This window comes from Bombina bombina, unplaced genomic scaffold (genome assembly GCF_027579735.1).
Source record: "Bombina bombina isolate aBomBom1 unplaced genomic scaffold, aBomBom1.pri scaffold_1202, whole genome shotgun sequence".
NCBI classification, from domain to species: Eukaryota; Metazoa; Chordata; class Amphibia; order Anura; family Bombinatoridae; genus Bombina; species Bombina bombina.
The window spans coordinates 12,340-83,458 of record NW_026511418.1 but is presented as its reverse complement, the minus strand read 5'-3'; the positions used below and the strand labels follow the sequence as shown (position 1 = coordinate 83,458).

The 71,119-nt window shown below is 38.7% G+C and overlaps 1 protein-coding gene across 1 annotated transcript; it reads left to right on the top strand.

Annotated features, from left to right (window-relative positions):
* Positions 1-10,386: 10,386 nt before the first annotated feature.
* On the top strand, positions 10,387-64,522 carry LOC128643737 (forkhead box protein N2; the record flags this gene model as incomplete). Its single annotated transcript, XM_053696562.1, has 3 exons — positions 10,387-10,513; positions 32,492-33,027; positions 64,398-64,522. Coding segments are annotated over exons 2-3 (647 nt in total), but the record flags the coding sequence as incomplete, so codon positions are not given.
* Positions 64,523-71,119: the final 6,597 nt, after the last annotated feature.

Genomic DNA, 71,119 nt, shown 5'->3' with positions numbered 1-71,119 from the left:
TAAAAGAGTTTTTTTTTTTTTAAATAAAAATTATAAAATATTTTAGTTGTGATGGACCCCTGTCTTAGCACCAACCTCCCTGATCCCCCCCCCTCCAGCTCTCTAACCCTCTCCCCTACCTAATTACCGCCATCTTGGGTACTGGCAGCTGTCTGCCAGTACCCAGTTTGGCCCCACAAACCAAACTATTTAAATTTTATTTATAACTTTTTTATTTGTATTTTTAATTATTTCTGTAGTGTAGCAGCCCCCCCCCCCCCCCAAGATCCTTTTATATGTAAAAAAAAAAAACTTTTTTTTTAAACTTTTTTTTTAACTTTTTTTTTTCCCCCTTCCTTCATTGGTGTCAGTGTGGCTAATGCGCGCCCGTGCACGCGCATACGCGTGCACGCGCGCGCCCGTGCATGTGTGCGCGCATCGTGCACTCGCGCGCACATCGTGCACGCGCGCGCACACGCTCCCTCCTCCCACCGGGCAAAGGCACCATCGGCACCATCACTACCGGTGCAGAGAGGGCCACAGAGTGGCTCTCTCTGCATCGGAGGCTTGTAAAGGGGTATTGCAGGATGCCTCCATATCGAGGCATCACTGCAATACCCTCAGAGCTGCTGGAAGTGATTGTGATCACTTCCAGCACTCTGTTAGACAACTGACGTACCAGGTACGTCCATTGTCATTAACTGCTTGTTAATGCATGACGTACCTGGTACGTCAGTTGTCATTAAGGGGTTAATCTCTTGTTCGTATTTATCTAGTTCTTTTTAGAATTTTTTGTATGACATGTCAAATTCTTTAAGCGTTTTGAAATCTTTGAGTTTAATATTTAGTTCTTGTATCTGGGCTTCTAGAATTTTGTATTCTGATTTGTCATGTTTAATTAGGATTTGCATCAATTTTTCAGAGCATTCGGAGAGTGCCTCTTCCCATTCTGTGCTCAAATCGGTGTTGTGAAACTCGAAGGCAGGAAATAACTGGATCCTCAATCCCCTTGGTATAAGTTTCAATTCAATATATTTTTCAAAAAAATGGTGGTTCCACCATAATTTGTCTTGTTTATGCATAATTTTATGAATTTCCCTCAGGGATTGGTTCATCATATCTTCAGTATTATTTGGGCTTGTGGATGGATTTTGAAAAACTTTGTTAAAATCTGCTTGTCTTTTTTGTTGTCTTGAGTACCTATCTTGTTCCCATTTAGTTGACATATTTGATAATAATAGTATAATCCTTGTTTAAGTCGTTACCCGTGTGCTCTATTGGTAGAAACACCTAATTATCAGGTGCAAGATTAGCAAATAGATATAAGAAACCAATGGCACTACCTTAAATGTTTAGAGACTACTGCCCTATTTATGAAATCCACAATATTGTCACTCTAGATTAAAGGGGAGGCGCTTTGTATGATACTTATTGATAAGAAAATGGAAGTGGGAGATCCACATAAGCATACACAAATAGCACTCCAGAGTCCAGAAAAAGCGTTAAGCGAAAAATTGTCAATTGTTAATTCGCAACAGGATAAATATCAAATGGTCATGGGTAAGGTACTGAGACTCTAAAATTTAAAATATAACTTTTATTAAGATAAAACTAAAAAACAGGGTTCATATTAAAATTATGCCCTGGGGCAAGATAGAGAGTGATTGTTATTTAATCTACAGTGACAATATTGTGGATTTCATAAATAGGGCAGTAGTCTCTAAACATTTAAGGTAGTGCCATTGGTTTCTCATCTCTATTTTCTGAAATGGGGTTGTATATATGATTATATATAGGTAAAGAGATATATATATATATATATATATATATATATATATATATATATATATATATATATATATATATATATATATATATATAATTTTTAAAAATAGAACATATTCCCATATGTGAAGAACATTGGAATGTGAAATATTTAAAGTAAATGCACAGTTAAACATTTTATTAAATATGAATATTGCATAACAATGATTTTACATGTATTCAGCTACTTGACTGCAAAGGGCTCCAATGCACATATATATATATATATATATATATATATATATATATATATATATATATATATATATATATATGAGTTTGTGCATATGGCTGTAAATACATATATAAATACATATGTACATACAATACACATGCATACATTTATAGATATGTTTATGTATTTCTGTGTTAAAGGAATATAAAAACTAAAAACTTTTTTTCATTCGTTCAAAACTTCATCATATAATAAAGCTATTTGTTGTAATTTTAATAGTAAAAATAATGTGCATTGCCATCATTACTACGCATGTGAATACCATAAATTACAAGTATGCATGCGATCAGGGCCGTCTTTAATATTGACTGGACCCTGGGCAAAAATTTTCTTGCCCCCCCCCCCCATGCAATTTCGCTCTCCACCCCAACATCCCAAAAAAACAACTAAATCATTTTTAAAAAAAAATTACCCAGCAGTGGATTATCCACTGCTGAGCTAATCATTTTAAAAAATGAAATAAATTGCAATATGTGAAACTGGACCTAAGCAGTACTAATAAGTAAATAAATACATAAATTCCTCCACTGTGGATTCATTTAATATTCTTTTGAATGTGATTCTGGTGTGAGGTTAGCTGCTTAAAGATATTTAGGGCAGCCAACAGGAGCAAAGCAAGGTAAAGACTGAAGAGGAAGCATGGAGGTGCAGTATAAGTTTACTGACTGGAAAAGCAGAACTACTATGGGAAGCCGTAAAATCTGAGACAGAGAGAAAACAAAAATTATAAAAATAAACCTTACATTAATGTGTAAAGTATCAGCATGACATTATACATCAGCCACAGCAGCACATGTCCCTTCTTTGCTAGGAACAAGTTCCCTCTCACCTTGCACTAGACAATGCTGCATGGGGAGGGGTGTGTGTGTGTGCACTCACTTATTCTTCCCACTGACACCTCTCTACAAAGCACTGTTCCCCTAACAAACTTCAGTTAGTTGATCTTAGGGCCACAGCAGAAAGAGCAGGGCTAAGGGGACCAGCAGACTGGATGCTGTCTGTCCAAGGCTGCATGGATACAGTGTGAGATGAGTCACACAGCCTCAAGACTGAAGAGAGCAGTGCACAGATGCTCAAATCCTCACGTGCCTGCCGCTCCAGCTTTCTGCTGCATGCGCCTACAGTCAGCCCTACCCAGAAACAATCCCCACCACCAGAGCAGTTACCTGGTAACAGTGGTAACCCCAGTAGGACCTTTTATGATGCAGAGGGAATGGCTGGATGCCGAGTTAGGGCTTAGCATTCAGTGCTGTACAGTGCACATCTAAAACAGCACATGGCACTAGCTTGGCATATCACATGACACTGACACGGTCTGGCACAGTTTAAAAAAAAATATATATATAAGCAGAGTACTTTTGACTGTGACAGTATTAGCACTGAATGTGTGTGTTGCCCATGTCACATCAGCAGTCTGGTATGAACCATAAAAAAAAAGGACTCTTGGGCCCCTCAACAGAAACTGGGCCCTGGGCAGCTACCCTTTTGCCCAGTGTTAAAGACCATCCTGCATGCGATGTACACTGAATTTAATATGAAAATTAACCCTGCCATACGCTTCACAATTTGGGGGGGGGGGGATTCATTTACATAAACTATGTCTACTTTTATGGGCAGTCATTGACGCTTGTGTCATGATAAATTATACTTAAAAATGAAGGTATGTAAAATCTTTCGGCTAGATTACGAGTTTTGCAGTAAAGTGAAAAAGCAGTGTTAACAGGTCCTAACGCTGCTTTTTCACGCCCGCCGCTATTACGAGTCTTGTAGGTACAACTGTCCCGCACACTTTTTTGGCCTTACCACAAATCAACTTACGCAATTTGCGTATAGTCTATTTTCAATGGGACTTCCATAGCGCCGGTATTACGAGCTTGTCCTGGAAGGCCAAAAAGTGAGCGGTACAGCCTATCCCGCAAGATTCCTAACGCATTTTAAAGTCAGTAGTTATGAGTTTTACACTACAAAGCTGTAGCATAAAACTCATAACTAAAGTGCTAAAAAGTACACTAACACCCATAAACTACCTATTAACCCATAAACCGAGGCCCTCTCGCATTGCAAACACTAAAATAAAATAATTAACCCCTAATCTGCCGCTCCGGACATCGCCACCACTAAAATAAACATATTAACCCCTAAACCGCCGCACTCCCGCCTCACAAACATTAGTTAAATATTATTAACACCTAATCTGCCATCCCTAACATCGCCGCCACCTACCTACATTTATTAACCCCTAATCTGCCGCTTCCAATGTCGCTGCCACTATATTATATTTATTAACCCCTAAACCTAAGTCTAACCGTAACACCCCCCTAACTTAAATATAATTTAAATAAATCTAAATACAAATTACTATCATTACCTAAATAATTCCTATTTAAAACAAAATACCTATAAAATCAACCCTAAGTTAGCTACAATATAACTAATAGTTACATTGTATCTATCTTAGGGTTTATTTTTATTTTACAGGCAAGTTTGTATTTATTTTAACTAGGTAGAATAGTTATTAAATAGTTATTAACTATTTAATAACTACCTAGCTAAAATAAATACAAATTGACCTGTAAAATAAAACCTAACCCAAGTTACACTAACACCTTACACTATACTACAATTAAATAAATTACCTAAATTAAATACAATTAACTAAATTAAATTAGCTAAATTACAAAAAAAAAAAAACCCCACTAAATTACAGGGGCCTTTTGCGGGGGGGGGGGGGGCCTTTTGCTGGGCATTGCCCCAAAGAAATCAGCTCTTTTCACCTGTAAAAAATATACAAACAACCCCCCCAACAGTAAAACCCACCACCCACACAACCAAACCCCCAAATAAAAGCCTAACTAAAAAACCTAAGCTCCCCATTGCCCTGAAAAGGGCATTTGGATGGGGATTGCGCTTAAAAGGGCATTTAGCTCTATTGCGGCCCGAAGTCATAACCTAAAAGTAAAACCCACCCAATACACCCTTAAAAAAATCCTAACACTAACCCCCGAAGATTCACTTACTGGGAGAATCTTCATCCAAGCGGCAAGATGTCCTCAACCAAGCCGGCAGAAGTGGTCCTCCAGACGGGCAGAAATCTTCATCCAGACGGCATCTTCTATCTTCATCCTTCCGACACGGAGCGGCTCCATCTTCAAGACATATGGCGCGGAGCATCCTCTTCCAACGACATCTTCTTGCTGAATGAAGGTACCTTTAAGTGACGTCATCCAAGATGGCGTCCCTTAGATTCCAATTGGCTGATAAAATTCTATCAGCCAATCGGAATTAAGGTAGAAAAAATCCTCAGCCAATAGGATTGAACTTCAATCCTACTGGCTGATCCAATCAGCCAATAGGATTGAGCTTGCATTCTATTGGCTGATTGGAACAGACAATAGAATGTGAGCTCAATCCTATTGACAGATTGGATCAGCCAATAGGATTGAAGTTCAATCCTATTGGCTGATTGCATCAACCAATAGGATTTTTTCTAAATAAATTCCGATTGGCTGATAGAATTCTCTCAGCCAATCAGAATCTAAGGGACGCCATCTTGGATGACGTCACAAAGTGAAGGTAAAGTTCGCTGTATTACTATGCACTTATCTGCAATACAGCACAAATCAATGGTACTTTCATTCATGAAAATCTTCAATTTTAGCTCTATTATTAGTTTTAGAATATTTTAACCGCAGTCTAATAAGCCTTCGATTCAACCCGTTTTTTTGTTATTTTTTTAGCTTGTTGGTCACGTTTTAATAACAGCCAATTGACTTCCTGGCCGCTAGGCGGCCTTCATTTGACGTCACCGCTATCTACAAAGCTCTGCGCATGCATTGGCTTCCTTCCTCTCCCTGGAAAACCAAGCGCGGCCCTGTTTAGCGCATGCTTACTGACCAATGATTCTTTCAACAGCAATACGTAGCAGCCTTATGCTGTGTAAATCAAAGACTGACCGATGTTTTGCGCATGCGCAGTAGTTTTCTTAGCCGGGCACGAGCATTGTAGGCAAGTATAGAGCGGGTGGGAACGCTCTATACGTCATCAGCTAAACAGAGAGGAAATGGATCGTGGGCGGAGCTTGTAACGGAACGGTAGGGGAGAAAAACATACATTTATTAACTAAATATGTTAGGTAAAAAAAAAAAGTTAGCGACTGTGGATTTTACAAGGCAATAAATTAAATAATGTTTGCAGAAAGAGAAAACTTTACCTTCATTTTAAAGGTATCTTCATTCAGCAAGAAGACGTTGTTGGAAGAGGATGCTCCGTGCCGGATGTCTTTAAGATGGAGCCGCTCCACGTCGGAAGGATTAATATAGAAGATGCCGTCTGGATGAAGACTTCTGCCCGTCTGGACCACTTCTGACGGCTTCGTTGAGGACATCTTGACGCTTGGATGAAGACTTCTCCCGGTAAGTGAATCTTCGGGGGTTAGTGTTAGGATTTTTTAAGGGTGTATTGGGTGGGTTTTATTTTTAGGTTTGGGCTGCAATAGAGCTAAATGCCCTTTTAAGGGCAATGCCCATCCAAATGCCCTTTTCAGGGCAATGGGGAGCTTAGTTTTTTTTTTAGTTAGGCTTTTATTTGGGGTTTGGTTGTGTGGGTGGTGGGTTTTACTGTTGGGGGGGTTGTTTGTATTTTTTACAGGTGAAAGACCTGATTTCTTTGGGGCAATGCCCCGCAAAAGGCCTTTTTAAGGGCTATTGGTAGTTTAGTTTAGGCTAGGGTTTTTTTTTTTATTTTAGGGGGGGCTTTTTTTATTTTGATAGGACTATTAGATTATGTGTAATTAGTTTAAAGATCTTGTAATTTGTTTTTTATTTTCTGTAATTTAGTGTTTTGTTTTGTAATTTAGCAGATGTAATTTAGTTAATTGTATTTAATTTAGGTCATTTATTTAATGTTGTAGTGTAGTGTTAGGTGTTAGTGTAACTTAGGTTAGGTTTTATTTTACAGGTCAATTTGTATTTATTTTAGCTAGGTAGTTATTAAATAGTTAATAACTATTTAGTAACTATTCTACCTAGTTAAAATAAATACAAACTTGCTTGTAAAATAAAAATAAACCCTAAGCTAGATACAATGTAACTATTAGTTATATTGTAGCTAGTTTAGGGTTTATTTTATAGGTATTTTGTTTTAATTAGGAATTATTTAGGTAATGATAGTAATTTGTATTTAGATTTATTTAAATTATATTTAAGTTAAGGGGTGTTAGACTTAGATTTAGGGGTTAATAAATATAATATAGTGGCGGCAGATTAGGGGTTAATAAATGTAGGTAGGTGGCGGCGATGTTAGGGGTGGCAGATTAGGGGTTAATAATATTTAACTAGTGTGCATGAGTACGGCGGTTTAGGGGTTAATATGTTTATTATAGTGGCGGCAACGTTGGGGGCGGAAGATTAGGGGTTAATAACATTATGTAGGTGTTGGCGATGTTGTGGGCAGCAGATTAGGGGTTAATAAATATAATGTAGGTGTCGGCGATGTTGGGGCAGCAGATTAGGGGTTCATAAGTATAATGTAGGTGGCGGCGATGTCCGGAGCGGCAGATTAGGGGTTAATAAGTGTAAGATTAGGGGTGTTTAGACTTGGAGTTCATGTTAGGGTGTTAGGTGTAAACACAAAATGTGTTTCCCCATAGGAATCAATGGGGCTGCGTTACTGAGCTTTACGCTGCTTTTTTTCAGGTGTTAGACTTTTTCTCAGCCGGCTCTCCCCATGGATATCTATGGGGAAATTGTGCACGAGCACGTACAACCAGCTTACCGCTGGTATTTGAGTGCGGTATGGAGCACAATTTTGCTCTATGCTCAATTCTTGCCTTTTAACGCCGGGTTTGTAAATACCTGTGATACCAGCGATGTAGGTAAGTGAGCTGTGAGAATAACATGCAAGTTAGCAACGCACCCCTCATAACGCAAAACTCGTAATCTAGCCATTTGTTTTTTTAAGAAAAACTCTAGTTATAATATATTGTATTTATAATAGTTATTTTAATCATATTGTTTAATTAGGTTCAAATGTGCATAGTTTTCTAACCCTTTAAAGCCCTTTGCAGCCCTCATATCTTTGAGCCCTTATAACTTTTTTAATGCAGTATTTTTGTTTAATATGTTTTATCAATTATAAGTGTAACTGTACTTTTAAATGTAATTTTTGTGCAACTTGTTTGCCAAGCGTAACAGGCCAGATTATCAGGATTACCTCGGTGAGAGCAGGTTAATAACTATATTTACTATTACTAATCCTCTAATTATTTCACATGTTCAACACTTTATATATCCTATAAATCTGGCCTCTTAGGGGGGCCTCAGACATGTTTGAAAACCCCTGGTATAGAGGAATGCAACCACTGCAAAATCATACAGCTCCGCTGTGTTCTGCACTTAATGTCAATTGCCCCATGTTTTAAAAACCTATTAAAAACGGGGCACTTTCATTCATCAAACTTTACATTTCACTTGTTTTGTTAAAATATTTACCTTTTAATCTTCAAAGCCGCTCCAGCGCTTCCCCCGTCCGTCGCAAGCCTCTTCATATGTCAAAAATGACGCATCCTCCAATCACGGTGTTGCCTCAGGGAATGATTCCCCTAGGGGGGAAGCCGTGATTGGAGGATGCCGAATTAGTCATTGCTGACATATGAAGTGACGAGCGGCAGGAGGGGGAAATCGATGGAGCGGCTTTCAAGATTAAAAGGTAAGTATTTTAACAAAACAAGTGAAAGTAAAGTTTGATGAATGAAAGTGCCCCTGTTTTTAATAGGGTTTTTAAAAACCGGGAACTGATTCATCAAACTTAACATTCACTTTAAACTGAAGCTTGTCAAGAAGACAATATCACTGATCAGTGAATACACATTGCTTCTTTCACAGTGTGTGAGAATGATTAAAGGGACAGTCAACATAAGAATTTTTGTTGTTTAAAAAGAAAGATAATCCCTTTATTACCCATTCCCCAGTTTTGCATAACCAACACAGTTATAATAATACACGTTTTACCTCTGTAATTATCTTGTATCTAAGCTTCTGCTGACTGCCCCCTTATTTCAGTTCTTTTGACAGACATGCAGTTTAGCCAATCAGTGCTCACTCCTAGGTCACTTTACGTGCATGATCTCAATGTTATCTATATGAAACATGTGAACTAATGCCCTCTAGTGGTCAAAATGTATTCAGATTAGAGGCAGTCTTCAAGGTCTAAGAAATTAACATATGAACCTCCTAGGTTTAGCTTTCAACTAAGAATACCAAGAGAACAAAGCAAAATTGGTGATAAAAGTAAAATTTAGAAGTTGTTTAAAATTGCATGCTCTATTTAAAAATCAAGAAAAAATTTTTTGGACTTGACTGTCTCTTTAAACTCCACGTTGGGAACGCCCAGTGTTGAAGATACATTATCACTAACTTGCACTTGTAATAGGTTAAAATTAGAGTAAGGCTTTAATAAAAAAATAAAAAAAAACCTGCAGCCACAAAAGAAAAGCAATTGCATAGCGAGTAATAACTATAGTGGTTGTGCTCAGAAGTTTTATGTCCCTATAAGCAGATGTTATTGCAAGTATTCGACAAATTTGAATCCAAATTGATTGCATCTTTGTTACTTCATGAAAAATCACTCAACAGGAGCTGGTCGCTGTGATGTATTTTGTCTGCTGTGCAATTTCCATAGTTAAATAACATTCTGTGAGTTATTAATTTAGAACGCACCTGTGTGCGTACTGCTGGCACTGCAGCACGTGCAATAGGACACCATAGAGCCTGCACAGCAACTCCTGCTTGCCTCACACCCAGCATCCTGACATCACAAAGCCGCGTGCTCGAGCTCCCGGTCTCCATGGAGACGCATCGCGTGACCTAACCACGAGCTTTAACGCGTCAGAGGTTCTTCCTTTTATTATGCTACTTTGCAACGTTCTCGGAGGGTTAACACACGTCACGTAAAAATAGCCATGTATATATAGGACATATAGCAAAGCAAAGCAAGCTGTTGCAGGATATTAGCGACTGAGTACGTGACACACTAAACGCTCAACACTGCTGATGAAAATGTGGAATAAAAAGAGACCACTTATTCATGTATATACAATGGCGAATTTATAGTCATTCAGTCCAATGCATTTACCTGCGTAAAAAACGTTTCAGAGAATAAACAAAAAAACCTATACACACAATGCAAACGTCGGCAAATAAGCACCACACGCTCGGTTCATGAGCTAGAAATTAGAATATAAAGCTCTCGTGCCAGTTGACTGCCCGCGGGGAGGCACGTGGGCGGGGCCCAGCCTGCTTGCCCTCGCGCTGTGGGCGGGAGGCGGTGCTATTGGGCGCCGCGTTGCCATGGCGACTCGGTGGGGGATTTGGTGGCGTTGCTTTTGCGCGGATGGAGGGAGCAGCTGCTGATCTCTGACACATTCTCTTTTCCCCCCAAGCACCACTGCCATATTGTACCGGGACGTGTTTCATGCCGGTGAGTAAGCCCGATACTAACTCGTGCTGCTGGCTTTTCTGAGGCCCTGTAGTGCATTGTTTTTGTCATTCTTCATCCCGGATGGGAAAGAATGCTGAGGTGCGCGCGTTGTTTAGATTGATGGCAGCGATCACGCTGGTGTGAATTTGCTCGGGGGCATATGTTAACTCCTTGTTTACCAGTGTGTGGAATGTAACGAATTTGTCGCAGTCTTCTTGAGCAATCAAATGCTTGAAATATATTTTTGGATAATATGGAGCTTTATACGGAGAAGTAACCTTCACCTTTGGTCGCCTTTTCACCTGCAGTGTCTGTGCTGCACACAACGTGCTCGGTGATGAGCTCTTACACTGGGGTGCTGCTCACATATGGCAGGCTTTGTCTTCCTACTTAACCCCTTTGCTGCCAGAGAGGCCTATGCCACGTCTTTTCTCATAACAGCATGCGTGCACGAATTATTTAACTCCTTCGGCTGCCACGACATTGGCTCACAGCCTGAGAACCAAGGGGTTAACCTGTATTTTCTTTAATTTACGTTTTTACTTCACTAGCATTCACGGTTTTAACCAATTTGGATTTTAAGTGTAAACATTCCTAATTTATTTTTTTAATATAGTCTGGCCACACATCTTCATTGTTAGGTTCTTATCCGTTGTCTTTTATTTACGTGATACTTTGTCATGTGTCATTTCCTGTTACAATATCCAGTATAGCGATGAAGAGGTCAATTTATTCATGAGAGGTGATTTACTCATTTCTGAAAATTGTTACTTTATAATTGTTTTAAGTGAGATATCTTTTGACACTTTTATTTTTGAACACAGGCTTGATGTTGTCAACTCTGTCACTATATTACTTGAAGTGATTGAATGTATATAACTTATTTTGAACAACAGTTGTAGAGTTTTCATAGTGACACTTAAATTGTACAGTCAAAAACAGACACTTTTTTTTTTTAAGGACTACAATGAAAATTAGAACTTTGAACTAGAGTATGTCATGACCTCTAAACACACAACACACCCACATACAGTGGAGCTGATAATGACTTGTTTCCAGTGACAAGAATATGTATTGCTTATAATGTGTGCTCATGTTGTTTACTTTTACAATTTGGGAAAATCTTCATACTTTCTGTTCACTATATTATGTTTGCAGATGGTTTTTCTACCTCACCAATTGCAAACAGACCATGTAGAGTAATTCTACATTTAAACCTCTATAGTTATATATGTATGTGTGTGATATAATGAGATATATATATATATATATATATACACACACACACACACCTTTGAGTAGCAAATGAGAAGGCCAGAATGTGTTATTGTGATCAATGAAAACACATTTGCTACTTCAAAAAACTGTTATTATTTTTCTGATGAAAAGCTCAGCACTGTTTTCAGTTTAGTGCAGACAACTCATACTCTAAATATAATGGGGTCTGAAAATGTAACTGATAAGCAGGCTCCCAGCTTTGCTGTGAATGTGACAGGCACATGGTAAAGAGAAAGCTGAGCCAGCAGTAGCTTGTGCTGGTTGGTCATAGGTTCAGTAGCTTTCTCCACCCACCTTTTATCCTCTTCCTTTTTTGCAGATTTCAACATTCCTGGGTGTGTGTAGCTTGTATAGTCTAGCTTGTTGTCACAATATGCTGCTGCGTAGTTGATCCTGATTATATTTTTTTTTTAATGAGAACATAAACTTGCACATTTTATGGTTAAGATATAAAGCAATACACATTATGATTTTACACTTATTAAGAAATTGTGACATTGCAAAATATAATCATGCAGTTTGCTCATGCTGTCATTTCACTAAGGCAGTCTGCTTCCTCATTCCACGCACCTACTGCCACTTCTGTGTTTCAGATATGTATCAGTAGGTGTCAATCAAGTAAGACAAGATCATGTAGAAAGTACACAAATTGTGTGTGTATTTTTCTGCTCTGACGTTTGTGGTCACCCAAGTTCTGTCAAGTTAGTTTGTTTTTCACTTTGTTGACACTGTTCAAATGATTATTTTCTCTATTTTTTTACTGTAAAAAAACATGAAACCCCACATTTGTCTGTCATGATTCAGATAGATTTTCAAACTTTTTAATTTTACTTCTGTTATCAAATGTTCTTTTTTCTGTTGGTGTCTTTTGTTGCCTGGAACACTATTTGGCAGCATTATTGCAAGAATGTTATCCATTTGCGAGAGCACTAGATGGAAGCGCTATTTCCTGCCATGTAGTGCTCCAGACACCTACCCGGGTATCTCTTCAACAAAGAATACAATGAGAACAAAACACTTGTTAATGGAAGTAAATTGGAAACTTTTTTTTTTTTTTTTTTTTTTATTGCATGCTCTGTCTGAATCACACAATCATTTTTGGGGGTTTCATATTCCTTTAAATATAATCTACATGTGACACAATTAGGGGTTAAACTGCTTCAGGTCATAGTTTTCAGTGTATTTTTATATGGTGATGTCAGAAAAAGAAGCCTACTTATATTTTACAAATTGGTCCCTCGCATTCATTTTGTATTTCAGTCTTGATTCTAGTTTGATTTTGTATAACATTTTTATAACATATTGCTCAGTATTTAGAATTAGGTAACCTATGTTTATCTAACTAAATATTTTTAAAACAAGTGTAAATATTTGTATTAGTATATAAACATAAAGCAATAACTACAGAAAGATTTATCACTTGTCCCCTTACCTTACATATTAGTTTGGTTCTTACTGTATCATCATCATCAGACACAGGGAACTGAAGGAACGATGTAAGAGCAGGAGAGTGTAACTTCACATTTATCTCTGTTGGTGGCAAGCAGAAATGTCTTGCAGCTGTGCCAATATTTTATATCGGGGATAAATAATTACCAGGTGCTTCTGATGGTTCTCCCCTCTAGTCTACAATGTGCATCAACACATCTGCCTGTCATTTCCATATGGCGGCCTTGGACATGCTGCAGTCAGGCTCAGCACTCTCTCCTCCACGTTCTTCCCTTACACATATTTGTATATTTATATTATATGTGATATATTTCTGCATACGCAGGTAGTTAGGATTAACCCTTTAGACTTAACCACTCATTTGCCACTAATACACACAACTGTAGTTTATAAATTGACTGAGGTCTACGTGTGCTTTTTTGGCAACTACTTGGTTAGTCTTTGAGGCATTGTTCTGTGTCCTTGTGTGTTCTCTCATTGCAGGGATCTGGGAATAGAAAATATTATAGGTTACCCTTGTAATTATAATGTCAAATGTCTCTTCCTTATGTCAATTTGAATTTTGTGAACAATAAAGCTTGTTTATTAAAAAAAATAAAAAAAAATAAGAAAATATAGATTTCAAGTGCAGCTCCACGTCCCTGTGCGCTCTGTCACTTTAGGGTTCTTGCATTAAAAAACAAAGGAAATCTGAGTTGTGGCTCTGGGTCACCCAGCCCTCTTACTGTAGGGACATGGCAATAAAATATTTGCTGCCCTAAAGTTTTTATAACTTCTTGCATTAATTGCTGCAGGGAGTGGAGGAAAAGCAAAGCAACCTGGCTGCCAACCAAAGGCGCCCTCCGGTAATTGCAGGTATTTTACCTGTTCATGCTGCTGTTCACATTGGTGCAGGGAAGGAGGGGCATAGGGGCCCACAATGCAAGCTTGTCTGATTTTCCGGGAAAAATGTTATAAAGTATATTAATATAGCAATTTTGGCTGTGAAAAGCTTGAGAATTGGTAGTAAAGGCATTATCTATCTTTTTAAACAATAACAATTTTGGTGTTGATTGTCCCTTTAAATCAGAAAATCGAGAGGCTGGAGTGAATCTTGCAATATTCTGAGTTCAAACCCCAAAACATTCTGCCAATCTGTGTGTATATGTGTGTGTGTGTGTGTGTATATATGTGTATATATATATATATATATATATATATATATTTGCAATCAGAGAATGCAATTTTTAACAACTTTCCAATTTACTTCCATTAACAATGTGCACAGTCTTTTTATATTTACACTTTTTGAGTCACCAGCTCCTACTGAAGAATTCACAGTATATACGTATATCCATTTGTGATTGGCTGATGGCTGTCACATGATACAGGAGGAGTGGAAATAGACATAACTTTTACATTTTGTCTGAAAAAAAATCTGCTACTCATTTGAAGTTCAGACTAAGTGCTATTGCTTTCTCTTGTTATCATGCATCTGTTGTTTATGCAAATCTACTGTATTTACTGGCCTTTAAGCAAAGCTCAGACTTCAATAGAGAGTACAACTTAAAGGGACAGTCTAATCAAAATTAAACGTTCATTATTTTATATAGGACTTGCAATTTTAATCAACTTTACAAATTACTTTTATCATCAAATTTACTTTGTTCTCTTGGTATTCTTAGTTGAAACTAAACCTAGGTAGACTCATATGCTAATTTCTAAGTCCTTGAAGGCTGCCTCTTATCACATGCGTTTTTTTTTTTTTTTAATTGCTTTTCACAACAAGAGACTGATACTTCATGTGAGCCATATAGACAACACTGTTAATGCCGGGGAGTTATTTAAGAGTTAGCAAAACACAGCACTAAATGCAAGTCAATCGATAATAAATACAAAGTCATGTGAACAGGGGGCAGTCTGCAGAGGCTTAGATACAAGGTAATCACAGAGGTAAAAAGTATATTAATATAACAGTGTTGGTAATGCAAAACTGGGGAATGGGTAATGAAGGGATTATGTATCTTCTAAAACAATAAAAAAATATCTTGTAGACTGTCCCTTTTAAAAAGAAACCTAACCTTAAAGGGACACTAAACCCAAAATGTATTCATTCATGATCCAGGTAGATAATACAATTTTAAACTACATTCCAATGTACTTCTAATATCTAATTTGCTTAATTTTTAGATATATTTTGTTGAAGAAATAGCAATGCACATGGGTGAGCCAATCACACAAGGCATCTATGTGCAGCTACTGAGCCTAGCTAAATATGCCTTTCAGCAAAGAATATCTATATAATAAAGTAAATTAGAAAGTTGTTTAAAATTGCATGCACCTTCTAAATCATGTGAAAAAATGTTTTGGTTTCGTGTCCCTTTTAACCCGTGCTAATCTGACACTGTGTTCAACCTACATCGCTAACCCGAAGTGAGTAATAAATATTTCACACACTCGTGTGTGTGTGTATATATATATATATATATATATATATATATATATATATATATATATATATATATATATATATATATATATATATATATATATATATATATATATATAGTGAGAGTGTTTCTCATATACTGTATATATGCTTCCAATAAAATATATCATATGGCAAGATGACCTAGGCTATTACTTATGCAAAGACCATTTAAATACCAAAGCTCAAATGCTCCAGTAGAAAAATATATAAAGGCATTGCTTAGGATGGATGAGTGCCAGCTTGTTGAAACTAAACCATGAGTTAAGTGAGGTACTTGTGATGAGGAGGTTGCATGGTGACAAGCTTCAACAAGGTCAGCATATTGGGTTAGAATGTGGAGGAACGAAACTACAAACCTTAGAAAATAGTGGGATATCTTGGTTTAATAATGAACTTTCCCTGAAACATTATACATCGGCCACCGCCCAAGCCTCTTTCTTTCATTTAAAGAATTTAGCCAAGACCTAGTGCCTGATTTCCACAAATGATCTTTAATCAGTCATCCATGTTTTGGCGACATTGTTTCTTAACTATTGGTACAGAAAGCTGCAGCAAGGCTGCTAATTGGACTGTCAAAAAATTGCCACATGATACTCATTCTCCACTCCCTACACAGATTGCCAAAAAAAAGGCATATACTATTTAAGACTGGCATGCTTTCTTACACAGTATTGCATGATAAGGGACCAATCTATCTAAACAAACTTGTTTTGCACACACTCTTTGATCAGTAAATACCCTGAAGCAAAATATGCCAAGAATTCATCAAAAATATGGTGCTTAAAGGGACAGTATACACTCATTTTCATATAACTGCATGTAATAGACACTATTATAAAGAATAAGATGCACAGATACTGATATAAAAATCCAGTATAAAACTGTTTAGAAACTTACTTAGAAGCTGTCAGTTTGGCTCTGTTGAAATGATAGCAGGAAAGCCCACTGCAAGTGGCAAATAAGACACTCTCCCCCTCCCCCTTCTTTTGCATATGAAAAGACCCTTTACACAAACAGGAGCAAGCTGGAGAAGGTAGCTGACGGTATTCACATAAAACTTTGGGGCTTGGTTAGGAGTCTGAAAATCAGAGCAATGTTATTTAAAAATAAGCAAAACTATACATTTAAAAAAAAAAAAAAAAAAAAAAAAAAAACTTTATGGGCTATATAAATAGATCATCTACAAAACATTTATGCAAAGAAAAAATGAGTGTATAATGTCCCTTTAAGCTTTTAATCACACCACCCCAGCTCGGTGAAAGAAGCTACTTCTCTGGTTATGTTCAAAGACTCCCTCCCTACTTGTTCATACAAACCATTTAAGACTAAAATTTCTAACCTTCTTATGTAAATATACCATATGTAAAGTCTAATCAGAAGAAACGCTATCCTTTCTTCTTCTATAAATGTAGACCGGAACCATGGTCCCTGTTCCTATAGTTTAGCCCTTAAAGGAACATTAAACCCAAAAAAATTATTTTATGATTCAGAAAGAGAATGCAATTTTAAACAACATTCCAATTTACTTCTATTACTTAATTTGCTGCAATCTTTTGATAGCATCAGGTTAAAGAAATACCAATGTACATGGGTGAGCCAATCACGATTCATCTATGTGCAGCCACCTATCAGAAGCTACTGAGCCTATCTAGATATGCTTTTCAGGAAAGATTATCAAGAGAATGAAGCAAATTAGATAATAGATGTGAATTAGAAAATTGATTAAAATGGTATTCTCTATCTGAATCATGAAAGAAAAAAATTGGGTTTAATGTCCCTTTAACACACAGTTGTCCACCCCTAGCGACACCTAGTGCTTAGAGACTACACATAATTTTCCTTTCCACACATATACCTAATGGAGAAGTGCATTCTGAGGTTTTCGTAAACCTCAGAATGCAGAAGAAGGTAGCCTTTTGTGTCACTCGGCTATTTTTGTTGCCAAATTAATTCTTGTGCAACCGCAACACACTAAAATCTGGATTTGCACATATTTTAGCGTGTTGTTGCACAAGAATGAATTCGACAACTAAAATAGCCTAACGGCATGAAAGGCCAGCACTTTTCGCATTCAGAGGTTCACTCTATTCTCGAATACCGAAGATATTTCTTCGTACCCCCTTCTGGCCTCATGTGATTTTATTTCTGATACATTTCTCCCAGTGTTTATTTCTGATACATTTCTCACAGTGTTTTGGCTTGCTCTTTAGATTTTTTAATTGAAGCTTGTCCTGTAAGATTTCAGAATTTTCTCTTTCACAGGTTGAAACATATCACATAGAATATAGATATAGATATATATATATATATATATATATATATATATATATATATATATATATATATATATATATATATATATATATATATATATATATATATATATATATATATAGAGAGAGAGATATGAAACATGTTGATATTATTTTACCTTAGGAGTAGGCTGCAACTGCCCATATTAAAAAGGGAGACACATAAAGGAGTAATAATAAAAACCTCTAATGTGCGACCATGAACAGTGAAAATTTCAGAGTGTAACCCCTGCAAGGGCTTAAGCACAGTGAAATTCACTACTGCTCCTGAGCGGAATATAGCCGATGAACCAGTCAGGGGCGGCATATGTGAGTATCCATCAATCAATGGCAGTACTGCATTGCTAATCTGGTGCTGATTTTGAGGGGTTAAATACACAGTTGTGTATGAGGAAACCACAGAAGTGAACTTTTGGTTGAAATTAAGCTGAACCTCAGTGTTTTAAAGCTGTTAGGCTTTTATACATTTACATATACATGTTTTATACATTTGACAGATGACTGTAACGTTGTACACAGTTTCCATTTGTGAACATGCTGACAAAGCTTCCAGGCAAGGAACCTCTCTGTCCATGATTGGGGGCAAGTGATCCAATGTATGGTGCCAGAATTTAAGATTTCATCCCCGCTTGTCAATCCTCCTATGTAAAGTCTGCCAAGAGGTTAGGAAACATCAGTCTAACGGCTGCCACTTCTTAAATTGTAGTTGTCATGTTAGCCCTCTCTGCTAGTGGTCTAAAGCTGCATCCACAGCTTGTTACGTAAAGCTCAATCATTGGTTTATAATATAAAGGCCATATGTAGTAATTCACTGAGTTACGTTGTTTTATTAAATTTCAGTGCAGTTTGTTTAACTCATAGTTTGTCAGGTTGGTTTAGAAAAAGAAGTGATCCAAGTCACTACTAATATTAATTGTTGAGAGATTTACTTTCTGGGACCAGAAATTTTCATATTCAGAACGTTAAGGGTTTGCATAACCAGTGCATGCTTGATCCGGATAAAGAACCTGCCTTTTACTGAATTGATATATTTTCTCAACTCTTTGAAGAGTATATACCTCTAATCGGGCAAGTGTAGACATTTTTTTTCCTCAAAGTATGCTTTGCAGAGAGTATTCTGTCAAGTGCGCACTGCACAGTACATTTGTGCGATAGAACAGTAATAGCCAACAAGAATTACTATACTTCTGCAGTATTTTTTCATAAGATTTTGAAAATACACAACACATCTGGTCTAAATATGTTGCCCTTTTGTTGTTATGAGTGCAGGTGTTTCAGGTATACTTTAATATGTTTGACACATGATCTAAGCGTTGTACTTTTTTTTTTTTCCTCTTAAACATATGGAAGCAATTTCACATTTTTAGCACAATTTTGGACTACTGTATAATCTAACTATTGTTTTTTGCACTCTTCAAATTTAAACATTTAGTTTCAGTGCTTTTTCTGTAAGGTACACATTAATCATACCTTGGGTTTTTTTTTTCCCCAACACACAAAGCACTTTTAGAAACTTTTAGTTTACAGAAATACCAGAATATGGCAAAAAGGTTTATATTTTCTATATAAAACACAAAATAATGTTTGTGTAATTGGCTACAGCATACATGGTAAACAGTGTGGGTTTTGATATTTTATAATTAGTTCAAACATATGGTTTTATAGTTCCATATTTATTATCAGTTCTTCATCCTAAAACCACATTTTATAATTTTATTCAGTAAACAAATTTACAGATCGAAAACTAGGAGAAATTTTCTTTTGGGTCACTCTGAACCATCTTACAATTTATGAAAAATCTAGGAATAAAATATATCTTGTATAATATATATATATATATATATATATATATATATATATATATATATATATATATATATATATATATATATATATATATATATATATAATAAAAAAATATATATATATATATATATAATAAAAAAATATATATATATATATATAATAAAAATATAATAAAAATATATATATATATATATATATATATATATATATAATAAAAATATATATATATATATATAAAAAATAATAAAAAAAAAAATAAAAAAAAAAAAAATATATATATATATATATATATATATATATATATAATAAAAATATATATATATATATATATATATATATAAAAAATAATAAAAAAATAAATAAAAAAAAAAAAAAATATATATATATATATATATATATATATATATATATATATATATAAAAAAAAAAAAATATATATATATATATATATATATATATATATATATATATATATATATATATATATAAAAAAAAAAAAAATATATATATATATATATATATATATATATATATATAATCATTTTGCATAGAGAATCCACTCCTACCCCAGTACAAATTAATTGAGCATAGTAAAAATTAAATAAATAAAAATACATAGTAAGCATAAAATATCTGCACCAAATAATCATCCTAATCTAGAATTTAACAAAATGTCACCAATTTCTTTCATGTAATTAACAAGAGTCCATGAGCTAGTGACGTATGGGATATACATTCCTACCAGGAGGGGCAAAGTTTCCCAAACCTTAAAATGCCTATAAATACACCCCTCACCACACCCACAAATCAGTTTTACAAACTTTGCCTCCAAGGGAGGTGGTGAAGTAAGTTTGTGCTAGATTCTACGTTGATATGCGCTCCGCAGCAAGTTGGAGCCCGGTTTTCCTCTCAGCGTGCAGTGAATGTCAGAGGGATGTGAAGAGAGTATTGCCTATTGAATGCAGTGATCTCCTTCTACGGGGTCTATTTCATAAGGTTCTCTGTTATCGGTCGTAGAGATTCATCTCTTACCTCCCTTTTCAGATCGACGATATACTCTTATATTTACCATTTCCTCTACTGATTCTCGTTTCAGTACTGGTTTGGCTTTCTACAAACATGTAGATGAGTGTCCTGGGGTAAGTAAGTCTTATTTTCTGTGACACTCTAAGCTATGGTTGGGCACTTTATTTATAAAGTTCTAAATATATGTATTCAAACATTTATTTGCCTTGACTCAGAATGTTCAACTTTCCTTATTTCCAGACAGTCAGTTTCATATTTGGGATTATGCATTGAATTATCATATTTTTTCTTACCTCAAAAAAATTTGACTTTTTTCCCTGTGGGCTGTTAGGCTCGCGGGGGCTGAAAATGCTTCATTTTATTGCGTCATTCTTGGCGCAGACTTTTTTGGCGCAAAAATTCTTTTCCGTTTCCGGCGTCATACGTGTCGCCGGAAGTTGCGTCATTTTTTGACGTTATTTTGCGTCAAAGATGTCGGCGTTCCGGATGTGGCGTCATTTTTGGCGCCAAAAACATTTTAGGCGCCAAATAATGTGGGCGTCTTTTTTGGCGCTAAAAAATATGGGCGTCATTTTTGTCTCCACATTATTTAAGTCTCTTTATTTATTGCTTCTGGTTGCTAGAAGCTTGTTCACCGGCATTTTTTTCCCATTCCTGAAACTGTCATTTAAGGAATTTGATCAATTTTGCTTTATATGTTGTTTTTTTCTTTTACATATTGCAAGATGTTCCACGTTGCAACTGAGTCAGAAGATACTACAGGAAAATCACTGCACAGTGCTGGAGCTACCAAGCTAAGTCTGCTATAAACTTTTGGTATCTGTTTCTCCAGCTGTTATTTGTATTGCATGTCATGTCAAACTTATTAATGCAGATAAAATTTCCTTTAGTACTATTACATTACCTGTTGCTGTCCGTCAACATCTAATTTTCAGAGTGTTCCTGATAACATAAGAGATTTTATTTTTTTAAATCCATTAAGAAGGCTATGTCTGTTATTTCTCCTTCTAGTATACATAAAAGTCTTTTAAAACTTCTCTTTTTTTCAGATGAATTTTTAAATGAACATCATCATTCTGATACTGATAATAGTTCTTCTGGTTCAGAGGTTTCTGTCTCAGAGGTTGATGCTGATAAATCTTTGTATCTGTTCAAGATGGAATTTATTCGTTCTTTACTTAAAGAAGTGTTATTTGCATTAGAAATAGAGGATTCTGGTCCTCTTGATACTAAATGTAAAAGTTTAAATAAGGTTTTTAAATCTCCTGTAGTTATTCCAGAAGTGTTTTATCTCCCTGATGCTATTTCTGAAGTAATTTCCAGGGAATGGAATAATTTGGGTAATTTATTTACTCCTTCTAGACGTTTAAGCAAATTATATCCTGTGCCATCTGACAGATTAGAGTTTTTTGGGACAAAAATCCCTAAGGTTATGGGGCTGTCTCTACTCCTGCTAATGTACTACTATTCCTATGGCAGATAGTACTTCATTTAAGGATCCTTTAGATAGGAAAATTGAATCTTTTCTAAGAAAAGCTTACTTATGTTCAGGTAATCTTCTTAGACCTGCTATATTTTTAGCGGATGTTGCTGCAGCTTCAACTTTTTGGTTAGAAGCTTTAGCACAACAGGTAACAGATCATAATTTTATAGCATTATTATTATTCTATAACATGCTAATTATTTTATTGGTGATACAATCTTTTGATATCATTAGAGTTGATGTCAGGTATATGTCTCTAGCTATTTTAGCTAGAAAAGCTTTATGGATTAAACTTGGAATGCTGACATGTCTTCTAAGTCAACTTTGCTTTCCCTTTCTTTCCAGGGTAAATAATCATTTCGTTCCTTTCCTCACAACAAGGAACAAAAGCCTGATCCTTCATCCTCAGGAGCGGTATCAGTTTGGAAACTATTTCCAGTTTGGAATATATCCAAGCCTTATAGAAACCTATTGTCAGCTCCTAAGTACCTATGACGGTGCGGCCCTTATTCCAGCTCAGCTGGTATGGGGCAGATTACGTTTTCTTCAAAGAAATTTGGATCAATTCCGTTCTTAATCTCTGGTTTCAGAAACATTGTTTCAGAAAGGTACAGAATTGGCTTCAAGTTAAGGCCTCCTGCTAAGAGATTCTTTTCTTTCCCAGTTGACACAGCAAGGCTCAGCATTTCTGAAATGTGTTTCAGATCTAGAGTTGGCTGGAGTATTTATGCCAGTTCCAGTTCTGGAACAGGGGCTGGGGTTTTATTTTATCTCTTCATTGTACCAAAGAAGGTCAATTCCTTCAGACCAGTTCTGGATCTATCATTATTGAATCGTTATGTTAGGATACCAACATTCAAGATGGTTACTGTGGGACTATCCTGCCTTTTGTTTAGCAAGGGCATTATATGTCTATAATAGATTTACAGGATGTGTATCTGCATATTCCGATTCATCCAGATCACTTTTAGTGTCTGAGATTCTCTTTTTAGACAAGCATTACCAGTTTTGTGGCTCTACTGTTTGGTCTAGCCTCAGTTCCTAGAATTTTTTTCAAAGGTTCTCGGTGCCCTTCTTCTGTAATCAGAGAATAGGGTTTTGGTATTTCCTTATTTGGACGATATCTTGGTACTTGCTCAGTCTTCTCATTTTCGAAGAATCTCATACGAATCGACTTGTGTTGTTTCTTCAAGTTCATGGTTGGAGGATCAATTTACCATTCAGTTCATTGATTCCTCAGACAAGGGTAACCTTTTTAGGTTTCTAGATAAATTCAGTGTCTATGACTCTGTCCTTGTCAGACAAGAGAAGTTTAACATTGATATCAGCTTGTCAAAACCTTCAGTCACAATCATTCCCTTTGGTAGCCTTATGCATGGAAATGTTGGGTCTTAGGACTGCCGCATCAGATGCGATCTCCTTTGCTCGTTTTCACATGCGACCTCTTCAGCTCTGTATGCTGAACCAATGGTGCAGGGATTACTCAAAGATATCTCAATTAATATCTTTAAACCGATTTTACGACACTCTCTGACATGGTGGACAGATCACCATCGTTTAGTTCAGGGGGTTTCTTTGTTCTTCCGACCTGGACTATAATCTCAACAGATTCAAGTCTTACAGGTTGGGGAGCTGTGTAGGGGTCTCTGACGGCACAAGGGGTTTGGGAATCTCAGGAGGTGAGATTTCCGATCAATATTTTGGAACTCCGTGCAATTTTCAGAGCTCTTCAGTCTTGGCCTCTTCTGAAGAGAGAGTTGTTCATTGTTTTCAGATAAGACAATGTCACAACTGTGGCATACATCAATCATCAAGGAGGGACTCACAGTCCTCTGGTTATGAAAGAAGTATCTCGAATTTTTGTTTGGGCGGAATCCAGCTCTTGTCTAATCTCTGCGGTTTATATCCCAGGTATGGACAATTGGAAAGCGGATTATCTCAGTCGCCAAACGTTGCATCCGGGCGAATGGTCTCTTCACCCAGAGGTATTTCTTCAGATTGTTCAAATGTGGGAACTTCCAGAAATAGATCTGATGGCTTCTCATCTAAACAAGAAACTTCCCAGGTATCTGTCTAGATCCCTGGATCTTCAGGCGGAGGCAGTGGATGCATTTTCACTTCCTTGGAAGTATCATCCTGCCTATATCTTTCCGCCTCTAGTTCTTCTTCCAAGAGTAATCTCCAAGATTCTGAAGGAATGCTCGTTTGTTCTGCTGGTAGCTCCGGCATGGCCTCACAGGTTTTGGTATACGGATCTTGTCCGGATGGCCTCTTGCCAACCGTGGACTCTTCCGTTAAGACCAGACCTTTTGTCTCAAGGTCCTTTTTTCCATCAGGATCTGAAATCCTTAAATTTAAAGGTATGGAGATTGAACGCTTGATTCTTGGTCAAAGAGGTTTCTCTGACTCTGTGATTAATACTATGTTACAGGCTCGTAAATTTGTATCCAGAGAGATATATTATAGAGTCTGGAAGACTTATATTTCTTGGTGTCTTTCTCATCATTTTTCTTGGCATTCTTTTAGAATACCGAGACTATTACAATTTCTTCAGGATGGTTTAGATAAGGGTTTGTCCGCAAGTTCCTTGAAAGGTCAAATCTCTGCTCTTTCTGTTCTTTTTCACAGAAAGATTGCTGTTCTTCCTGATATTCATTGTTTTGTACAAGCTTTGGTTCGTATAAAGCCTGTCATTAAGTCAATTTCTCCTCCTGGAGTTTGAATTTGGTTCTGGGGGCTCTTCAAGCTCCTCCATTTGAACCTATGCATTCATTGGATATTAAATTACTTTCTTGGAAAGTTTTGTTCCTTTTGGCCATCTCTTCTACCAGAAGAGTTTCTGAATTATCTGCTCTTTCTTGTGAGTCTCCTTTTCTGATTCTTCATCAGGATAAGGCGGTGTTGCGAACTTCTTTTGAATTTTACCTAAAGTTGTGAATTCCAACAACATTAGTGGAGAAATTGTGGTTCCTTCATTATGTCCTAATCCTAAGAATTCTAAGGAGAAATCGTTGCATTCTTTGGATGTTGTTAGAGCTTTGAAATATTATGTTGAAGCTACGAAATCTTTCTGTAAGACTTCTAGTCTATTTGTTATCTTTTCCGGTTCTAGGAAAGGCCAGAAAGCTTCTGCCATTTCTTTGGCATCTTGGTTGAAATCCTTAATTCATCTTGCCTATGTTGAGTCGGGTAAAATTCCGCCTCAGAGAATTACAGCTCATTCTACTAGGTCAGTATCTACTTCCTGGGCGTTTAGGAATGAAGCTTCGGTTGACCAGATTTGCAAAGCAGCAACTTGGTCCTCTTTGCATACTTTTACTAAATTCTACCATTTTGATGTATTTTCTTCTTCTGAAGCAGTTTTTGGTAGAAAAGTTCTTCAGGCAGCGGTTTCAGTTTGAATCTTCTGCTTATGTTTTTTGTTAAACTTTATTTTGGGTGTGGATTATTTTCAGCAGGAATTGGCTGTCTTTATTTTATCCCTCCCTCTCTAGTGACTCTTGTGTGGAAAGATCCACATCTTGGGTAGTCATTATCCCATACGTCACTAGCTCATGGACTCTTGTTAATTACATGAAAGAAAACATAATTTATGTAAGAACTTACCTGATAAATTCATTTCTTTCATATTAACAAGAGTCCATGAGGCCCACCCTTTTTTGTGGTGGTTATGATTTTTTTGTATAAAGCACAATTATCCCAATTCCTTATTTTATATGCTTCGCACTTTTTTTCTTATCACCCCACTTCTTGGCTATTCGTTAAACTGATTTGTGGGTGTGGTGAGGGGTGTATTTATAGGCATTTTAAGGTTTGGGAAACTTTGCCCCTCCTGGTAGGAATGTATATCCCATACGTCACTAGCTCATGGACTCTTGTTAATATGAAAGAAATGAATTTATCAGGTAAGTTCTTACATAAATTATGTTTTTTACCCTCACCGAATTCTTGCATCCATATTGATACATGCATCTTTATTAGCTCAGAGAAACAAGGACCTATGAGTCCTGATATTGACAACAAAATAAAATTGGGCTATAGTTTTCTGACGTGACTATTTGTTTCAAAAACAAAACCTTTGGCAGATGTAAGGACGTGAAACACCTTAGCATGTGACTCAATTTTCTTTTTGTAAGAGGGTGTTCTGCTTTCTGTGAAGATGTCACTTTATAATGCTTTGAGGTGCTAGAGCACCCTAAAAGTCATCTAGTTGTCTGGTGATTGCAGTAGTTTCCGTGGCAATCACCTTCTACCTAAAGTGGCATTAGGCATTTTGTTTAAATTTTTATATCTGTATTCCAGCAGAAATCATCCAGATTTAGGCAATGCAACAAAATACATATAATAATCCTATATACATAGAAGACATATTGAATGAGGCATTTTAATGATATTGCTTTTATTTAAAAGTTTGATGCCTCTTTAAGAACTAGATTAAAATTCTGTGGGTTTTTTTTATTTTTTATTTTTTTGTATTCTTTCTGCCCTGTTTGGATAGGCTGACAGCCTCATGCCCTCTGTTATTTTGTAACATAAGATTTTGTATGTAACCTGGCCAAATGTCTTCCAATGAAAAGCAGTCTGATCACAGAAAGATATTAATGCTTCAGTTGTCCTGGATACAGACATTGTGCAGCATTGTAATAAAATCTGTGCTTTTTGCAGTGTGTTTTCAGATTACAATCTGACCTCCACTGTTGTGTTTTTTTATTTTAACCTTTAACAATCGTGTAGCATGTAATGTGAATTACAAAATGTCTATAAGAACTACATCTTTATAAATAGATGTCTAAAAATGATGTCCCTCTTTTTCTGTGTATTTTGACTGTAATATGCTAAATTCCACAACATTTTTAACCATATTATCCAGTTGCTTAAAACCATTGTTACAAACACTGCTGCTATATAGTTCTCCTGAGTCATCCACAAACTTCAGTGTATCTAGATATGCTCTTAAACAAAGGATACTAAGCAAACAAAGTCAATTTGATAATAGAAGCAAATTGGAAAATTGTTTAAAGGGACAGCCTACTTTGAAAAAAATGTTATTTCTTTAAAAAGATAATCCTTTTTTTATTACCCATTCCCCAGTTTTGCATAACCAACTCTGTTATGCTAATACACTTTTACCTCTGATTACCTTGTATCCAAGCCTCTGCAGAATGCCCCTTTATCACAGTGCTTTTTACAAACCTGCATTTCAGCCAATTAATGCTGTTTCATAAATAACTCTATGGGAGGGAGCACAATGTTATCCAAATGGCACACATGAACTACCACTGTCTATCTCTGAAGAGCTAATAAAATTCACTTGGATAAGAGGTGGCCTTCAAGGGCTTAGAAATTAGCATATGTGCTCCCTAGGTTTAGCCTTCAAAAAGAATACCAAGAGAACAAAGCAAATTTGATGATAAAAGTAAATTGGAAGTTGTTTAAAATTTGCTGCCCTATCTGAATCATTAACATACATCAGATTCATGAAAATTTTCTTTTAACCTTTGTATCCCTTTAAGCATATTGGTGATCATCTATTATTTTAAATATTTTATATTTTTTTGCAGAAACATGTAAATACTATGACTTTTAATTTTAAACTAGGTGTAAATTAGGTATAAGGGAGGCACAAGATTAATTTTTTTTAAACCCGTGTATGCATACAGTAGGGCTGGGCAATATGGGGGGAAAAAAATGGAAAAAAACAAAAAAAAAACAGCGATTGCGACTTAATCGCAATTTTCTTAAAAATTACTATAACACCTTAATTTTTCAATAAAAAGTTTATTTAACGCTACAGAATCTTAATGTACATGTTTCTCAATTTCCAATACACTCTGGTAGCATAAAAATACAAGCCACGTGTGTGTATAATTTTTTTAAAAATTTTTTCAAACATTTTATCTTGACTGAAAATGAGCCCTGCTCCCGTCCAGGAATCCAATACAGGCATATAGCAGTAGGGGCGGGGGGCTGCTTCTTTCAGAAATGCTGTGCCTTGCTGATATCAAATATATTGTAGATGCAGTTAACCCAGCAGCTAGCTAGCAGAGGGGGTCTGCAGTTTTAGCCTTTTTGGCAGCTGTGTGGTTAACTGCATTTATGTATTTGAGCTGTTTCTCAGAGACTAGAAGATTGTGTGTGAGGTTCCATAATGATTACATACCCTAAGTTTCAGACTGCAGACGTCCCTAGGGGGAAATATAAGTAAGTGGCTTTCCCTCCTCTTCAGTCTCCTGCATGGGCTCTGCTTTTAGACTTCTATAGATCACAAACAGAAAGTGAAAGTAAAACAGACATTTTACAAATGTGTGCTAAAAGCAACCACTAGATGAAGCTGGTTTGCAAGAAATCATAAACAAATCAATGCAGTATACAAATCTGAAGATTTATTTATTTTTTTTTCCAAAAATCACATACTCTCCCGGTTTTAAAACCGCAGCGATTAATTGCGGTTTAAAACCACATCCGTGATTAACTGTGCAGCCCTAACATCCAGCCATTGCCACATTTATTCAGATTTAAAGGGCAATGATACCCAAATGTTGAAACACTTGAAAGTGATGCAGCATAGCTGTAAAAAGCTGACTGGAAAATATCACCTGAACATCTCTATGTAAAAAAGAAAGATATTTTACCTCAAAAGTTCCTCAGTAGCCACATCCCATTGTAAAGGACTTCTAAGCAGCAAATCAGTATGTCTGTCCCGGGACAGCCGAAGGATTGAGCCTTGTGCACTCTCATGTTATTTCCCTATTCAGTTTAAGGAAGTTTACTATAAAATCTCATGAGAGTTTAGTCAAATCTCTTGAGATCACAGTAAAAGAGTTCATAACCTCAGCACTGCTGATGCTGATTGGCTGCTGTTCAGTTCTTCATTTTTTACACAGTATAACTTTTTACACAGAACTTACTGCTGAGCTGAGGAAATTGTGAGGTAAAATATCTTCCTTTTTTACATAGAGATGCTCAGGTGTTATTTTCCTGTCAGCTTTTTACAGGTATAATGCATCAGTTTTAAGTGATTTAGCATATGAGTATTATGTCCCTTTAAACAATTAATCTAATAGATAAACTTGTGTTTATTTATTTTAAATACAAGAACATCCAAATAATACATTGTGTCAATTTTGGTAACTTTAACATTGCTTTAATAATTTTTTATTTTTGATACTATGTTTGTGTACATACAGAGTTAACATTCAGGCTTAATTTTTTTATTTATTATTATTTTTGAATGGCCTCTAACAAACACTAACATATTTAAATAAACATTTTTTGTGAAACTGATTCTACTGTATATAATGTTCCAGACAAGTAAGCAGGAATGTAACCTTATGAGCCGGACCATCTTTGGTTCAGCACCTGGGTAGCGTTTGCTGATTGGTGGATTAATGTAGCCACCAATCAGCAAGCGCTATTCATGGTTCTGAACCAAAAATGGGCCAGCTCCTATGCTTACGTTCCTGCCTTTTTAAATAAGGATACCAAGTGAAAGAAGAAAAATTGATAGTAGGAGTAAATTAGAAAGTTGCTTAAAATTGCATGCTCTACCTTAATTTGTGAAAGAGAAAAAATTTGGGTTCAGTATCCCTTTAATTCCTACATATTCATAAAACTTACATTATTGGACTTTTAATCACCCGTTCCCCCAGGCTTCCTTTTAGTAAGAACAGTTTTACTCTCATTTGACAAGTGACTGGTGCAACCATTAGGAACTGCACGGCTTGCACTATGTATCTCTATTGCAGCATGCTCCCTAACACTGCTGCTAGCCTTAAAGTGATGGTAAACGTCAGCTAATAAAATGCCATATATGCAATGCCATATATGTACCTTTTTTATTTTTTTAAATTTTAATCTATCCATGACAATGGTTAAAGGGACAGTCAACACCAGCATTTTTGTTGCTTTAAAAGATAGATAATCCCTTAATTACCCATTCCCCAGTTTTGCATAAACAGTTTTATAATACATGGTTTACCTCTGTAATCACCTTGTATCTAAGCCTCTGCAGACTGCCCCATTTCAGTTATTTTGACAGACTTGCATTTTAGCCAATCAGTGCTCACTCCATGGTAAAGTCACTTGCATGAGCTCAATGTTATCTATATGAAACACATGAACTAACACCCTCTAGTGGTGAAAAACTGTCAAAATGCATTTAGATTAGAGGCAGCCTTCAAGGTCTAAGAAATTAGCATATGAACCTCCTAGGTTTAGCTTTCAACTAAGAATACCAAGAGAACAAAGCAAAATTGGTGATGAAAGTAAATTGGAAAGTTGTTGTTTAAAATGACATGCCCTATTTAAATCATGTTTTTTTGTTTTTTTTTTGGACTTGACTGTCCCTTTAAATCCGTGCCTATAGTAATGCTTACAGAATGTTATGCCGGCACACAATTTTTTTTTTTTATGACCATTCCAATGAACATGCAATCAGTGTGTGTGTCATGGCATTCTTGAAGTCCAGCTCTTTTGAAAGTTCTTCGGAAGCCTATGTAGTGAGTAATGGCTTTTGTAAGTTCCTCAAAACACAGACCCAGAATTAACTTTTTTTTAAATGCAGCAACCAATATGCTCAAGCACTGAAGAGCTATAAGGAACAAAAAGCTAAGCAACAGACTACTACTGGACTCCAATGTATTGCTGTTTAAATCCATATGTCTTATTGAGATATAAAAATAACTTAAAGGGATGGTAAATCCTAGAGTTTGTGAAACGCTAGGATTTACCATTGGAACAAATAAAGGGGACTTACATTCATGAAGTATAAAATACTGCTGAAAGTTCCTTTATTTGTTTGAAACGTTTGCCACACTGAGCTGCTCAGGCAGGCAGCGGCAGAACTCTATTTTGCTGAGAGGTGATGATTCCACCTCTTAGCAAATAGCCATGTGTTCCAACTGCTATTGGCTAAGAGGTGGAAACGTCACCTCTCAGCAAAATAGAGTTCTGCCGTGGGCTGCCTGAGGCGCTCAGCACAATGAACACCTCAAACAAATAAAGGAACTTTCAGCATGAAGTATTTTATATTTTAATTACTGAAAGTCTTTTTTTTTTTTATTTGTTCTAGGGTTGCACCGATACCGAGTATTTGCATGAGTACTTGAAAGGATACCTCCCGATCTTAGATCTTACCCATCCGCCATCTTGTGGCGTTTTTTTCAAACTGCATGCTTCTATTTAATTTTAAATTTAAATTGTTCACTTTTGTTCTGCCAATACAAACTGCTATGTTATTTGTATTGTACGTTTTTTTTATTGTTGTTTTTTGTTTTATATTGTTGTTATTAATATAATATGTTATTATTAATATATTTTATTGTAATATTTTTATTTATAAACCATGTTCTTTGAAAGTTCTTCAAGGTTTTTACAACTTTGTGACAACAAGCAAATAAAACAGATTTATTATTTCATAATGTCTTTTTGAGTTACAGTTCTTCATAATTATAAAGAAGCTATCTTACATTACTAGTCTGTATTGTGCTTGGGGAAACTGTCACATGACAAAAAAAAGTATCAGTAATTTGGTATCGGCGAGTATTTTAAAAAAAGTATCGGTACTTGTACTCGGTCTTCAAAAAAAAATTGTATCGTGCAACCCTAATTTTGTTCTAATAGTAAATCCTAGTGTTTCACAAACGCTAGGTTTTACCATCCCTTTAAAGGACCATTACAGTATAATTCAATAATCAACAAATGCATAACAAATACAATGCAATAACACTTATTTTGAATTTCAAATAAGCACTAGATTATTTTTTTTTTTTCTGACCATTTTTTTTTCTTTTATTTCCCTGTCCCCTTTTTATCTGACTGCCATCAGCCAATCACAGACTCCTATACGTATGTAAACTGTGTACTTTTAACTAAGGATGCCAAGAAAATGCAACACATTTGATAGTGGATTCAGTTACAAAGACTTTCTTTTTAAATTGCATGCTCTATCTGAACCTAGAAAGCTTGATTATGACTTTTTAAAAGTACTATGAGCAATAGTAGAATGCAAATTGAATTACATGGAGATCCTCACAGAATAGCATTTTTAATAAAATATATTGTTGTTCATAAGGAAGTATAGCTGAATTTTTATTAACTTTTAGAATGTAAATATTTTACGAAAAAATAATATATTGTATGTTTATTTCCTACAGAAAAAAATAGTTAAATGGGTCCAGTAACTGGAATGACTCCAGATAAGAACATAGAAACTCCAGGATCTGAGAAGGTTACAGGATTAATTCACATTGACACTATGGGTAGCCTTCCAGAAGAGGTTGGTGCAGCCAGGCCCAAGGCTTCAGCAGTAGACTGTGGGCCAGCAGATGAAGAACTTACAAACTTGAACTGGCTTCATGAGAGTACAAATTTGCTTAACAACTTCAGTCTGGGAAGTGAAGGACTTGCACCAGGTGGTTCCTTGTATGACATTGAAGGTGACAACTCATCAGGATGTCAGAATACCGACAAGTCATCAACTTCTACAAAGCCTCCTTATTCTTTCAGTCTTCTCATATATATGGCAATTGAACACTCTCCCAATAAATGTCTGCCTGTCAAAGAGATCTATAGCTGGATTCTTGATAGATTTCCCTATTTTGCAACTGCTCCTACTGGTTGGAAGAACTCAGTCAGACACAATCTTTCCCTAAACAAATGTTTTCGAAAAGTTGAACGAAGTCATGGAAAGGTAAGGTACACAGAGATGATATGGGTCCAGAATTTAAAGGCTCTCTTCATAACGAAAACATCTCTTTACAGGCAAATACCGAATAGCGTCCAGGTAAGTACAGATATAAAAGCACAGATCAAACAATTTCACTGTGTAGAATGCTGTACGCCCAGGGTTCTGACTTCTGCAAGATGCACTTTAGCCTCTATGGTGTAGTGGAAAACACAAATTGTAAAGTTAAATTATAGGAAACAAAGGTAAAATAATAAATTAAATGATAATGTGATATTTTAACTATCCGTAAATTAGCATTTTATGAGGTATTAGATTTGATTGTTCCTTTGCATACTACAGAAAATGTAGGCCAGTATCAGAATGGGGGTATCTGAGTGTATAATGGCAGATTTCAAATAAATAATAAATATATGCACACAGCTTTTTAAATTGTGGTTTGTATTTTTGTTTTGTTTTTTCTTCTGATGATGTCTTCATTGATAAAGAATATTCCCTACCTAAAAATTAATATACATTACTTGGATTTGTTGCCCTGTTTGATATCAACATAGACAGGAAAGCTACATTAATAGTACTGTTCAAACATTATGGGCAAGATGCAGGGCAGCAGCTTCTAAGGCTAATAAGATACTAGCTTGTATTATAAACATTTTTTTTCTCACTGTAAGAGCTGTATAATTTTGTAACTCACTACCAGAGGAGGTAGTGAATGCCAATACCTAAAATCTATTTAAAAATGGTTTAGATACATTTCTGGCAGGAAACAGAAATCAGGGATATGATTGCTTGTGTTAAAAGGGTCTCCATTTTAATAGGATTAATTTAGGCTCAACTGAAGCTTTTTTGTAAAAATATTATATTTCTATAGGTTGAACTTGATGCACTTCAGTCTTTTTTTTTTTTTTTCAACCTGGTTTACTATGTTTCTATGTAGTTATTACCAGGTGAATCCGTTGCACGCTCGCTCATTTGAGCCTGCAACTGCTATTTATGAAGAAGCATTTTAAACCGCTGCTTCATAAACCCTCTCCACCAAACTGGAGTTGGCGGATAAAAATCACCCCAAATTCATTAGACCGTGGTGATTGAAAATCTTTCTGCTCACGCAACTGGTTGCGTGATGGTAGGGGGGCGGTATTGCACAAGTATTACCTTGTGCAAGGATACATATGGGGAACACATTCGCCCCACAATTTGCTGCACTATTTTAAACGCTGATGCACCCAGAATATCTAGAAATGCTTTACAAGCAAGTGCAGAGAAAAATGCGTACACTTAAATGGTGATAACTTTTACTAGAAGCATTTTTGGCAATACTTTTATATTGCAACTATGTTTCTATTCAAATATGTAATTCATCTATGTGCATTTAAATTTTGATTGGAATGTCCCTTTAAGTAGAGACCATTTAGTCAAATTACTTTTACAAATACTGATACTCCACTTTTTTATGTGCATCATAGACTGCTTCCCAAATTGTACAGTATACAGCTACTTCAGGACTGCAGAATGAGAAAATGTATCCTTTTATTGGGCATGCAGTATGTGTACCATTTATATTTGTATGGGAGCATGCATCAATGTGATACATACACTACCAGGTGTCAGCCGGTGTGTAGAGTTTGAAGCCTCGTTACATCTTCTTCATTCACTTTTTTTGAAGCTGCATATTTCTATTTGCGTTGGTTGTCCAATCAGTTCTTAAATTCTTTGTGTGGTATTCACATATTAAGCAGTAGCCTGGACTTGGACGTATATGACTTTTAGACATTCTTTGGCTGTGAATATTGTTTAACATATTTTGCATTTTGAGACAGCATTACATAAGAATATGTGCTTATGTGGTGTGCTATATACAGAGAAGCAGTGTAAAAATATTCTGATTGCAAACATTATCACTTTGATCTCTCTATCTCTATCATCATCTCTGTCATCTCTATCATCTCTGTCTCTATCATCTCTGTCTCTATCATCTCTGTCTCTTCTATTATTTAAGCTCTGAAAAAGTGAGCAATTTCTAATTCTAATAACTTGGGATGTACCCTGCTGACTTCTCAAGGTAACTCTGCTACATACCTCTACCTAATTGGCTTTATCAGATAAAAACTGCAAAGCAATTAACTATACTTATTTTGACAGTGACTAGCCTTGTTGCCTGCAGTCTAAAGCCCAGATTGTCTCCTCCAAATAAGGCAAATGGTGGAGTTTGGCTATTAACAAATAACTGCAATAAAAATTGATAATTTGTCTTGAGGGTTGGCTGATAAGTTATTCTATAGCAACACATCAGAAATGTCTTTGTAATTACAAAGTGTTTACTATCCCTTTTGTCCCTTCATTCGAACCATTACAAGAAGAATCGGTCTCTGGGATTTAATGCCAGATTAAACTGCTGGATACAACTACAGTAGCATAGTTGCTGATCACCAGCTATTGTTTTTCCTCCTGTACTTGCAACAGTCTTCAAAATTGTTCTCTTATTGAAACCCCTTACAATTATGAGTAAAGGTCAGTATCTTCACACTGGGTGCCGCCATCTTAGAACTTATACAGTCATGCGAAAAAGAAAGTACACCCTCCTTTGGATTCTATGGTTTTTACGTATCAGGACATAACAATCATCTGGTCCTTAGCAGGTCTTTATCGGAGGTTGCATTTACCTAATTTTAACAACAACACATGACATATTACACCGTGGCATGATTTCTTTAACAAAAATAAAGCCGAAATGTAGAAGCCATGTGTAAAAAAACGAAGTACTTTTTATGATTCTATAGTTTGTTAGTACCACCTTTAGCAGCAATAACTTGAAGTAATCGTTTTCTCACTTCATCGTGGAGGGATTTTGCCCCACTCTTCTTTACAACGTTCATTCATTAAGGTTTGCGGGCATTCGTTTATGCACAGCTGCCTTAAAGTGTCATAAAAACATAATTTATGCTTACCTGATAAATTTATTTCTCTTGTAGTGTAGTCAGTCCACGGGTCATCCATTACTTATGGAATATATCTCTTCCTAACAGGAAGCTGCAAGAGGATCACCCAGCAGAGCTGCCACATAGCTCCTCCCCTCACATGTCATATTCAGTCATTCGACCAAAGCAGACGAGAAAGGAGAAACCATAGGGTGCAGTGGTGACTGGAGTTTAATTAAAATTTAGGCCTGCCTTAAAGACAGGGCGGGCCGTGGACTGACTACACTACAAGAGAAATAAATTTATCAGGTAAGCATATATTATGTTTTCTCTTGTTAAGTGTAGTCAGTCCACGGGTCATCCATTACTTATGGAATACCAATACCAAAGCTAAAGTACACGGATGAAGGGAGGGACAAGGCAGGAACATTAAACAGAAGGAACCACTGCCTGAAGTACCTTTCTCCCAAAAATAGCCTCCGAAGAAGCAAAAGTGTCAAATTTGTAAAATTTTGAAAAGGTGTGAAGCGAAGACCAAGTCGCAGCCTTGCAAATCTGTTCAACAGAGGCCTCATTTTTAAAGGCCCAGGTGGAAGCCACAGCTCTAGTAGAATGAGCTGTAATCCTTTCAGGAGGCTGCTGTCCAGCAGTCTCATAGGCTAAACGTATTATGCTACGAAGCCAAAAAGAGAGAGAGGTAGCCGAAGCCTTTTGACCTCTTCTCTGTCCAGAGTAAACGACAAACAGGGAAGAAGTTTGACGAAAATCTTTAGTTGCCTGCAAATAGAACTTCAGGGCACGGACTATGTCCAAATTATGCAAAAGTCGTTCCTTCTTTGAAGAAGGGTTAGGACACAGTGATGGAACAACAATCTCTTGATTGATATTTCTGTTAGTAACTACCTTAGGTAAGAACCCAGGTTTAGTACGCAGAACTACCTTGTCTGAATGAAAAATCAGATAAGGAGAATCACAATGTAAGGCAGATAACTCAGACTCTTCGAGCCGAGGAAATAGCCATCAAAAACAAAACCTTCCAGGATAACAGCTTGATATCAATGGAATGAAGGGGTTCAAATGGAACGCCTTGAAGAACATTAAGAACTAAGTTTAAGCTCCACGGCGGAGCAACAGTCTTAAACACAGGCTTAATCCTAGTTAAAGCCTGACAAAAAGCCTGAACGTCTGGAACTTCAGCCAGACATTTGTGTAGAAGAATAGACAGAGCAGAAATCTGTCCCTTTAACGAACTAGCAGATAAGCCCTTTTCTAAACCCTCTTGTAGAAAGGACAATATCCTAGGAATCCTAACCTTACTCCATGAGTAACTCTTGGATTCGCACCAATATAAATATTTACGCCATATCTTATGGTAAATTTTTCTGGTAACAGGCTTCCTAGCCTGTATTAAGATATCAATAACCGACTCCGAGAAGCCACGCTTTGATAGAATCAAGCGTTCAATCTTCATGCAGTCAGCCTCAGAGAAATTAGATTTGGATGTTTGAAAGGACCCTGAATTAGAAGGTCCTGTCTCAGAGGTAGAGACCACGGTGGACAGGACGACATGTCCACTAGGTCTGCATACCAGGTCCTGCGTGGCCACGCAGGCGCTATCAGAATCACCGAAGCTCTCTCCTGTTTGATCTTGGCAATCAAACGAGGAAGCATCGGGAATGGTGGAAACACATAAGCCATGTTGAAGACCCAAGGGGCTGTCAGAGCATCTATCAGCACCGCTCCCGGGTCCCTGGACCTGGATCCGTAACAAGGAAGCTTGGCGTTCTGGCGAGACGCCATGAGATCCAGATCTGGTTTGCCTCAACGAAGAATCAGTTGAGCAAAGACCTCCGGATGAAGTTCCCACTCCCCCGGATGAAAAGTCTGGCGACTTAGAAAATCCGCCTCCCAGTTCTCTACGCCTGGGATGTAAATCGCTGACAGGTGGCAAGAGTGAGACTCTGCCCAGCGAATTATCTTTTAGACTTCCAACATCGCTAGGGAACTTCTGGTTCCCCCTTGATGGTTGATGTAAGCCACAGTCGTGATGTTGTCCGACTGAAATCTGATGAACCTCAGAGTTGCTAACTGAGGCCAAGCTAGGAGAGCATTGAATATTGCTCTTAATTCCAGAATATTTATTGGGAGGAGTTTCTCCTCCTGAGTCCATAATCCCTGAGCTTTCAGGGAGTTCCAGACTGCGCCTCAGCCTAGAAGGCTGGCGTCTGTTGTTACAATCGTCCAATCTGGCCTGCGAAAGGTCATCCCCTTGGACAGATGTGGCCGAGAGAGCCACCATAGAAGAGCATCTCTGGTCTCTTGATCCAGACTTAGTAGGGGGGACAAATCTGAGTAATCCCCGTTCCACTGATTTAGCATGCACAATTGCAGCGGTCTGAGATGCAGGCGCGCAAATGGTACTATGTCCATTGCCGCTACCATTAAGCCGATTACTTCCATGCACTGAGCTACTGACGGGTGTGGAATGGAATGAAGGACACGGACAAGCATTTAGAAATTTTGATAACCTGGCCTCTGTCAGGTAAATTTTCATCTCTACAGAATCTATAAGAGTCCCTAGAAAGGGAACTCTTGTAAGTGGTAATAGAGAACTCTTTTCCACGTTCACCTTCCACCCATGCGATCTCAGAAATGCCAGAACTATCTCTGTATGAGACTTGGCAGTTTGAAAACTTGACGCTTGTATCAGAATGTCGTCTAGGTACGGAGTCACCGCTATGCCTCGCGGTCTTAGTACCGCCAGAAGTGAGCCCAGAACTTTTGTAAAGATTCTTGGAGCCGTAGCTAATCCGAAGGGAAGAGCTACAAACTGGTAATGCCTGTCTAGGAAAACAAATCTTAGGTACCGATAATGATCCTTGTGAATCGGTATGTGAAGGTAGGCATCCTTTAAATCCACTGTGGTCATGTACTGACCCTCTTGGATCATGGGAAGGATGGTTCGAATAGTTTCCATTTTGAATGATGGAACTCTTAGAAATTTGTTTAGGATTTTTAAGTCCAAGATTGGTCTGAAGGTTCCCTCTTTCTTGGGAACCACAAATAGATTTGAATAGAATCCCTGCCCGTGTTCCGTCCGCGGAACTGGGTGGATCACCCCCATTAGTAAAAGGTCTTGTACACAGCGTAGAAACGCCTCTTTCTTTATTTGGTTTGCTGATAACCTTGAAAGATGAAATCTCCCTTGTGGAGGAGAAGTTTTGAAGTCCAGGAGATATCCCTGAGATATGATCTCCAACGCCCAGGGATCCTGGACATCTCTTGCCCAAGCCTGGGCGAAGAGAGAAAGTCTGCCCCCCACTAGATCCGTTTCCGGATAGGGGGCCCTCTCTTCATGCTGTCTTGGGGGCAGCAGCAGGTTTCTTGGCCTGCTTGCCCTTGTTCCAGGACTGGTTAACTTTCCAGCCCTGCCTGTAACGAGCAACAGCTCCTTCCTGTTTTGGAGCAGAGGAAGTTGATGCTGCTCCTGCCTTGAAGTTACGAAAGGCACGAAAATTAGACTGTTTGGCCTTTGATTTGGCCCTGTCCTGAGGTAGAGCATGGCCCTTACCTCCCGTAATGTCAGCTATAATTTCTTTCAAGCCGGGCCCGAATAAGGTCTGCCCTTTGAAAGGAATATTAAGCAATTTAGATTTAGAAGTCACGTCAGCTGACCAGGCTTTAAGCCATAGCGCTCTGCGCGCTTGGATGGCGAATCCGGAGTTCTTAGCCGTAAGTTTGGTTAAATGTACGACGGCATCAGAAACAAATGCGTTAGCTAGCTTAAGTGCTTTAAGCTTGTTCATAATTTCATCCAATGGAGCTGTGCGAATGGCCTCTTCCAGAGACTCAAACCAGAATGCCGCCGCAGCAGTGACAGGCGCAATGTATGCAAGGGGCTGTAAGATAAAACCTTGTTGAACAAACATTTTCTTAAGGTAACCCTCTAATTTCTTATCCATTGGATCTGAAAAGGCACAACTATCCTCCACTGGGATAGTGGTACGCTTAGCTAAAGTAGAAACTGCTCCCTCCACCTTAGGGACCGTCTGCCATAAGTCTCGTGTGGTGGCGTCTATAGGAAACATTTTCCTAAATATGGGAGGAGGGGAAAAGGGCACACCAGGTCTATCCCACTCCTTGCTAATAATCTCTGTAAGCCTTTTAGGTATAGGAAACACGTCAGTACACACCGGTACCGCATAGTAGCTATCCAACCTACATAATTTTTCTGGAATTGCAACCGTGTTACAATCATTCAGAGCCGCTAATACCTCCCCTAGCAATATGCGGAGGTTCTCAAGCTTAAATTTAAAATTAGAAATCTCTGAATCCAGTCTCCCTGGATCAGATCCGTCACCCACAGAATGAAGCTCTCCGTCTTCACGTTCTGCAAACTGTGACGCAGTATCCGACATGGCTCTCACTTCATCCGCGCGCTCTGTCCTTAACCCAGAGCTATCGCGCTTGCCTCTTAATTCTGGCAATTTAGATAATACTTCTGTCATAACAGTAGCCATGTCTTGCAAAGTGATTTGTAAGGGCCTCCCTGATGTACTTGGCGCCACAAAATCACGCACCTCCTGAGCGGGAGGCGAAGGTACTGACACGTGAGGAGAGTTAGTCGGCATAACTTCCCCCTCGTTGTCTGGTGATAATTTCTTTACATGTAAAGATTGACTTTTATTTAAAGTAGCATCAATGCAATTAGTACACAAATTTCTATTGGGCTCCACATTGGCCTTTAAACATAGTGAACAAAGAGATTCATCTGTGTCAGACATGTTTAAACAGACTAGCAATGAGACTAGCAAGCTTGGAAATACTTTTCTAAATAAATTTACAAGCAATATAAAAAACGCTACTGTGCCTTTAAGAAGCACAAAAAGCTGTCACAGTTGAAATAACAATGAACCAAAATAGTTATAGCAACCAATTTTTCACAGTAAATGTATTAAGTTAGCAAAGGATTGCACCCACCAGCAAATGGATGATTAACCCCTTAATACCCAAAAACGGATTAACAATTTAATAATTAACGTTTTTCTCACAGTCAAAACACACTGTCACAGGTCTGCTGTGACTGATTACCTCCCTCAAAATGAATTTTGAAGACCCCTGAGCTCTCTAGAGACCATCTGGATCATGGAGGATGAAGTAGACAGATTGTGACTGAATTTTTACTGCGCAAAAAAGCGCTAAAATAGGCCCCTCCCACTCATATTACAACAGTGGGGAAGCTCAGAAAACTGTTTCTATGCAGAAAACAAAGATGGCCATGTGGTAAAAATCATGCCCCAATAAGTTTTATCACCAATTACCTCACAAAAAACGATTAACATGCCAGTAAACGTTTTAAACATACATTTGAAAAGTTATGAATTGTTATTAATAAGCCTGCTACCAGTCGCTTTTACTGCAGTTAAGGCTCATACATTATTTCAGTATTAACAGTATTTTCAGAGTCAATTCCATTCCTTAGAAAAATACATTCAGTGTACACACACTCATCAGCCTAATACCAGTCGCTATCACTGCATTTAAGGCTGAACTTACTTTACATTGGTATCAGCAGTATTTTCTCAGTCAATTCCATTCCTCTGAAAAATAATTACTGCACATACCTCATTTGCAGGGGGGCCCTGCATGCTATTCCCCTTCTCTGAAGTTACCTCACTCCTCAGATGAGAACAGCCAGTGGATCTTAGTTACGTCTGCTAAGATCATAGATAACGCAGGCAGATTCTTCTTCTAATGCTGCCTGAGAATAAACAGCACACTCCGGTGCCATTTAAAATAACAAACTTTTGATTGTAGAAATAAACTAAGTTAAAAAACACCACAGACCTCTCACAGTGACCTATCTAGTTAGGCTGCAAGAGAATGACTGAATATGACATGTGAGGGGAGGAGCTATGTGGCAGCTCTGCTGGGTGATCCTCTTGCAGCTTCCTGTTAGGAAGAGATATATTCCATAAGTAATGGATGACCCGTGGACTGACTACACTTAACAAGAGAAACAGGTTGAGATCTGTGCATATCCTAAAAGGGCTAATTAAAAATAGTTTTGCATAAAATTGCTGGAAAGTATTTTAAAATAATTTTCAAAAATACTTATAGCTATGCTGTCTGGAGCACTGTGCTCCACCTCCCTTATCAGTGTTTAGACCAGTGCTTGACAAATATGTTAAAAAAAAAAATAAGAGCCAGGCATATTTCTTCTATAAGGTACGACGAGTCCACGGATTCATCCTTTACTTGTGGGATATTATCCTCCTGTTAACAGGAAGTGGCAAAGAGCACCACAGCAGAGCTGTCTATATAGCTCCTCCCTTAGCTCCACCCCCCAGTCATTCTCTTTGCCTACTCTAAGTACTAGGAAGGGTAAAGTGAAAGAGGTGATAAAATATTAGTTTTTTATTTCTTCATGCAAGAGTTTTTTGTTTTAAATGGTACCGGTGTGTACTATTTACTCTCAGGCAGCAGATGGATGAAGACTTTTGCCTGGAGGATGATGATCTTAGCATTTGTAACTAAGATCCAGTGCAGTTCCCACAGAGGCTGAGGGGTACAAGAAACTTCAGTGTACTATACAGCAGTGAGGTATGTTCAGTCATTTTTTCTGGAGAGACTGTGTATTTCAGAAAGGCTGACAGTATCCCCATGAGGGTAAGGGTAAGCAGTAATCCTAAGAGCTATAGAAAGGCATTACTAAGCTTGCATAAGGGGCTATTAAAAAATGGTTGACACTGAGTTTTTGAATGTTTGTGGGCAAACGTTTTATGAACTGGGAGTGCTGTTAACGTTTTGTGGGCAACTTTATTGAGAGTACTCTTGGCTTCTTTTTTGGGTCTCAGAACCCACATGGCTAGTTTAAAACCGCTCTGGTGCGGTTCTTTGAGGCTGTAGAGACATCGAGTGAGATGGGCGGGGCCTATTTTCACGCCTCAGATGCGCAGTTGTTTTCACTCAGCAAGCTCCAACTCCTGAGGGCCCTTGTGGATGTTTTGGGCCAAATCGAAGCTTTAACCCCATATTTTCAATCCCTGAGGGCAGGTAGGCGCCACAGCAGGGCTGTGGCAAGGTGCTGGGGGTGTTTTTTTTCGGATTTAGGCCTTATTTCAATCCGGTTTGCACAATAAAGGGTTAAATGTTAAATTTTCTTGTGGGGCAAACTTAACTACACATATTGAGTCTGCTGTCCAAAATTTGAAAAATTTGGTGCCTTTTAAAGCAGTTTTGCAGAACGTGTATGCTTTTTTTTTTTCTCTCTTAAAGGCGCAGTACCGTTTTTTAAGATTGTTATTTTTTTTTTTTTCACTAAATAAAGTGTTTTCATGCTTGTTTGTAGTCATTACTAGCCTGTTCAACATGTCTGACATTGAGGAAAGTCATTGTTCAATATGTTTAGAAGCCATTGTGGAACCCCCACTTAGAATGTGTCCCTCATGCACTGAAAGGTCAATAAATTGCAAAGAACATATTTTAGCTACTAAAAGTATGTCGCAGGATGATTCTCAGTCAGAAGGGAATCGGGTTATGCCATCTAATTCTCCCCAAGTGTCACAACCATTAACGCCCGCACAAGCGACGCAATGTACTTCTAGTGCGTCTAATTCTTTCACCCTGCAAGATATGGCTTTTAAAAATGATGCTTCTGTTGAACAGATTTGTAAGGCTGCGACTTGGTCTTAGCTTCATACCTTTTCCAAATTTTACAAATTTGATACTTTTGCTTCTTCGGAGGCTATTTTTGGGAGAAAAGTTCTTCAAGCAGTGGTCTGTTTAACCATCTGTCTTGTCCCTCACGTTCATCCGTGTCCTGTAGCTTTGGTATTGTATCCCACAAGTAAAGGATGAATCCGTGGACTTGTCGTACCTTATAGAAGAAAAGTAAATTTATGCTTACCTGATAAATGAATTTCTTCTATGGTACGACGAGTCCACGGCCCGCCCTGTCATTTTAAGACAGATTATATTTTTTTGGTTTTAAACTTCAGTCACCTCTGCACCTTTTAGTTTCTCCTTTTTCTTCCTGTACCTTCGGTCGAATGACTGGGGGGTGGAGCTAAGGGAGGAGCTATATAGACAGCTCTGCTGTGGTGCTCTTTGCCACTTCCTGTTAGCAGGAGGATAATATCCCACAAGTAAAGGATGAATCCGTGGACTCGTCTTACCATAGAAGAAATTAATTTATCAGGTGAGCATAAATTTACTTTTTTAGGAGCCAGACGGTTGGATATGTATATAGATATATGGAGAATAACCCAAAAAGTTAGGAGCCAGGGGTAAAATTCTAGGAGCCACTGGCTCCCAGGCTCCTGGGTTTGTCGGGCCCTGGTTTAGACACAGTCATTGTATTTCAACTGAGTTAACAGCTTATAGGCATGCTCCCAGCAGATAATCTCTGTTCACTTTTGCATTCTACCAAAACTGTGTGTGTGTGTGTGTGTGTGTGTATGTATGTATATATATATATCTATATATCTATATCTCATAGAAGGTATTGTGTGGGGGAGTTAAATCTTTACAATTCAGAAACTTAAATTAAAGGCACTGCAGTATAAATTTTCAGGTAAAGTATATATTATATTTTGTCTCTATCCCAACTTGTTTTATGTCCCTTTTAGGTCCCGCCACAGCATTTCAATTGGGTTGAGGTCTGGATTTTGACTGGGCCACAGCAACAACTTGATTATTTTCTTTTTCAGCCATTCTGTTGTAGATTTGATGGTGTGCTTGGTATCATTGTCCTGTTGCATGACCCAATTTCGGCCAAGCTTTAGTTGTCAGACAGATGGCCTCACATTTGACTCGAGAATACTTTTGTATACAGAGGAGTTTATGGTTTGACTCAATAACTGCAAGGTGCCCAGGGCCTGTGGCTGAAAAACAAGCCCAAATCATCACACCTCCACCACCGTGCTTGACAGTTGCTATGAGGTGTTTCTGCTGATAAGCTGTGTTTTGGTTTTTGCCAAACGTGGTGCTGTGCATTATGGCCAAACATCTCCACTTTGGTCTCATCTGTCCAAAGGACATTGTTCCAGAAGTCTTGTGGTTTGTTCAGATGAACCTTTGCAAACTTAAGCCGTGCTGTCATGTTCTTTTTAGAGAGAAGAGGCTTTCTCCTGGGAACCCTTCCATACAAATAATACTTGTTCAGTCTTTTTCTAATTGTACTGTCATGGACTTTAACATTTAACATGCTAGTTAAGACCTGTAGATTCTGAGATGTAACTCATGGTTTTTTCTTACAATTTCTCTTGGCATTGCACGGTCTGACCTTGGGGTGAATTTGCTGGTATGTCCACTCCTGGGAAAATTGGCAAATGTCTTGAATGTTTTCCATTTGTGAATAATCATGTGCCTCACTGTAGAATGATGGACTTTAAATTGTTTGGAAATGGCCTTATAACCCTTCCCAGATTGATGGGCAGCAACAATTGCTTCTCTAAGATCATTGCTGATGTCTTTCCTTCTTGGCATTGTGTTAACACACACCTGAATGCTCCAGACCAGCAAACTGCTAAAACGTCAGCTTTTTGCTGAGGATCTATTACTCAAGGGCATTTGATTAGCAGCACCTGGCTGCTACTAAGCCTGTTAATTCCTTTGGAAGCAGAAAGGATGTACTTCGTTTTTCGATTATGGCTTCTCCATTTTGGCTTTATTTTTGTTAAATCATGAGACAGTGTAATGTGTTGTTCATCTGAGGTTATATTTACCTAATTAAGACCTGCTAAGGACTAGATGACTGTTATGTCCTGATGCGTAAAACCATAGACTTCAAAGAGGGTGTAGTTTCTTTTTCTCATGACTTTATTTGTTATGTAACTTTTTTTAAACTGTGCTAAAAAATGCAAAAATGTATCTCTTCTGTTCTTTATTATGTGAGCTAAACAGAAGTAAAAGGTACAGCTGTCATAAAGGCAGTGACAGCAAACATCTGTGAAAGTGCACTGCTTCTGTCACAGGATGAAACATTAAGTGAGCTTCAAGATGGCGGTGCCCAGTATAAAATGCAGAGCTTTACCAACTGAATTCTGTAATGAGCTAAGAGAACTGTTTAAAAAGAGATTTTGCTACAGGAGGAAAAACGGATATATATATATAAAGGACCAGTGTGGAAAATAGAATATTTGTAGAACCGGCTGGTCATTTTAATTAAATTTGAAGAAATCTTTTTGGCAGTGCCTTGTGGTATTAAATCAGCAGTAACTAGTGCTCCGTCACTTTAATTTTCTTATGCAAATTGCTGTGACAAGAATACTTTTTTCAAATAAAGGTAGCCACCATAAAACAAAGCACTGTCATATTGAAATGTTCAGCAGTTATTCTGAATGAAGCATGTTATATTAAAGTGTGGATAAACACTTTTTGGTTTGTCTTTTCAAAGATTTAACAGTTACAATGAAATCTTCCCTGTTCTTCCAATATCAGAAGACAAATGGTTACAATACAGTTACAAGTCTAACTATGCTCTCATGTAACAGTCTGGCTTGGGTTGTCATGGTAGCACTTCCTTCTGCTGGCTCTTTTCTTGAGCTTCTAGTAATGTGAGACCAGCCCGTGTTCTTCCTCACTGGAGGAGCGTAACCTTCTGTGTCTGAGATTAAAATGAAAACCAGGTCTTCTGTTGCTAAAATACAACAAATTTCAGGAGTTTACCAAAAGAAGTAATGAACAGTAGAATATAATTTAATATATATATATATATATATATCATTGCAGTTAATTTTCTTGATTGACTAATAACAGCAATACTGCCGATAATAATGATATACTACGTGTATTGCAAACCTTATTATAGTATCTGTCCCTTAGGGCTAAATTTATTGAGCTGCATTCAAAGCTTTTTTTGCTTTGTGGAGAAGGTTTACATAAGCGAGCCTGCTGCCACATATTTATCAGAAATCGCTTTTTTTTTTTTTTATTATTCCTCTCTGCAACCTCAGAGGTGGTGAGATTAATCACCCCGACAATCGATTGTTTGGGGTGATTGACATTCCCTGCTTTAGCGCAATTGGTTGCGCCGGAGCAGGGAGGTATAATTGCACGAGAATCCTCTTGTGCAATGTTACATTTTTCTGTGTGATGCAATATCACTACTTGTGTATATATATATATGGATATATACAAACACACACACACACACACGTCTAAAAGAGGCTTCTCTCTATATATAAGATTCATAATTTTAAATCGCCATCTCAAAGTTTTTTTAATGTCCCTTTTTAAATTCCCTGTACACATTACTATAATTTGGGTATTACTGTATGTGGATGAGTTGACATGAGACAAGTAAGAGGGTAATCAGGGGGCTAAATTGCTGATGCATTTGTTAAAGGGACAGTAAACACCTTGAGATTTAAATATAAAATGTTTAGTTTTGTGTAGCAAAATAACTTCAGTATACTTTCATTATTTATTTTGCCTCCATTCATGTAATTTACCTCTGGAAATTGTGGATAACAGAATTTGTTTACCTGATAAATTACTTTCTCCAACGGTGTGTCCGGTCCACGGCGTCATCCTTACTTGTGGGATATTCTCTTCCCCAACAGGAAATGGCAAAGAGCCCAGCAAAGCTGGTCACATGATCCCTCCTAGGCTCCGCCTTCCCCAGTCATTCGACCGACGTAAAGGAGGAATATTTGCATAGGAGAAATCATATGATACCGTGGTGACTGTAGTTAAAGAAAATAAATTATCAGACCTGATTAAAAAACCAGGGCGGGCCGTGGACCGGACACACCGTTGGAGAAAGTAATTTATCAGGTAAACATAAATTCTGTTTTCTCCAACATAGGTGTGTCCGGTCCACGGCGTCATCCTTACTTGTGGGAACCAATACCAAAGCTTTAGGACACGGATGAAGGGAGGGAGCAAATCAGGTCACCTAGATGGAAGGCACCACGGCTTGCAAAACCTTTCTCCCAAAAATAGCCTCAGAAGAAGCAAAAGTATCAAATTTGTAAAATTTAGTAAAAGTGTGCAGTGAAGACCAAGTCGCTGCCTTACATATCTGATCAACAGAAGCCTCGTTCTTGAAGGCCCATGTGGAAGCCACAGCCCTAGTGGAATGAGCAGTGATTCTTTCAGGAGGCTGCCGTCCGGCAGTCTCGTAAGCCAATCTGATGATGCTTTTAATCCAAAAAGAGAGAGAGGTAGAAGTTGCTTTTTGACCTCTCCTTTTACCAGAATAAACAACAAACAAGGAAGATGTTTGTCTAAAATCCTTTGTAGCATCTAAATAGAATTTTAGAGCACGAACTACATCCAAATTGTGCAACAAACGTTCCTTCTTTGAAACTGGATTCGGACACAAAGAAGGCACGACTATCTCCTGGTTAATGTTTCTTCTGTTAAGTGTGATCAGTCCACGGGTCATCATTACTTCTGGGATATTACTCCTCCCCAACAGGAAGTGCAAGAGGATTCACCCAGCAGAGCTGCATATAGCTCCTCCCCTCTACGTCACTCCCAGTCATTCTCTTGCACCCAACGACTAGATAGGATGTGTGAGAGGACTATGGTGATTATACTTAGTTTTATATCTTCAATCAAAAGTTTGTTATTTTAAAATAGCACCGGAGTGTGTTATTACCTCTCTGGCAGAGTTTGAAGAAGAATCTACCAGAGTTTTGCTATGATTTTAGCCGGAGTAGTTAAGATCATATTGCTGTTCTCGGCCATCTGAGGAGTGAGGTAAACTTCAGATCAGGGGACAGCGGGCAGATGAATCTGCATAGAGGTATGTAGCAGTTTTTATTTTCTGACAATGGAATTGATGAGAAAATCCTGCCATACCGATGTAATGTCATGTATGTATACTTTACACTTCAGTATTCTGGGGAATGGTACTTCACTAGAATTACACTGTAAGAAATACATAAAGCTGTTTAATAACTAGAGATTATGTTTAACGTTTTTGCTGGAATGTAAAATCGTTTTCATTTGCTGAGGTACTGTGTGAATAAATGTTTGGGCACTATTTTTCCACTTGGCAGTTGCTTAATCTGTTTTTCTGACAGTTTCTGTTCTCCCTCACTGCTGTGTGTGAGGGGGAGGGGCCGTTTTTTGGTGCTTTTACTATGCATCAAATATTTCAGTCAGCAACTCATTGTATTCCCTGCATGATCCGATTCATCTCTACAGAGCTCAGGGGTCTTCAAAACTTATTTTGAGGGAGGTAATTTCTCTCAGCAGAGCTGTGAGAATTATAGTTTGACTGAGATAAAAAACGTTTATTCTGTAATTTGTTTCCTGCTTTCAGAATTTGTTATCTTTGCTAATGGGATTAAACCTTTGCTAAAGTTGTGTTGTTTACAAGGATTGAGGCTATAACTGTTTCAATTTATTAATTTTCAACTGTCATAGATCTTCTGTGCTTCTTAAAGGCACAGTACGTTTTAATATTATTCTAATTGAATTGTATTTCCAAGATGCAAGTTTATTTGCTAGTGTGTTAAACATGTCTGATTCAGAGGATGATACCTGTGTCATTTGTTGCAATGCCAAAGTGGAGCCCAATAGAAATTTATGTACTAACTGTATTGATGCTACTTTAAATAAAAGTCAATCTGTACAAATTGAACAAATTTCACCAAACAACGAGGGGAGAGTTATGCCGACTAACTCGCCTCACGTGTCAGTACCTACATCTCCCGCTCAGAGGGAGGTGCGTGATATTGTAGCGCCGAGTACATCTGGGCGGCCATTACAAATCACATTACAGGATATGGCTACTGTTATGACTGAGGTTTTGGCTAAATTACCAGAACTAAGAGGTAAGCGTGATCACTCTGGGGTGAGAACAGAGTGCGCTGATAATATTAGGGCCATGTCAGACACTGCGTCACAGGTGGCAGAACATGAGGACGGAGAACTTCATTCTGTGGGTGACGGTTCTGACCCAAACAGACTGGATTCAGATATTTCAAATTTTAAATTTAAACTGGAAAACCTCCGTGTATTACTAGGGGAGGTGTTAGCGGCTCTGAATGATTGTAACACAGTTGCAATACCAGAGAAAATGTGTAGGTTGGACAAATATTTTGCGGTACCGACGAGTACTGAGGTTTTTCCTATACCTAAGAGACTTACTGAAATTGTTACTAAGGAGTGGGATAGACCCGGTGTGCCGTTCTCACCCCCTCCAATATTTAGAAAAATGTTTCCAATAGACGCCACCACAAGGGACTTATGGCAAACGGTCCCTAAGGTGGAGGGAGCAGTTTCTACCTTAGCTAAGCGTACCACTATCCCGGTGGAGGATAGCTGTGCTTTTTCAGATCCAATGGATAAAAAGTTAGAGGGTTACCTTAAGAAAATGTTTGTTCAACAAGGTTTTATATTGCAACCCCTTGCATGCATTGCGCCGATCACGGCTGCAGCGGCATTCTGGATTGAGTCTCTGGAAGAGAACATTGGTTCAGCTACTCTGGACGACATTACGGACAGGCTTAGAGTCCTTAAACTAGCTAATTCATTCATTTCGGAGGCCGTAGTACATCTTACTAAACTTACGGCGAAGAATTCAGGATTCGCCATTCAGGCACGCAGGGCGCTGTGGCTAAAATCCTGGTCAGCTGATGTTACTTCTAAGTCTAAATTGCTTAATATACCTTTCAAAGGGCAGACCTTATTCGGGCCCGGGTTGAAAGAGATTATCGCTGACATTACAGGAGGTAAAGGCCATGCCCTGCCTCAGGACAAAGCCAAAGCCAAGACTAGACAGTCTAATTTTCGTTCCTTTCGTAATTTCAAAGCAGGAGCAGCATCAACTTCCTCTGCACCAAAACAGGAAGGAGCTGTTGCTCGCTACAGACAAGGCTGGAAACCTAACCAGTCCTGGAACAAGGGCAAGCAGACTAGGAAACCTGCTGCTGCCCCTAAAACAGCATGAATTGAGGGCCCCCGATCCGGGATCGGATCTAGTGGGGGGCAGACTTTCTCTCTTCGCCCAGGCTTGGGCAAGAGATGTTCAGGATCCCTGGGCGCTAGAGATAATATCTCAGGGATACCTTCTGGACTTCAAATACTCTCCTCCAAGAGAGAGATTTCATCTGTCAAGATTGTCAACAATCCAGACAAAGAAAGAGGCGTTTCTACGCTGCGTACAAGAGCTCTTGTTAATGGGAGTAATCCATCCAGTTCCACGATCGGAACAGGGACAGGGGTTTTACTCAAATCTGTTTGTGGTTCCCAAAAAAGAGGGAACTTTCAGACCAATCCTGGACTTAAAGATCCTAAACAAATTCCTAAGAGTTCCATCGTTCAAGATGGAGACTATTCAGACAATTTTACCTATGATCCAAGAGGGTCAATACATGACCACTGTAGATTTAAAAGATGCTTACCTTCACATACCGATTCACAAAGATCATTATCGGTACCTAAGGTTTGCCTTCCTAGACAGGCATTACCAGTTTGTGGCTCTTCCATTCGGATTGGCTACAGCTCCAAGAATCTTCACAAAGGTTCTGGGTGCTCTTCTGGCGGTACTAAGACCGCGGGGAATCTCGGTAGCTCCATACCTAGATGACATTCTGATACAAGCTTCAAGCTTTCAAACTGCCAAGTCTCATACAGAGTTAGTGCTGGCATTTCTAAGGTCACATGGATGGAAGGTGAACGAAAAGAAAAGTTCACTCGTTCCACTCACAAGAGTTCCCTTCCTGGGGACTCTTATAGATTCTGTAGAAATGAAGATTTACCTGACAGAGGACAGGCTAACAAGACTTCAAAGTGCTTGCCGCACCCTTCATTCCATTCAACACCCGTCAGTGGCTCAATGCATGGAGGTAATCGGCTTAATGGTAGCGGCAATGGACATAGTACCCTTTGCACGCTTACACCTCAGACCACTGCAACTGTGCATGCTAAGTCAGTGGAATGGGGATTACTCAGACTTATCCCCTTCTCTGAATCTGGATCAAGAGACCAGAAATTCTCTTCTATGGTGGCTTTCTCGGCCACATCTGTCCAGGGGGATGCCATTCAGCAGACCAGACTGGACAATTGTAACAACAGACGCCAGCCTTCTAGGTTGGGGTGCCGTCTGGAATTCTCTGAAGGCTCAGGGACAATGGAGTCAGGAGGAGAGTCTCCTGCCAATAAACATTCTGGAATTGAGAGCAGTTCTCAATGCCCTCCTGGCTTGGCCCCAGTTGACAACTCGGGGGTTCATCAGGTTTCAGTCGGACAACATCACGACTGTAGCTTACATCAACCATCAGGGAGGGACAAGAAGCTCCCTAGCTATGATGGAAGTATCAAAGATAATTTGCTGGGCAGAGTCTCACTCTTGCCACCTGTCAGCAATCCACATCCCGGGAGTGGAGAACTGGGAGGCGGATTTCTTAAGTCGTCAGACTTTTCATCCGGGGGAGTGGGAACTTCATCCAGAGGTCTTTGCCCAAATACTTCGACGTTGGGGCAAACCAGAGATAGATCTCATGGCGTCTCGACAGAACGCCAAGCTTCCTCGTTACGGGTCCAGATCCAGGGATCCAGGAGCAGTCCTGATAGATGCTCTGACAGCACCTTGGGACTTCAGGATGGCTTACGTGTTTCCACCCTTCCCGTTGCTTCCTCGATTGATTGCCAGAATCAAACAAGAGAGAGCATCAGTGATTCTAATAGCACCTGCGTGGCCACGCAGGACTTGGCATGCAGACCTGGTGGACATGTCATCCTGTCCACCTTGGTCTCTACCTCTGAAACAGGACCTTCTGATACAGGGTCCCTTCAAACATCAAAATCTAAACTTCTCTGAAGCTGACTGCTTGGAAATTGAACGCTTGATTTTATCAAGACGTGGATTTTCTGAGTCAGTTATTGATACCTTAATACAGGCTAGGAAACCTGTTACCAGAAAGATTTACCATAAGATATGGCGTAAATACCTATATTGGTGTGAATCCAAAGGTTACTCTTGGAGTAAGGTTAGGATTCCTAGGATATTGTCTTTTCTACAAGAAGGTTTAGAAAAGGGTTTATCTGCTAGTTCATTAAAGGGACAGATCTCAGCTCTGTCCATTCTGTTACACAAACGTCTGTCAGAAGTTCCTGACGTCCAGGCTTTTTGTCAGGCTTTGGCCAGAATTAAGCCTGTGTTTAAAACTGTTGCTCCACCATGGAGTTTAAACCTTGTTCTTAATGTTTTACAGGGCGTTCCGTTTGAACCCCTTCATTCCATTGATATAAAGTTGTTATCTTGGAAAGTTCTATTTTTAATGGCTATTTCCTCGGCTCGAAGAGTCTCTGAATTATCAGCCTTACATTGTGATTCTCCTTATTTGATTTTTCATTCGGATAAGGTAGTCCTGCGTACTAAACCTGGGTTCTTACCTAAGGTAGTTACTAACAGGAATATCAATCAAGAGATTGTTGTTCCTTCTTTATGCCCAAATCCTTCTTCAAAGAAGGAACGTCTACTGCACAACCTGGATGTAGTCCGTGCTCTAAAATTTTACTTACAGGCAACTAAGGAATTTCGACAAACGTCTTCTCTGTTTGTCATTTACTCTGGGCAGAGGAGAGGTCAAAAAGCTTCCGCTACCTCTTTCTTTTTGGCTTCGTAGCATAATTCGTTTAGCTTATGAGACTGCTGGACAGCAGCCTCCTGAAAGAATTACAGCTCATTCTACTAGAGCTGTGGCTTCCACTTGGGCCTTCAAGAATGAGGCCTCTGTTGAACAGATTTGCAAGGCTGCAACTTGGTCTTCGCTTCATACTTTTTCCAAATTTTACAAATTTGACACTTTTGCTTCATCTGAGGCTATTTTTGGGAGAAAGGTTCTTCAGGCAGTGGTTCCTTCTGTATAAAGAGCCTGCCTATCCCTCCCGTCATCCGTGTACTTTTGCTTTGGTATTGGTATCCCAGAAGTAATGATGACCCGTGGACTGATCACACTTAACAGAAGAAAACATAATTTATGCTTACCTGATAAATTCCTTTCTTCTGTAGTGTGATCAGTCCACGGCCCGTCCTGTTTTTAAGGCAGGTAAATATTTTTTAATTTATACTCCAGTCACCACTTCACCCTTGGCTTTTCCTTTCTCGTTGGTTCTTGGTCGAATGACTGGGAGTGACGTAGAGGGGAGGAGCTATATGCAGCTCTGCTGGGTGAATCCTCTTGCACTTCCTGTTGGGGAGGAGTAATATCCCAGAAGTAATGATGACCCGTGGACTGATCACACTACAGAAGAAAGGAATTTATCAGGTAAGCATAAATTATGTTTTTTGTTAGAAACAACTTTCGGAAGAAAACCAGGTTTAGTACGCAAAACCACCTTATCTGCATGGAACACCAGATAAGGAGGAGAACACTGCAGAGCAGATAATTCTGAAACTCTTCTAGCAGAAGAAATTGCAACCAAAAACAAAACTTTCCAAGATAATAACTTAATATCAACGGAATGTAAGGGTTCAAACGGAACCCCCTGAAGAACTGAAAGAACTAAATTGAGACTCCAAGGAGGAGTCAAAGGTTTGTAAACAGGCTTGATTCTAACCAGAGCCTGAACAAAGGCTTGAACATCTGGCACAGCTGCCAGCTTTTTGTGAAGTAACACAGACAAGGCAGAAATCTGTCCCTTCAAAGAACTTGCAGATAATCCTTTCTCCAAACCTTCTTGAAGAAAGGATAGAATCTTAGGAATTTTTACCTTATCCCAAGGGAATCCTTTAGATTCACACCAACAGATATATTTTTTCCATATTTTGTGGTAGATTTTTCTAGTTACAGGCTTTCTGGCCTGAACAAGAGTATCAATGACAGAATCTGAGAACCCTCGCTTTGATAAGATCAAGCGTTCAATCTCCAAGCAGTCAGTTGGAGTGAGACCAGATTCGGATGTTCGAACGGACCTTGAACAAGAAGGTCTCGTCTCAAAGGTAGCTTCCATGGTGGAGCCGATGACATATTCACCAGGTCTGCATACCAAGTCCTGCGTGGCCACGCAGGAGCTATCAAGATCACCGATGCCCTCTCCTGATTGATCCTGGCTACCAGCCTGGGGATGAGAGGAAACGGCGGGAATACATAAGCTAGTTTGAAGGTCCAAGGTGCTACTAGTGCATCTACTAGAGTCGCCTTGGGATCCCTGGATCTGGACCCGTAGTAAGGAACCTTGAAGTTCTGACGAGAGGCCATCAGATCCATGTCTGGAATGCCCCACAATTGAGTAATTTGGGCAAAGATTTCCGGATGGAGTTCCCACTCCCCCGGATGAAATGTCTGACGACTCAGAAAATCCGCTTCCCAATTTTCCACTCCTGGGATGTGGATTGCAGACAAGTGGCAGGAGTGAGTCTCCGCCCATTGAATGATTTTGGTCACTTCTTCCATCGCCAGTGAACTCCTTGTTCCCCCCTGATGGTTGATGTACGCAACAGTCGTCATGTTGTCTGATTGAAACCGTATGAACTTGGCCTTTGCTAGCTGAGGCCAAGCCTTGAGAGCATTGAATATCGCTCTCAGTTCCAGAATATTTATCGGGAGAAGAGATTCTTCCCGAGACCAAAGACCCTGAGCTTTCAGGGGTCCCCAGACCGCGCCCCAGCCCACCAGACTGGCGTCGGTCGTGACAATGACCCACTCTGGTCTGCGGAAGCTCATCCCCTGTGACAGGTTGTCCAGGGACAGCCACCAGCGGAGTGAATCTCTGGTCCTCTGATCTACTTGTATCGTCGGAGACAAGTCTGTATAGTCCCCATTCCACTGACTGAGCATGCACAGTTGTAATGGTCTTAGATGAATTCGCGCAAAAGGAACTATGTCCATTGCCGCTACCATCAAACCTATTACTTCCATGCACTGCGCTATGGAAGGAAGAGGAACAGAATGAAGTATTTGACAAGAGTTTAGAAGTTTTGATTTTCTGGCCTCTGTCAGAAAAATCCTCATTTCTAAGGAGTCTATTATTGTTCCCAAGAAGGGAACCCTTGTTGACGGAGATAGAGAACTTTTTTCTACGTTCACTTTCCACCCGTGAGATCTGAGAAAGGCCAGGATAATGTCCGTGTGAGCCTTTGCTTGTGGAAGGGACGACGCTTGAATCAGTATGTCGTCCAGGTAAGGTACTACTGCAATGCCCCTTGGTCATTAGCAGTGGCTAATCCGAACGGAAGTGCCACAAACTGGTAATGCTTGTCCAGAAATGCGAACCTTAGGAACCGATGATGTTCCTTGTGGATAGGAATATGTAGATACGCATCCTTTAAATCCACCGTGGTCATGAATTGACCTTCCTGGATGGAAGGAAGAATTGTTCGAATGGTTTCCATTTTGAACGATGGAACCTTGAGAAACTTGTTTAGGATCTTGAGATCTAAGATTGGTCTGAATGTTCCCTCTTTTTTGGGAACTACGAACAGATTGGAGTAGAACCCCATCCCTTGTTCTCCTAATGGAACAGGATGAATCACTCCCATTTTTAACAGGTCTTCTACACAATGTAAGAATGCCTGTTTTTTTATGTGGTCTGAAGACAATTGAGACCTGTGGAACCTCCCCCTTGGGGGAAGCCCCTTGAATTCCAGAAGATAACCTTGGGAGACTATTTCTAGTGCCCAAGGATCCAGAACATCTCTTGCCCAAGCCTGAGCGAAGAGAGAGAGTCTGCCCCCCACCAGATCCGGTCCCGGATCGGGGGCCAACATCTCATGCTGTCTTGGTAGCAGTGGCAGGTTTCTTGGCCTGCTTACCTTTGTTCCAGCCTTGCATTGGCCTCCAGGCTGGCTTGGCTTGAGAAGTATTACCCTCTTGCTTAGAGGACGTAGCACTTGGGGCTGGTCCGTTTCTGCGAAAGGGACGAAAATTAGGTTTATTTTTGGCCTTGAAAGACCTATCCTGAGGAAGGGCGTGGCCCTTGCCCCCAGTGATATCAGAAATAATCTCTTTCAAGTCAGGGCCAAACAGCGTTTTCCCCTTGAAAGGAATGTTAAGCAATTTGTTCTTGGAAGACGCATCCGCTGACCAAGATTTTAGCCAAAGCGCTCTGCGCGCCACAATAGCAAACCCAGAATTTTTCGCCGCTAATCTAGCCAATTGCAAAGTGGCGTCTAGGGTGAAAGAGTTAGCCAATTTGAGAGCATGAATTCTGTCCAAAATCTCCTCATAAGAAGAATCTTTATTGAGCGCCTTTTCTAGTTCATCGAACCAGAAACACGCTGCTGTAGTGACAGGAACAATGCATGAGATTGGTTGTAGAAGGTAACCTTGCTGAACAAACATCTTTTTAAGCAAACCCTCTAATTTTTTATCCATAGGATCTTTGAAAGCACAACTATCTTCTATGGGTATAGTGGTGCGTTTGTTTAGAGTAGAAACCGCCCCCTCGACCTTGGGGACTGTCTGCCATAAGTCCTTTCTGGGGTCGACCATAGGAAACAATTTCTTAAATATAGGGGGAGGGACGAAAGGTATGCCGGGCCTTTCCCATTCTTTATTTACAATGTCCGCCACCCGCTTGGGTATAGGAAAATCTTCGGGGGGCCCCGGGACCTCTAGGAACTTGTCCATTTTACATAATTTCTCTGGAATGACCAAATTCTCACAATCATCCAGAGTAGATAACACCTCCTTAAGCAGGGCGCGGAGATGTTCCAATTTAAATTTAAATGTAATAACATCAGGTTCAGCTTGTTGAGAAATTTTCTCTGAATCTGAAATTTCTCCCTCAGACAAAACCTCCCTGGCCCCCTCAGACTGGTGTAGGGGCACTTCAGAACCAATATCATCAGCGTCCTCATGCTCTTCAGTATTTTCTAAAACAGAGCAGTCGCGCTTTCGCTGATAAGTGGGCATTTTGGCTAAAATGTTTTTGATAGAATTATCCATTACAGCCGTTAATAGTTGCATAGTAAGGAGTATTGGCGCACTAGATGTACTAGGGGCCTCCTGTGTGGGCAAGACTGGTGTAGACGAAGGAGGGGATGATGCAGTACCATGCTTACTCCCCTCACTTGAGGAATCATCTTGGGCATCATTTTCTCTAAATTTTGTGTCACATAAATCACATCTATTTAAATGAGAAGGAACCTTGGCTTCCCCACATACAGAACACAGTCTATCTGGTAGTTCAGACATGTTAAACAGGCATAAACTTGATAACAAAGTACAAAAAACGTTTTAAAATCGTTACTGTCACTTTAAATTTTAAACTGAACACACTTTATTACTGCAAATGTGAAAAAGTATGAAGGAATTGTTCAAAATTCACCAAAATTTCACCACAGTGTCTTAAAGCCTTAAAAGTATTGCACACCAAATTTGAAAGCTTTAACCCTTAAAATAACGGAACCGGAGCCGTTTTTATATTTAACCCCTTTACAGTCCCTGGTATCTGCTTTGCTGAGACCCAACCAAGCCCAAAGGGGAATACGATACCAAATGACGCCTTCAGAAAGTCTTTTCTATGTATCAGAGCTCCTCACACATGCATCTGCATGTCATGCTTCCCAAAAACAAGTGCGCAATAGAGGCGCGAAAATGAGGCTCTGCCTATGATTAGGGAAAGCCCCTAGAGAATAAGGTGTCCAATACAGTGCCTGCCGGTTATTTTACATAATTCCCAAGAATAAAATAATTCCTCAAAGCTATGAAGTATAAAATATGCTTATATATCAATCGTTTTAGCCCAGAAAATGTCTACAGTCTTAAAAGCCCTTGTGAAGCCCTTTTTTTTTCTTTATGTAATAAAAATGGCTTACCGGATCCCATAGGGAAAATGACAGCTTCCAGCATTACATCGTCTTGTTAGAAATGTGTCATACCTCAAGCAGCAAAAGTCTGCTCACTGTTTCCCCCAACTGAAGTTAATTCCTCTCAACAGTCCTGTGTGGAAACAGCCATCGATTTTAGTAACGGTTGCTAAAATCATTTTCCTCTTACAAACAGAAATCTTCATCTCTTTTCTGTTTCAGAGTAAATAGTACATACCAGCACTATTTTAAAATAACAAACTCTTGATTGAATAATAAAAACTACAGTTAAACACCAAAAAACTCTAAGCCATCTCCGTGGAGATGTTGCCTGTACAACGGCAAAGAGAATGACTGGGGAAGGCGGAGCCTAGGAGGGATCATGTGACCAGCTTTGCTGGGCTCTTTGCCATTTCCTGTTGGGGAAGAGAATATCCCACAAGTAAGGATGACGCCGTGGACCGGACACACCTATGTTGGAGAAATTTCACTCAATTTTTTATGGCTAACTCTAATTTTGGTTTTAGCTGATAACATTTACACAATAATTCACTTTATACTAACTTGCAACTGACCATTTTTTATAGTATGTATGTATTGGGTACTTGTAAAGCGCGGCTAATCACCCGTAAGGGTCTCAAGGCGCTGCTCATTTTATCGACCTCGGTAGGATGAAAGGCTGAGTGGACCTTGCCGGGGATCAAACCTGCAACCCTTAGGTTGCTATAGAGCTCAGCCACAGTTCCTTAGCATGCTGAGCTATCTGTCCAATCTCGAAGGGCAGATACCCTTTTTCAAGGCTTTCTGAATCTTCTGACACTTCTCTGCCACCTCCTAACGTGACAAAAGGCAAAGAATGACTGGGGTAAGGAGGAAGTGGGAGGGATATTTAAGCCTTTGGCTGGGGTGTCTTTGCCTCCTCCTCCTATAGTCACCAGAGTAAGGCAAATGGTGTGTGTGTGGGTGGATTTTGGCTATTGACAAACTATTGCAGTAAAAAGGATGCTATTTTGTTTTTAAAACTTTTAGATTTGTATGATATGTTATTCTATAGAAAGGCAACAGAAATGTCTCGTAATTACACTGTGTTTACAGTCCCTTTAAGTTTAAGGGGCTGCATAACGGCTGCATGTGTTGAGGCAACTAATGTGTTGTTTTTGATCAACCATCTAATCCACTGTCTAATTCACTGCAGAACATTAGAGGGCAATAAAGAGCTAGTTGTGCATTTGTTGATTTAGATGATTCTGTCAAATCTGGTTCTTTAAATTTAAAAATGTAATTGCAATGTCAGCCTTCATTTGATTTGTAGACTCCTCTGAAGTAGAATATTGTTTTGTTTGAATATTGTTTGCATTGTCAATACTGTTAACTGTTAAGATAGTGTTCTGTAGGATTTGGTTGATTTATGTAAAACACAGGATTATGATCAATGTATTTACTTCTTTTTAAAGTAGTGTTGGTCATGTTGGGCTTTATGACAGTGATCTAATTGACTTACTTGTCTCATATGATTTCCTGTGTGATGTGGCCAAAAGGGTACATTATTTTAGTTCTAATTTTCCTGACTTTTGTGTTGTTGAGCATGTAAATTCTCTGGTCTCTTCTGATGTTCTGAATTAATGCAGCACGAAAGCTACTGAGTTATAAAACAATTTGCCTATTTAATTATCACTTTGTATTTTCACTAAAGTTCCCATTAGACCTGTTCACTCATATACTCCTGGATATTTGGATCCTGATGAGTATTACACTGGACAGTCTAGTTTTTCAACTTGAGGTCCAGTTGTTTTATTTAGAAATCATGGACATTATTAAATGATTAAGTCTTAGCTGTGATCATATGAAGGACATCTGGCAACCCTAAAACCCTTCAAGCAGTTAATTCTAAAAATTTGCCATCCCATGCTGAAAAGTGATAGCATGGTTTATGGAAGCTTTAATGTGCTTCTAGTAATTAAAAATCCTATTTGAATAGAAAAAAATATATAATTTAAATTGATTGTTAACTTTAAGTCGGTCATTGATACCCTGATTCAGGCTAGAAAACCTGTCACTAGGAAAATTTATCATAAGATATGGCGAAAATATCTTTATTGGTGTGAATCCAAGGGTTACTCATGGAGTAAGATTAGGATTCCTAGGATATTGTCTTTTCTCCAAGAAGGATTGGAGAAGGGATTATCAGCTAGCTCCTTAAAGGGACAGTTATCTGCTTTGTCTATTCTTTTACACAAGCGTCTGGCAGATGTTCCAGACGTTCAGGCGTTTTGTCAGGCTTTAGTTAGAATCAAGCCTGTGTTTAAATCCGTTGCTCCGCCATGGAGCTTAAATTTAGTTCTTAAAGTTCTTCAAGGGGTTCCGTTTGAACCTATGCATTCCATAGATATTAACCTTCTATCTTGGAAAGTTCTGTTTTTAGTAGCTATCTTTTCGTCTCGAAGAGTTTCAGAGTTATCTGCTTTACAGTGTGACTCACCTTATCTTGTTTTCCATGCGGATAAAGTGGTTTTGCGTACCAAACCTGGATTTCTTCCTAAAGTTATTTCTAATAGGAATATCAATCAGGAAATTGTTGTTCCTTCTCTGTGTCCTAATCCTTCTTCCAAGAAGGAACGTCTGTTGCATAATCTTGATGTGGTTTGTGCTTTAAAGTTCTACTTACAAGCAACTAAAGATTTCCGTCAAACATCTTCTTTGTTTGTTGTCTATTCTGGAAAGAGGAGAGGTCAAAAGTCTACCGCTACCTCTCTTTCTTTTTGGATGAAAAGCATCATCCGTTTGGCTTATGAGACTGCTGGCCAGCAGTCTCCTGAAAGGATTACTGCTCACTCTACTAGAGCAGTGGCTTCCACATGGGCTTTTAAAAATGAGGCTTCTGTTGAACAGATTTGTGAGGCGGTGACTTGGTCTTCGCTTCATACTTTTTCCAAATTTGATACTTTTGCTTCTTTGGAGGCAATTTTTGGGAGAAAGGTTCTACAAGCAGTGGTGCCTTCCGTTTAGGTACCTGTCTTATCCCTCCCTTCATCCGTGTCCTAAAGCTTTGGTATTGGTATCCCACAAGTATTGGATGAATCCGTGGACTCGATACATCTTGCAAGAGAAAAAAGAATTTATGCTTACCTGATAAATTTCTTTCTCTTGTGATGTATCGAGTCCACGGCCCGCCCTGTCTATTTAAGACAGGTAGTATATTTAATTCAAAAACTTCAGTCACCTCTACACCCTATAGTTTCTCCTTTTTCTTCCTAACCTTCGGTCGAATGACTGGGGGGTGGAGCTAAGGGAGGATCTATATAGACGGCTCTTCTGTGGGTGCTCTCTTTGCCACTTCCTGTTGGGAAGGAGAATATCCCACAAGTATTGGATGAATCCGTGGACTCTACATCGCAAGAGAAATAAATTTATCAGGTAAGCATAATTTCTGTTTTTATATACTTGGCAGTAATTTATTAAAGTTAACAATCACTTTCAATGAAAGAAATCTGATATTTTATTTATTTTAAATAATTTATCCAACATGTTTAGAAGGAAATGTTGCTTCTTTTTTGGCTAGAGAGGGGGTGGAAACAATATGACAGAACCTTTTAAACTACAGGTAGCCCTCAGTTTACGCCGGGGTTAGGTTCCAGAAGGAATGGTTGTAAATCGAAACCGTTGTAAATAGAAACCCAGTTTATAATGTAAGTCAATGGGTAGTGAGGGAGAGAGGTTCCAGGCCCCTCTCAAAATTGTCATAAGTAACACCTAGTACATTATTTTTAAAGCTTTGAAATGAAGACATTAAATGCTAAACAGCATTATATACCTAATAAAATAATCACACAACACAGAATATATAATTAAACTAAGTTAAATGAACAAAAACATTTGCTAAACAGCATTATAAACCTAATAAAATAATCACACAACACAGACTTCACTTGCATTTTTCTGCAAACAGTACTTTCTGTGCACTCCAATCTGGACTGATTTATAGACAAGATCTTGTTCCTTTGAAATCTGCTCGACAGCTCATATCTGGTTAAACTGATTAATTTCAGCTTGCTTGGCTTTTACTGCCATTACCAGCTGTAAGTAGCAAGAAATCAGGGAGGCTCTTTATACTTTCTTGTACAATATATGCTGATTCTTTGCTGGACCTTAAAGGGACAGTAGACACCATTTTTCATATAACTGCATGTAATAGACACTACTATAAATAAGAATATGCACAGATATTGATCTAAAAATCCAGTATAAAACTTTTTAAAAACCTACTTAGAAACACCTAGTCTAGCACTGTTGATAAGTTAGTCTCAGACACCCACTGAAAGGGGCTGGGTAAACAAAAAGAGCACTCCCTCCCCCCCGACATATGAAAAGACAGATAACATAAAGGGGAGCCTGTAGGAGTCTGTAATCTTGTGTATACATAACACTGTGGGGATTGGTTAGGAGTCTGAAGATCAGCACAATGTTTTTAAAAAAATAAATAAATAATTAAGCAAAACTATACATTGTTACCAAAACAATCCCAGATGGGCTATTTAAATGTAAAAAGCAAGTTTCCCTTTGTTGTCTTTTATGTAGTAAATTTTTATTAAGGAACATGAAAAGACTACATACAAGAGAAAACTTAATGAGCGAATGTCCTTGATTTGTGGATTTATTATAGAAGATATAAAAGTCCATGAAAGCATAAATTCTTGAATTGTCCTCAGATTCTGAATTGGCAAACAAAGAGAAAGTCCAGATATTAATGCATTAGTGGAGTAAATTATAAGCATGTACTTCCCTCATGTTCTTTTTGTTTGAGTCCAAGGATAAGATACCATATTTAACAAAATCAGCAAACAATCGATGGACTATTAAGAGAGAAGAAGAAATAACTTAAAGAAAAATAAAGTCCAAAACATTGGCGATTCACCACTCAATTTTTTGTTTATGTATTTATTCTATTAAGTGTTCTAATTTCACTGTGGGGTAATTTAAAGGGATACTGAACCCACATTTTTTATTTCATGATTCAGATAGAGCATGCAATTTAAAGCAACTTTCTAATTTACTCCTATTATCAATTTTTCTTCATTCTCTTGCTATCGTTTTTTATTTTAAAAAGCAGGAATGAAAGCTTAGGAGCTGGCCCATTTTTGGTTCAGGACCCTGGGTAGCAAGGGCCGGCTTCTAACCTTACATTTCTGCTTTTTCAAATAAAGATAGCAAGAGAATGAAGAAAAATTGATAATGGGAGTAAATTAGAAATTTGCTTGAAATTGCATGCTCTATCTGGATCATTAAAGAAAAAAATGTGGGTGTTGTGTCCCTTTAACTAATGTTTATATATGTATAACTGTATTTACTGTAATGGAGTAATTCTTGTGAGGAACCAAATGAATAGCAGCCGACGAAATAGCTATTCTCCCTTTTTATAAATCGTACATTTTTTGTTTTATTAATATTTTTTTATGAATATTTAAGGTTTTTAGCTATGAAATATCTTTCCACTGAGCTTATCTGCAGTTTTTTTTTTTACTATGAAAAAATGTCTTTGTTAATGTATGCATGTGTGTGTATATGTGTGTATTATTTATTATATATGTGTGTGTCTGTGTGTGATTTTATTGAGCATAAAATGACATTAGAACAGAATAACACTTAAGATGCCTGATATTATGAATATGTTTTAATCCATTATGTGTAAACATTTTTTCTTCAGAGTAGTTGTAATATTTTTATTTTCTCATCATATTTTGTAGGTGAATGGAAAAGGTTCATTATGGTGTGTTGATCCAGAATATAAACCTAATCTTATCCAAGCACTGAAGAAGCAGCCATTTTCTGCAGCACTTACACTGTACACCCCTCCTGCCTCACCTACAGGGTAAGTTGAAGTTTTAACTGGGGGCCTGTTTTCCTCATGAATGTGCAAACTAAATTAAAAACAAAATAGTTCATTATCCCATACAGACCTTTTTAATTCGCATATAAGTAAAATGTATTAATTAATTTTTAAATAGAACAGATACTAACGAATAATACTGAGCGGATGTTTGTTCCTGGTATAGCGCTTCTCTTTCTGAACGCATTTGTATTATCATCCTGGGGAAGTCTTCCTAAGGGTGATGGGGGAAGCCAGACTGGGACTCCTTGCCCCAATGTGCTTAGAGGAAAATGGCTGCACCTCACTGACGAAGCCCAATGAAGGCCGAAACGATCGTCTGGGGTTGTCATGTTACTTGTTCAAAGGAGGATTGCCTGGTATTTCGGGGACTGTCCTTACTAGGCGGAGTCAGACTGATATACTTTAGGAAAGTTCTTCTCTGTTAAAAGCAAAATTGGGTTAATTGCTCCTGGGTGGTAACTTGCCAAAGAACAAGCTACTGAGCTGCTGTTCATTCCTGGTAGAGTGCTTCTCTTTCCTCATGCATTAACTAATAGTTGCTTACCCCATATCATCCTCATTGGTTAGTTAGCAGTAGTATTTTCTTTATTGCGATAAAGGGATAGTTTGTAGGTCTTAATGTTTTTAAAACAAATTTAACCACCTTTTTACTATTCTTTTTCAATAGCCAAACTCCACCCACCATTTTTCTTATTTGGAGGAGCCAATATGAGCCTTAGTCCACAGTCAATAAGGCAAGCCACTGTCATAAAGTTAGTATAAAGTATGTGGTTTTGCAGCAGTTTTCTGATAAAGCCAATTGGGTCCAATATGTAGCAGAATTTTCCTTGATATGTCAGCAGGGTGCATTTTTTGTTTTTGAGAATTAGAAATTGTTCAACTTTCAGAGCTACATTACATGAAAAGGGGACAAAATAAATAATGAAAGGTATCCGCATCGCGATTGAGATTGCAGGTGAAATGTAATAAAGGAATGAAATCACTGTTTGAAGGCAGCCTCACTAAGAGACGTCTTACTATACTTCACTGTGAGAGGAAATAATTATCTTCCACTGGCAGGCGAAATGTTAAAAGCAAGTGCAGTGAGGGTGTATTGTAAATGATCCCTTTTAAACAGTATTAAATGAGAATATAATTTACATGTACAAACTGAAAATCGATAATATAGTGAAACTAGAGTATGAATAATAAACCTATCTGCGTTGGGGGATTGTTGGAACAAGATTTAGTGTGTGGGGTATTAATATCCCATATTCACTACTTTCATAATGTGGTGAGAGTCTGAGTCCATTACTTCTGAGATATAATTTCCAAGCCCACTAAAAGGAAGTCAAGATTTCCCAAAACTCCAAGAGTATTCCATCCCTCCCACTTCAGTGATTATCCAGTTTAATCTTTGCCTCCCAGGAGGTGGGTGAAGACTTTAAGGGACCGTCTACACCAGAATATTTTTTTTTGGTTTTCAACAGAGCTTTATTGAATATAATAAAATAAGTACAGCGTAATGCAATTTCTCCAACATAGGTGTGTCCGGTCCACGGCGTCATCCTTACTTGTGGGATATTCTCTTCCCCAACAGGAAATGGCAAAGAGCCCAGCAAAGCTGGTCACATGATCCCTCCTAGGCTCCGCCTACCCCAGTCATTCTCTTTGCCGTTGTACAGGCAACATCTCCACGGAGATGGCTTAGAGTTTTTTAGTGTTTAACTGTAGTTTTTATTATTCAATCAAGAGTTTGTTATTTTAAAATAGTGCTGGTATGTACTATTTACTCAGAAACAGAAAAGAGATGAAGATTTCTGTTTGTATGAGGAAAATGATTTTAGCACCGTAACTAAAATCCATGGCTGTTCCACACAGGACTGTTGAGAGCAATTAACTTCAGTTGGGGGAACAGTGTGCAGTCTCTTGCTGCTTGAGGTATGACACATTCTAACAAGACGATGTAATGCTGGAAGCTGTCATTTTTCCCTATGGGATCCGGTAAGCCATGTTTATTACGATGGTAAATAAGGGCTTCACAAGGGCTTATTAAGATTGTAGACTTTTCTGGGCTAAATCGATTCAGTTTTAAAACATATTTAGCTTTGAGGAATCATTTTATCTGGGTTTATTGATATTATAATATCGGCAGGCACTGTATTAGACACCTTATTTCTCTGGGGCTTTCCCAAAGCATAAGCAGAGTCTCATTTTCGCGCCGGTGTGGCGCACTTGTTTTTGAGAGGCATGGCATGCAGTCGCATGTGAGAGGAGCTCTGATACTTAGAAAAGACTTTCTGAAGGCGTCATTTGGTATCGTATTCCCCTTTGGGCTTGGTTGGGTCTCAGCAAAGCAGATACCAGGGACTGTAAAGGGGTTAAAGTGTTAAAACGGCTCCGGTTCCGTTATTTTAAGGGTTAAAGCTTCCAAATTTGGTGTGCAATACTTTTAAGGCTTTAAGACACTGTGGTGAAAATTTGGTGAATTTTGTACAATTCCTTCATGTTTTTTCGCAATTGCAGTAATAAAGTGTGTTCAGTTTAAAATTTAAAGTGACAGTAACGGTTTTATTTTAAAACGTTTTTTGTACTTTATTATCAAGTTTATGCCTGTTTAACTTGTCTGAACTACCAGATAGACTGTGTTCTGAATGTGGGGAAGCCAGAATTCCTGTTCATTTAAATAAATGTGATTTATGTGATAATGACAATGATGCCCAAGATGATTCCTCAAGTGAGGGGAGTAAGCATGGTACTGCATCATTCCCTCCTTCGTCTACACGAGTCTTGCCCACTCAGGAGGCCCCTAGTACATCTAGCGCGCCAATACTGCTTACTATGCAACAATTAACGGCTGTAATGGATAATTCTGTCAAAAACATTTTAGCCAAAATGAACCCTTGTCAGCGTAAGCGTGGCTGCTCTGTTTTAGTTACTGAAGAGCATGACGACGCTGATATTAATATCTCTGAAGGGCCCCTAACCCAATCTGAGGGGGCCAGGGAGGTTTTGTCTGAGGGAGAAATTACTGATTCAGGGAACATTTCTCAACAGGCTGAACCTGATGTAATTGCATTTAAATTTAAGTTGGAACATCTCCGCATTCTGCTTAAGGAGGTATTATCCACTCTGGATGATTGTGAAAAGTTGGTCATCCCAGAGAAACTATGTAAAATGGACAAGTTCCTAGAGGTGCCGGAGCTCCCAGAAGCTTTTCCTATACCCAAGCGGGTGGCGGACATTGTTAATAAAGAATGGGAAAGGCCCGGTATTCCTTTCGTCCCTCCCCCCATATTTAAAAAATTGTTTCCTATGGTCGACCCCAGAAAGGACTTATGGCAGACAGTCCCCAAGGTCGAGGGAGCGGTTTCTACTTTAAACAAACGCACCACTATACCCATAGAGGATAGTTGTGCTTTCAAAGATCCTATGGATAAAAAATTAGAAGGTTTGCTTAAAAAGATGTTTGTTCAGCAGGGTTACCTTCTACAACCAATTTCATGCATTGTCCCTGTCACTACAGCCGCATGTTTCTGGTTTGATGAACTGATAAAGGCGCTCGATAGTGATTCTCCTCCTTATGAGGAGATTATGGACAGAATCAATGCTCTCAAATTGGCTAATTCTTTCACCCTAGACGCCACTTTGCAATTGGCTAGGTTAGCGGCTAAGAATTCTGGGTTTGCTATTGTGGCGCGCAGAGCGCTTTGGTTGAAATCTTGGTCGGCTGACGCATCTTCCAAGAACAAGCTACTAAACATTCCTTTCAAGGGGAAAACGCTGTTTGGCCCTGACTTGAAAGAGATTATCTCGGATATCACTGGGGGTAAGGGCCACGCCCTTCCTCAGGATCGGCCTTTCAAGGCGAAAAATAGACCCAATTTCTTCTGTTATGTGCGATCAGTCCACGGGTCATCATTACTTCTGGGATATAACTCCTCCCCAACAGGAAATGCAAGAGGATTCACCCAGCAGAGCTGATATAGCTCCTCCCCTCTACGTCAGTCCCAGTCATTCTCTTGCACCCAACGACTAGATAGGATGTGTGAGAGGACTATGGTGATTATACTTAGTTTTTATGACTTCAATCAAAAGTTTGTTATTTTACAATAGCACCGGAGCGTGTTATTACTTCTCTGGCAGAGTTTGAAGAAGAATCTACCAGAGTTTTTTACTATGATTTTAACCGGAGTAGTTAAGATCATATAGCTGTTCTCGGCCATCTGAGGGAGGTAAAGGCTTCAGATCAGGGGACAGCGGGCAGATGAATCTGCATTGAGGTATGTAGCAGTTTTTATTTTCTGAATGGAATTGATGAAAAAATCCTGCTATACCGTTATAATGACATGTATGTATACACTTCAGTATTCTGGGAATGGTTTTTCACCGGAACTACTCTGTTAAAGGTCACTAATCCTTTTAATAAATATTGTCATGTTAAACGTTTTTGCTGGAATGTAGAATCGTTTACATTGCTGAGGTACTGAGTAAATAAATGTTTGGGCATTATTTTCCACTTGGCAGTTGTATGCTTTAAATTGTGACAGTTTCGTTTCTCCTCACTGCTGTGTGTGAGAGGGAGGGGCCGTTTTTGGCGCTCTTTTGCTACGCATCAAAAAATTCCAGTCAGCTACTATTATATTTCCTGCATGATCCGGTTCACTGACAGATCTCAGGGGTCTTCAAACTTCTTTGAAGGGAGGTACATTCTCTCAGCAGAGCTGTGAGAATTTTTATTGACTGTGAATAAAAACGTTACTCTTTTTATGTCAAATTTAGTTATTTACTAATGGGAACAAACCTTTGCTAAAAGTTGTGTTATTTTAAACTTGATGCTATAACTGTTTCAGTTCATTATTATAACCAGGTTGCAAGTTATTGCTAGTGTGTTAAACATGTCTGACTCAGAGAATGATATCTGTGTCATTTGTTCCAATGCCAAGGTGGAGCCCAATAGAAATTTATGTACTAACTGTATTGATGCTACTTTAAATAAAAGTCAATCTGTACAATGTGAACAAATTTCACCAAACTGCGAGGGGAGAGTTATGCCGACTAACTCGCCTCACGCGGCAGTACCTGCATCTCCCGCCCGGGAGGTGCGTGATATTATGGCGCCTAATACTTCTGGGCGGCCATTGCAGATAACATTACATGATATGGCTACTGTTATGACTGAAGTTTTGTCTAAATTACCAGAACTAAGAGGCAAGCGTGATCACTCTGGGGTGAGAACAGAGTGCGCTGACAATACTAGGGCCATGTCTGATACTGCGTCACAGCTTGCAGAGCATGAGGACGGAGAGCTTCATTCTGTGGGTGACGGTTCTGATCCAAACAGATTGGATTCAGATATTTCAAATTTTAAATTTAAATTGGAGAACCTCCGTGCATTACTAGGGGAGGTCTTAGCAGCTCTCAATGATTGTAACACCATTGCAATACCAGAGAAAATGTGTAGGTTGGATAAATACTTTGCGGTACCGGCGAGTACTGACGTTTTTCCTATACCTAAGAGATTAACTGAAATTGTTACTAAGGAGTGGGATAGACCCGGTGTGCCGTTCTCACCCCCTCCAATATTTAGAAAGATGTTTCCAATAGACGCCACTACTCGGGACTTATGGCAAACGGTCCCTAAGGTGGAGGGAGCAGTTTCTACTTTAGCTAAGCGTACCACTATCCCGGTGGAGGATAGCTGTGCTTTTTCAGATCCAATGGATAAAAAATTAGAGGGTTACCTTAAGAAAATGTTTGTTCAACAAGGTTTTATATTGCAACCCCTTGCATGTATCGCGCCGATTACGGCTGCGGCAGCATTTTGGATTGAGTCTCTGGAAGAGAACCTTAGTTCATCTACGCTAGACGACATTATGGACAGGCTTAGAGTCCTTAAACTAGCCAATTCATTCATTTCGGAGGCCGTAGTACATTTAACCAAACTTTCGGCTAAGAACTCTGGATTCGCCATACAGGCACGTAGAGCACTGTGGCTAAAATCCTGGTCAGCTGATGTTACTTCTAAGTCTAAATTACTTAATATACCTTTCAAGGGGCAGTCTTTATTTGGGCCCGGGTTGAAAGAAATTATCGCTGACATTACAGGAGGTAAGGGCCACGCCCTACCTCAAGACAAAGCCAAAGCTAAGGCTAGACAGTCTAATTTTCGTCCCTTTCGGAATTTCAAACCTGGAGCAGCGTCAACCTCCACTGCACCAAAACAGGAAGGAGCTGTTGCTCGTTACAGGCAAGGCTGGAAACCTAACCAGTCCTGGAATAAGGGCAAACAGGCCAGGAAACCTGCTGCTGCCCCAAAGACAGCATGAACCGAGAGCCCCCGATCCGGGACCGGATCTAGTGGGGGGCAGACTTTCTCTCTTCGCTCAGGCCTGGGCAAGAGATGTTCAGGATCCCTGGGCGCTGGAGATCATATCTCAGGGATACCTTCTAGACTTCAAATTATCTCCCCCAAAAGGGAGATTTCATCTGTCAAGGTTGTCAACAAACCAGATAAAGAAAGAAGCGTTTCTACGCTGTGTACAAGATCTGTTATTAATGGGAGTGATCCATCCAGTTCCGCGGTCGGAACAAGGA